Source organism: Panicum virgatum, chromosome 5N (assembly GCF_016808335.1).
Source record: "Panicum virgatum strain AP13 chromosome 5N, P.virgatum_v5, whole genome shotgun sequence".
Classification (NCBI taxonomy): Eukaryota; Viridiplantae; Streptophyta; class Magnoliopsida; order Poales; family Poaceae; genus Panicum; species Panicum virgatum.
The window spans coordinates 46,542,518-46,611,998 of NC_053149.1; the positions used below are offsets into that span (position 1 = coordinate 46,542,518).

General features: G+C 45.4%; 6 protein-coding genes, 1 long non-coding RNA gene and 1 pseudogene across 8 annotated transcripts; 3 read left to right on the top strand and 5 right to left on the bottom strand.

The window, feature by feature from the left end:
• Nucleotides 1-21,201: 21,201 nt before the first annotated feature.
• LOC120676398 (ERI1 exoribonuclease 2-like) lies at nucleotides 21,202-23,984 on the top strand (the record flags this gene model as incomplete). The annotated part of the gene is made up of 2 exons (XM_039957663.1): nucleotides 21,202-22,177; nucleotides 23,419-23,984. A coding segment is annotated over one exon (936 nt), but the record flags the coding sequence as incomplete, so codon positions are not given.
• Nucleotides 23,985-24,433: 449 nt separating this feature from the next.
• Nucleotides 24,434-27,080, top strand: LOC120674380 (cyclin-B1-2-like). The gene is made up of 4 exons (XM_039955560.1): nucleotides 24,434-24,644; nucleotides 24,744-24,844; nucleotides 25,979-26,076; nucleotides 26,738-27,080. The coding sequence occupies exons 1-4, from the start codon at nucleotides 24,522-24,524 to the stop codon at nucleotides 26,836-26,838; spliced, it is 423 nt and encodes a 140-aa protein (XP_039811494.1). The 5' UTR covers nucleotides 24,434-24,521; the 3' UTR covers nucleotides 26,839-27,080.
• Nucleotides 25,372-25,941, bottom strand: LOC120674381. Its single transcript, XR_005675095.1, has 2 exons — nucleotides 25,815-25,941; nucleotides 25,372-25,623 (listed from the first exon to the last, which is right to left on the bottom strand). It is a non-coding gene; the product is annotated as an uncharacterized LOC120674381 (long non-coding RNA).
• Nucleotides 27,081-33,972: 6,892 nt separating the features above from the next.
• On the top strand, nucleotides 33,973-38,028 carry LOC120674143 (chitinase domain-containing protein 1-like). Its single transcript, XM_039955272.1, has 8 exons — nucleotides 33,973-34,309; nucleotides 34,451-34,524; nucleotides 34,886-34,966; nucleotides 35,047-35,128; nucleotides 35,480-35,577; nucleotides 35,662-35,749; nucleotides 36,486-36,840; nucleotides 37,625-38,028. The coding sequence occupies exons 1-8, from the start codon at nucleotides 34,046-34,048 to the stop codon at nucleotides 37,873-37,875; spliced, it is 1,293 nt and encodes a 430-aa protein (XP_039811206.1). The 5' UTR covers nucleotides 33,973-34,045; the 3' UTR covers nucleotides 37,876-38,028.
• Nucleotides 38,029-38,153: 125 nt separating this feature from the next.
• On the bottom strand, nucleotides 38,154-39,369 carry LOC120674144 (MYB-like transcription factor ETC3). Its single transcript, XM_039955273.1, has 3 exons — nucleotides 39,106-39,369; nucleotides 38,562-38,649; nucleotides 38,154-38,470 (listed from the first exon to the last, which is right to left on the bottom strand). Exons 1-3 carry the CDS (start codon nucleotides 39,167-39,169, stop codon nucleotides 38,386-38,388), a joined length of 237 nt encoding a protein of 78 aa, XP_039811207.1. The 5' UTR covers nucleotides 39,170-39,369; the 3' UTR covers nucleotides 38,154-38,385.
• Nucleotides 39,370-41,688: 2,319 nt separating this feature from the next.
• LOC120673597 (protein SEH1-like) lies at nucleotides 41,689-47,521 on the bottom strand. 2 transcript variants are annotated; one of them, XM_039954518.1, is made up of 8 exons: nucleotides 47,300-47,521; nucleotides 46,617-46,728; nucleotides 45,455-45,555; nucleotides 44,818-44,895; nucleotides 44,571-44,660; nucleotides 43,895-44,007; nucleotides 42,627-42,753; nucleotides 41,689-42,358 (listed from the first exon to the last, which is right to left on the bottom strand). In XM_039954518.1, exons 1-8 carry the CDS (start codon nucleotides 47,441-47,443, stop codon nucleotides 42,218-42,220), a joined length of 906 nt encoding a protein of 301 aa, XP_039810452.1. In that variant the 5' UTR covers nucleotides 47,444-47,521; the 3' UTR covers nucleotides 41,689-42,217. The 2 variants fall into 2 exon arrangements, with proteins under 2 accessions (XP_039810452.1, XP_039810451.1); XM_039954517.1 differs by having other exon boundaries at nucleotides 41,691-42,358; nucleotides 44,505-44,660; nucleotides 47,300-47,518.
• Nucleotides 47,522-48,774: 1,253 nt separating this feature from the next.
• On the bottom strand, nucleotides 48,775-50,615 carry LOC120673596 (annotated as a pseudogene).
• Nucleotides 50,616-52,414: 1,799 nt separating this feature from the next.
• LOC120675859 (probable GABA transporter 2) lies at nucleotides 52,415-57,190 on the bottom strand. The gene is made up of 7 exons (XM_039957074.1): nucleotides 56,958-57,190; nucleotides 56,754-56,922; nucleotides 56,395-56,625; nucleotides 55,973-56,070; nucleotides 54,595-54,781; nucleotides 53,634-53,764; nucleotides 52,415-53,336 (listed from the first exon to the last, which is right to left on the bottom strand). The coding sequence occupies exons 2-7, from the start codon at nucleotides 56,881-56,883 to the stop codon at nucleotides 52,710-52,712; spliced, it is 1,404 nt and encodes a 467-aa protein (XP_039813008.1). The 5' UTR covers nucleotides 56,884-56,922; nucleotides 56,958-57,190; the 3' UTR covers nucleotides 52,415-52,709.
• Between the last annotated feature and the right edge of the window lie 12,291 nt (nucleotides 57,191-69,481).

Genomic DNA, 69,481 nt, shown 5'->3' on the forward strand with positions numbered 1-69,481 from the left:
TATGGTGATTTACTCATGTGACACTAGTATTTCTATAAAAATTTCGTGGTCAGTTCTCATGTGTAGCTATTTATTTGATTTAATCCTTGTTTAGTAGACTTTAATTATGATAAATAGTTTGTGTTGATGTTAAATCATGAAAATATTTCTGAGTGATATTTTTGAATAGTTTAGCTTGTACATGAAGTTTGAGCCCCAGTTAATGACTATAACAGGAGCTAAAAATGAATCTTGTTAATCTGATGTCTGTTTTGTTTATTTTCTCAGAATTGATTTTGGGTAGATAAAATCATGAAAAATCCACAGTAGCTAACTTATCCATGTGTAGGCCTACTGTTAAATTTTGAGCTTCTGTTTTGCTATGGTTTAGCCTATGTAATTCAATCTTGTTCTAGGTGTTATCTGAATGATTGAATTGTTATGAATAAATGGCTACATATTTTGGCATGATTTTTACAGGGTAGCCTACTATGTTCATATTCTGTTTAGGATAAGTTTTGCTAAATTTATTACTGTTTGTGCTCTGAGTTGTTTATTTATTAAACCAAACATGATTTAATTGCCATAGGAAACAACCACCACTCACTTTATGAAGTTAGTATAGCTTTCTTGTGCTGTTGATCATGATGCCTTGTGTAGTTAAATTTGTTGAGTTACTACTCTATAAACGATTGCCCATGTGTGTATTAATTTTGTTTGCTTAGCTTCACTACATCATAAGTGTGTTTATAATACTATTCTTGCATTACATATAGATACGACTGCTTTGTCGGACGGGACGTACGAGCTGATCCCGGATTTCGAAGGAGGTGATCTCGAAGCTCAAGCGAACACTACTATACTAACTAAAGCCCCGGACCAAAGTTCAGAAGAGCCTAGGGCTGAAATAGTTAGTGACTACCGAGAAGGCAAGCCCCGGACATAACCTATATTTCAAATTATTATCATTTACTGTTATTACTTGCTTCTGCATTTACAGTTCTTAGGTTTTGAATTGAAACCCTAGATGCATGATCCTAGGAACCTATGTACTGAACACTAGACTTGAGTTCGACTACTTGCTAAGCTTATAGGACCGGTAAAAGTCGAGTGATTGCCTGTCACTCGCGAGCTCTATAGGAATTGCTTGTTTACCTTTCTGTTATCAATATAAGGACGACGGACGGGGTTGTGTTCGATATCATGATCTTATGTGAGACCCTGTCTGTGTTGATGAACTTGCTAAGGTCGCGGTGTGTGGTAGCGGTGGTTAAGTTTTTGAAATTACTAGCCACATGCGGTAAATATGGTACGCGGCAAGCCTAGTAGCCGATCGGACCGGGGAGTGGATATACCTTTCACTCTCTCTTAGAGATAGGTTTTATTTATGTTTATGTTGCGCAACACCGCAGCTGCAGGGAGGAAGTTGGTGCCCTGTAGTCGGGGAGAGTGACCCTATCCACAAGCCGAAAAAAAGGTAAACGGTTGTTTGGGAACGACCCGATGGTGTTCCAGACGTGTGTGTTAGGTCTGCCTGGCCAGGTTAAGAAATTCGATTCGAATCATCTGCTTCTCACAGTTTGGGACTGCTTGATCCCTTTGCCACACAGAGTAATAAGAGCAACAATACTATGATCAATCTTGATGTTTGCCTAGAGTTCTACCATGATTGGATAGTAGTTGCTTACATAGAATGGTTAATCTACTAGAATCTTGAAAGCTAAAACTTGAAAGTAAGGATCTACTCTTTATTGCTTTTCAGCAAAAAGGAAAACCAGAGCCTCACAGAACCTTGCATAGTCTAGCTAAAGTGGGCTACGTATACCCGTTGACGGTTAAGTCTTGCTGAGTATTAGAATACTCAGCCTTGCTGTTGAAACCCTTTTTCAGGTATGAGTTTCGAGGACCAACTCACTAGTTTGTCTTGGCCCTGCTCTTTGCCTCCTGGCTGGTCCGTAGAGTGGGATACGTCTTCGGCCGGCAATGACCCTGACCAGTGATACCAGGCTTGGGCTAGCCTGGTATACTTTTACGACGTGTTGTAGCCGTCGTGTTTTATCTTCTGCTGTCTAAACTCTGAACTTATAGTTATGGCTTGTATAACTGTTTTACTAAAGTTGGTTTTGTAATAATGGTTTGAACTAGTTTCTAATCTTTACTTTGCCTGTGTTGTAAAATTGTGGTTGTAATATCTCTGGACTCGCCTTCGTGCGGGGTATGCTTGTTCGATCCAAGAACCAGTGGTTGTATCGGGACGTTACCCAACAGACCAAGAATTGTTCCGTTTGAAGTGCGTTTGAGCCGGTGTTGCCTTTATGGTGATGGCCTGCGCACTTGAGCCGGGATAATTCAGGTGGTTCTGCCATAGGTGGTATCCGAGCTACAAGCGTACACCAGAGGTGTTGGAACCTTAAAAATCAATTTCCGTATAAAATTGAAACAACAAAGAATTTCGGAAAACTACGTTGGATTCGTTAAGGGTTGTGCATAGAACGTAAAGTCCTAGGGAATTTATGGGAATTACTAGGTGGTTATTTATGTATGGTTTATGTTATCTGACTTCTAGCACTTTACATTTTGTCAAACCATACTCACAAGCAACTCTTAATTTCTGTAACGACGCACCTACGTTAAGGTAAGAAGGTAAGGATCCTCAGTCAGCTGAGGGAGACTGACCTTCCCGTCGGTGATGCGAGCCGAACGTTGCCCTCAAGCAGTGGCTTACTTGAGGTGCTCCCAATATACCAACTATTAGTTGACTATATTGGAAGTAAAGTGTACTCAGTCAGCTGAGGGAGTCTGACCTTCCCGTCGGCGATGCGAACCGAACGCTGCGCTCAAGCAGTGACCTACTTGAGCTGCTGCCAATATACCGACCTCGGTCGACTATATTGGGATTAAAGGAACTTGTGAATACGCCACTGAGTAGCGTATGTTAACGTTGGCCATACGACGGAAATTGTATGGCTGCCACTTCTATAGTAAGCGGTACTGTATGGGAACGCTTTCATGAGTGCTGGCATGAAAGGTTCAATATATATATATATATATATATATATATATATATATATATATATATATATATATATATATATATATATATGTTCTGTCAATTTTCTACAGGTACACTAACTGCGATTCGATAAGATAAGAACGGTTAGACTTTATCGGTTAGCTATATAGAGAGAGCCGTATTTATGTATGCCACCGTGCTAACCACGTAAGCCCAACGATAGTTGGCAATTGTTTATCTTGTGAGGACGGTTAGGACGTGCATGCATATTTGGTTGATGTTTGAATTGCTTCCTAGCATTTGAAATTAGTACATGAGCTTTTTAAGGAATTTCTAGTATGAATCCTCATAGATAAGTGTTAGTATGCTTAAACCATAAGTGAGTTAAATTTTGATTTTAGGAGCATGCTTGTTAAAATGCTTAGACTTTCTTGGATGAAAAAGATGGTTTTGAGTTGTGCCTTCATCCTAAGCCCCATCTTGTTGTTATAAGGATATTTTCATTCCTTAGAGTCTCAAATGATGAACCAGTACCACTTGGGGGTTTGTTACTTTCTGAAATTGGTGAAACCATGTAATTCTTTGAATCAGAATCATATTTTTTCCACATTCTTCTTAAAAAGCTTTATTTAAAAAGGTCTTTTGTAAGCTAGTAGCTTTGGATCTTATATGAACCTTACCATTGATCTTAGCTTGTTAATCAATCCAACCCTTGATCAATGCCTTGAATCTATTCCTATCAAAACTATTCCTTCATGGCTCCCTGGTTAAGCCATGATGTTTGTTAACAAAAAACCCCATCAATAGTCATTCTATTCCTCTTGGTGTTATGCCGGATCTTGCTGGCTATTTTGATATCTAAATCCTATATTTTCATTCTTGCTCAGTTAATTTTGGATAAATTAAAAAGTTTCTTGATAATACAATGCATAGTGTTGACTTTTGAATCTGTAGTAAACTTTTGAAATACAGTCCTTGATGCAATAATCATGCATCACATCATTTCATGTCATTCGTCAATGCATAGTGTTGCATCATGATTGGGAATCTGTAGACTGACTAAGGGGTATGCGTTTGAGTACCACTTCGTGGGTTGTCTTCGGTTCCTATCTTATCGTTGCTGGCGCTATTGGGTTGCCACTCTTGTTTTCTCTTGTGGTGGAGTTTAGTCATATAATCTTGATGCCGCGACGGAACCTAGACTCTCGTGTGCGCTGCAGCCACATGATTGAGTTACTAGGAGCGCGCTGGTGACTAGGTATGTGTGACGTAACTCACTGCAATCCCCTTCTATGCAACCTTATTAGTGTCCTAACTTCTGATCCTTACTCAAGGGTACAAGGCTAACGAGTTTTAGTCGCGGGAAAAATGGGTATGGTATGCACATTGCACTGTGTGCATCATCAACTCACCCTTGTGGGCATGATGCTTATGCATTTCATACATGCATCCATCAAGAGCATCATCATCGTTGCATCAGAGTGTATGCAAAATTGGGTCAGCATAGTGGCAATTACATTGTGTCATAAGCACCATTTCAATTGTGTATAAAATATTTCGTTATTGCATTGCACCATCATTGCAATCATACATCTCGAGGATGCATCATTCTCATGGTCATCGAGCATATGCATCTCGCATCATACTATTTAATTTAATCAACAGTTTGAGCAAGAATGTCCTTGAGAAAAAAAAACTCGCATTGATATCTTTTCTATCTAGATTCACCACCAGGTTGAGACCTTGATTCTTCCAGAACTTAGGTCCTCTCTTCTTTACAAAAATCTTACTATATGTTAGTACTATAATAGTCCACCGGTCCTTTCCAGCCGACTTGGATGGTGATTGTGATCTCCTGTTTTATCCACAGACTCTTGCTGCAAAGAATGAAGTCATGGAGCCTTTAGTGTGGAAAAACAATTAATTAGTTCACACAATGGCACAGTAATTCCTCTCGCTCATAATATCATACCTTGTTTCTTAAACTTTCCATAAATTCTCAATCCTTATTTACAAAGGATCATATCATCAACATCAATATTCTCTAGTGTGACTTTGTCCTGCTGGCTTGATGTGACATCCTAGATTTTAAAATACTAAGCAAGAAATATTAAACACATAATCATGCTTAATAAGCAAGAGCAATTCAAGTTAAACTTTTCTTTTGGGAAATAATATAAGTGTGTTTTTATGTATATGAAATTTTGCACATAAAATGACAGGTCAAATGAACTATAGTATTCGAGGTTTTAAACAATCTGTCGAATTTTAAACAAATATGCTTTGAAAATAATTTCTAAAATATAGCTCAAATGAACTTTTGCCCAAAACCAAAGTTATAGGTTTTCAAAAGACGAACAACTTTTGTGTTCAAAGTTTTTCGAGTTGCTACACAAAACTGGGACAAAAAGTTGATTTCCGAAGCGTATACGATAATTTCAAATGCATTCAAGTTTCAATTTTTATCTTTCAAACCAGTGTTCAAATGAAAAAGTCCCTAAAACAAAAGTTGTAGATCTCGAAATTTTAAACAACTTTGGTATTCAAGAGTTTTTCATTTGAGGCCATGTAGAAGGAGAAAAATTGAGTTTACAAACTGGAGTTTTGAACTTTGCTTTAATTACGAAATTGCCCCACCACCATCTCCTTTCTCTGTTTCACGTTCACGGCGTTGCCGTCTCGCCGCCGGCACGGCCATGCGCCGCGCCCTCGCCGCTTCCCCGTCCCTGGCTTCTCCCGAAGCGTCTCGGTCTCTCCACGCGGCGCCATCTCCCTGCACGCACGCCAAGGATGGACGCTCGACGCGCCACGGTGACGACGCGCCGAATCGTGCCATGCGCCAATTCTCCGCTCGCTTGCGCCCTCTACTGGCTCTCCTCCCTTCCATGTGCTTCGCAACCGAGTCTCCTTCCTCCCCCTCTACTCCCCTCCCTACTCCAAGCGCCAAGCCAAGCTCCCCCGGCGTCCAGAGCCGCCCGCCGCCGCCATTAGCGCCGCCCCTCTCTAGGCCGCCGCGGAGCTCACCCCTCCGGCCTCCTTTCGCCCAAACTGAGCCCGGGAATCGCTCCACGGCCTCCCCCTGAAGCTCACCGACCCGACCTCCACCGCCCTACGCCGCCGGAATGCCGCAGCCGCGGTACAGGACCGCCGCCGGCCGCCGGCGCCCGCGGACAGCCTGCCACAGGCCACCCCAGCCCCCACCGAGACCATCTACAGGTGCGGCTCGAACTCCTCTCCATTTTCCCTAACCTAGCCCCCACCTCCGGGGCCTCTCCTCACCGGAAAACGGCCGCCCGACCCTCTCCTGTTCTGTCCAGTTCCGCCAAGGACCTCCCGTGAGAAGAAACAGAAATCCAGGGGCCTAGATGCAAAAGTTCGTTTCCTTTTTCTTTTGTTTTCAAAAACAGCAAACTTGTAAATTCCATATAAAATCGTAGAAAATCAGAAAAATGCAAACTAAAATGTTTTGTAATCCTTATATCAAAACCTACAACTTTTGTTACAGTCACATGTTCATATTATGCTTCTATTTTAATCTAGGATAAAGATTAGATTAAATAGCACACAAATGTATCTCCTGTTGTAGTCATGAACTAAGGCTAGTTTTTGGACAGAGTGCTACACCCTAGATGAATAGCTTACTGTAAAAATTTGAGGAGATTTTGACAAATCTAGCTATAGGTTTCATTAGATCTTGATTTATGCCTAGGTTAAATAGAATTAAATCCACAGGGTTCTATACTAGTTCTCCTGAGCTGAAATTTTTACAACAGCCTTACCTTTGTTTCTAGATGCTATAATTTTTTTTTGGAATTTTTAGTAATGTATAACTATTCCTTTCGATTTAATCATGAATAAATTTTGTAAATAAAAAACCCTAGTTTCCTTCATTAGAAAAATCTCATAGTTTTACTAGAGCTTGAGTTTGAGTAGATGAACCTGCATGCCAAGTTTGAGAATCAATAACTTCCTACTTTGTCCTGTAAAAATAGATCTTTATCTCAGCAAAAGTTGTTTAACTTATTATTCATGTTTAATCTGCTTCATAAAAATAGCTAAAAATTTTATTGTAAGTTGGTACTTCAGTTTTGCTCCTTGCATCAAAATTTCAACCCCATGAGCTATGGGTAATTATAGTTTTGGACAAAGCATGTTATCTTTAGTTTTGTTAGAAGAAATAACTTTTGTATGTTTTGGTATATAATGAAAACCCCACTTTGATTTTATGAACTAAATTGTGTTAAATAACTACTCTATAAATGACTGCCCAAGAAATGTTAATTAAGAAGTTTCACATCCAAACTCACCTCATGTTGGACTACAACTTTATCGTGAAGGGAAAATAATAAAACCTAAATTGCGAAACAACTCGGAAATTTGCATTCATACATATGCATTGTTGCATTTCATTTAGGTACGATAGATGAATCACGTGAAGGATGTGACGTTGAAGCCGAGCCAGAAGACGGTGAATGGTGGACACATCTAGAAGATGGATGGATGGATCCCGATGTGCATGACCGAAGGAAGATGCTCGCCGAGCAGTTGTTCTCTAACTAACACTGGCCTAGTGTTAATCCCAGGCAAGCCCCGAAGCATGTCCTATCTATTTTTAAATTTATGCAACTTATTACTGTTTCTATCTACTTGCGCATTTAAGTTTACAGGAGTTGCTTGGAACCGTAGCTGCATGATCCTAGGTACCTGCTTGAACACTAGTATGTGTAGTTCGCTAGTTGGCTAGGCTAATGGTTCGGTAGAAGTCGAGTGATTTCCTGTCACTCGCGAGAACTATAGGAGTTGAATGTCTACTACATACTGCAACTATAAGGCTCACGGGCGGGGTTGTGGTACTTGTGATGCCCCGTCTGATTAGTGAAAATGGTTAAGGCCGCAGTGTGTGGTAGTGGGGGTTAAGCGTTTGAACGTACTAACCACATGCCGAGAAATATGGTAATCGGTAAGCTTAAGTACCTGATTGGCCTGGCAAGTGGACTTTACTCTCACCTTCTTTGAACGTCGTTTCTCATGCGCGCACATGCGGGTGCAAAGTCGTCGTACTCTGTAGTCGAGGACGGTGACCCTGATCCACAACCCGGAAAGAAAGGGGAAAAGTCGTGTGGGTGACTTAGTTCCCATACGTGTGTGTTAGGTCTGCCTGGCCAGGTTAACAAATTCGATTCGAATCGTCCGCTTCTCACTGTTTGGGACTGCTTAACCCTTTTGCCACATAGAGTAATAAGTGAAAGATGATGATGATGATGAATATGATTGGTTGGATGATGAAAGATAATTGTTTCCCACCATGTATGCTATTGGATAGATGCTCACATAGAATGGTTAATTTGACTAGAATTTGGAAGCTAAAACCTGAAATTAAGGATCTACTCTTTACTGCTTTTCGGCAAAACAAACCCCTCAAGCCAAAAGCCTTGCATGTCTAGATAAAGGGCTTAGTATACCCTTAGTCGGGTAAGCCTTGCTGAGTATTAGTATACTCAGCCTTGCTTGTGGCTTTGTTTTTCAGGTGGTACATTTGAGGATGTGGCTGACATCATGTACGGGCTTCATCATGACGTCTTGTTTCGTCGCTAGACTATCGTTCGTTTTCCGTCAAACTTAAACTCTGTTGTACTTTTATAAATTCAAACTTGGTTTATAATAATAATTTTGTTTCATACTCTGTATTGTAAAATTTGCGGAATGTTGTATTCTCTGGACTGCTTTGTCGATCCTGTTCAAGTGGTTTAATCGGGATTTTACCCGACAGCACTGCCGGATTACACCGTTTTAAGTGCGTGTTAACCCTGATTGTTGTTTTGATGATGGTTAGCGCGCTTAAGCCGGATTAATTTAGGCGGGGCTGCCACACTTGATGATTGGTCTGCTCCTTTTCCCTCGACAGTCTAACTTTCAGAATCTCGGGACGAGATTCCTTTTTAGGGGGGAAGGCTGTGACACCCTAGGTGTCTGCACAGTAGTTGTGTATCTATTTTATGCATCATGTGCTTGATTGCTTGAAAAAGGATCTTTTTGTAAATATAAAGGTTATATGAGTAATTATGATTTTATGCAAGGTCCTTTTTATAGTTATATTTAAATAGGATGTGAAATTATAGCTTTTGTGGAGGGTGTTTTCTGCAAAATGTAGTGTAATCATTTCATGGCAGGAAAATTTTAAATTCAACCTAAGTTTAAAGTGAAATTACCTTGAAAAAGACAAATTCCTTTGAATTCAAAATCCCTTCTATGTTTTTTTAAAATTAGCTCTTTATCCTTTGATCAAATCAATTTTTTTACAACATCAAAGTTGTAGATATTGAAAAGTTGAACAACTTTCATGTTGGGCACTTTTTCATTTGAGTTTTAATTTAAAAGTTATTGCTGTTTTACATTTGGGTCCCTGGAATTATTTGAAATTGCAAATCAGTCTAGTTTCTCCTTCATCCTGCCTGCCTCTCTGCTCTCTCTCACCGCCGGCAAAGCGGCGCTGCGCCCGCCGCTCTGGGCCACCCCCGAGCCACCTCTTGCTCGCGCTGGCTTCCACGCGTCGCACAGAAGCTCCCCACCGCCCTCTACCCCTCGCGCTATGCCCTCCCCGCCTCGCCACGCCGCCCAGAACCGCCCGCGGCCGCCACCTCGACGCCGCCGTGGAGGGCTCGGGATAGAGCTCACCGCTCTTCCCTCTCGCGCACAGAAGCACTACATATACCCCCGCAAGCTAATCCTTTCATCCTTTTTTGCTTTTCCCCCACCCCGCTCGCCCAGAACACCACCGCCGCCCGCCATTGCCACCAGAGCTTTGAGCTCGCCGTGGACCCATTGCTTCAGTACCACTCCGCCCCTCCCAACCTCCCAGTTAGCTTTGCCTTGCTCTCACGAAGCTCACAAGCCCTTTCTCCCCGCCAATCCCTCGCCGCCCCAGACATCCTCCGACCCTTTTTACCCCCTAGATAGCTTCACCGGGACGCCGTGAAGCTTTTCCCCCACTTGTCGTCGTCGGTCCCCCACCGGAGCACTGCCGTCGATGAGCCACCCCTCCGCCGTGCCTTGTTCCTCACCGGTGAACCCCTGCCGGTCCTCAATCCATCCCTTCAAGCCCACCAGCAGGTAGCTCCTGAGCCGCTCTACCTTCCTAGCCCCTCTGGCTCGCCGCCGGCGACTCACGTCGCCGGGAATCGGCTGGCCTTCCTCTCCCCTATTCTTCTTTCCCTTGACCCAGGGACCTCGGGTGAAAAGAAACAAAAACCCAGGGGTTATTTGAATAGTCATAGACTCAAGTGAATAGTGTCTTTAGGGACTCCATTGTAATTTTTGCTCTAAACTTTGAAATTCTATAGAAATTCATAGGAAATTCAGAAAAAGGCAAATCTTGATGTTTTGGAATCCTTGAGAGTAGCTCTATTCAGTAGAGTCATAATATGTTATGCATTAGTTGAAACTTTATGCTGTAAAAGTAGATTTAAGTTACTAGGTGCATAAAGGCTAGTTGTTTTAGCTTTTTCTTAACTGATGATTGAGACCATGTCTTGCAGTGAAATTTTTATTGTGATTTACTCATTTTACACTAGTATTTAAATAAAAATTTCGTGGTCATTTCTCATGTGTAGCTATTTATTTGATTTAATCCTTGTTTAGTAGACTTTAATTATGATAAATAGTTTGTGTTGATGTTAAATAATGAAAATATTTTTGAGTAATATTTTTGAATAGTTTAGCTTGTACATGAAGTTTGAGCCCCAGTTAATGACTATAATAGGAGCTAAAAATGAATCTTATTAATCTGATGTATGTTTTGTTTATTTTCTCAGAATTGATTCTGGGTAGATAAAATCATGAAAAATCTACAGTAGCTAATTTATCCATGTGTAGGCCTACTTTTAAATTTTGAGCTTCTGTTTTGCTATGGTTTATCCTATGTAATTCAATCTTGTTATAGGTGTTATCTGAATGATTGAATTGTTATGAATAAATGGCTACATATTTTGGCATGATTTTTACAGGGTAGCCTACTGTGTTCATATTCTATTTAGCATAAGTTTTGCTAAATTTATTACTGTTTGTGCTCTGAGTTTTTATTTATTAAACCAAACATGATTTAATTGCCATAGGAAACAACCACCACTCACTTTATGAAGTTAGTATAGCTTTCTTGTGCTGTTGATCATGATGCCTTGTTTAGTTAAATTTGTTGAGTTACTACTCTATAAGCGATTGCCCATGTGTGTATTAATTTTGTTTGCTTAGCTTCACTACATCGTAAGTGTGTTTATAATACTGTTCTTGCATTACATATAGATACGACTGCTTTGTCGAACGGGACGTACGAGCTGATCCCGGATTTCGAAGGAGGTGATCTCGAAGCTCAAGCGAACACTACTATACTAACTGAAGCCCAAGACCAAAGTTCGGAAGAGCCTAGGGCTGAAATAGTTAGTGACTACTGAGAAGGCAAGCCCCGGACATAACCTATATTTCAAATTATTATCATTTACTGTTATTACTTGCTTCTGCATTTACAGTTCTTAGGTTTTGAATTGAAACCCTAGATGCATGATCCTAGGAACCTATGTACTGAACACTAGACTTGAGTTCAACTACTTGCTAAGCTTATAGGACCGGTAAAAGTCGAGTGATTGCCTGTCACTCGCGAGCTCTATAGGAATTGCTTGTTTACCTTTCTGTTATCAATATAAGGACGACGGACGGGGTTGTGTTCGATATCATGACCTTATGTGAAACCCTGTCTGTGTTGATGAACTTGCTAAGGTCGCGGTGTGTGGTAGCGGTGGTTAAGTTTTTGAAATTACTAGCCACGTGCCGTAAATATGGTACGCGGCAAGCCTAGTAGCCGATCGGACCGGGGAGTGGATATACCTTTCACTCTCTCTTAGAGATAGGTTTTATTTATGTTTATGTTGCACAACACCGCGGCTGCAGGGAGGAAGTTGGTGCCCTGTAGTCGGGGAGAGTGACCCTATCCACAAGCCGAAAAAAGGTAAACGGTTGTTTGGGAACGACCCGATGGTGTTCCAGACGTGTGTGTTAGGTCTGCCTGGCCAGGTTAAGAAATTCGATTCGAATCATCTGCTTCTCACAGTTTGGGACTGCTTGATCCCTTTGCCACACAGAGTAATAAGAGCAACAATACTATGATCAATCTTGATGTTTGCCTAGAGTTCTGCCATGATTGGATAGTAGTTGCTTACATAGAATGGTTAATCTACTAGAATCTTGAAAGCTAAAACTTGAAAGTAAGGATCTACTCTTTATTGCTTTTTAGCAAAAAGGAAAACCAGAGCCTCACAGAACCTTGCATAGTCTCGCTAAAGTGGGCTACGTATACCCGTTGACGGTTAAGTCTTGCTGAGTATTAGAATACTCAGCCTTGCTGTTGAAACCCTTTTTCAGGTATGAGTTTCGAGGACCAACTCGCTAGTTTGTCTTGGCCCTGCTCTTTGCCTCCTGGCTGGTCCATAGAGTGGGATACGTCTTCGGCCGGCAATGACCCTGACGAGTGATACCAGGCTTGGGCTAGCCTGGTATACTTTTACAACGTGTTGTAGCCGTCGTGTTTTATCTTCTGCTGTCTAAACTCTGAACTTATAGTTATGGCTTGTATAACTATTTTACTAAAGTTGGTTTTGTAATAATGGTTTGAACTAGTTTCTAATCTTTACTTTGCCTGTGTTGTAAAATTGTGGTTGTAATATCTCTGGACTCGCCTTCGTGCGGGGTATGCTTGTTCGATCCAAGAACCGGTGGTTGTATCGGGACGTTACCCGACAGACCAAGAATTGTTCCGTTTGAAGTGCGTTTGAGCCGATGTTGCCTTTATGGTGATGGCCTGCGCACTTGAGCCGGGATAATTCAGGTGGTTCTGCCACAGAAGGGCGGCGCCCTAGTGTGCCTCTGGGCCGGCGGCGCCCTGCTATTCAGTCGACCGAGTGGTAGGGCAATGGATTGAGACATACAGGTGATGATCAAGCGCAACGATGGGGGGAAGGGTAATGCATGCCATACGGAAAAGTAAAAGGAATACGTACCCTGCTGGTAGGCCCAAGGTGTTCAAAGACATATGAGAGTAGCATATCTCCAATATTAGAAGTTGTAATTGCGTTTCTCATACTCTTAAGAGTTGCAATGGTATGGTTCCAATTAACCTTTTTTTTTGCAAAACTGGCCTCAGCCGCCGGCCCATCCGGCGGAAAATACATATCGCTGAATGAACCGGTGGTAAGTCGGCTGGGCTGGGCTGGGCTAGGTGACAGCCCATACGTCATTCGGGGGTAAGATGCTTCCACCGGATGAACCGGTGGTACGCCTTATCGCTATGCTACAGCCGCTATAGTCGTGTTGTAGCACCGCTACATGATGATACAATCAACTACAGCAGTATATCACCGTTTCAACCGGCGATAGGCATATTTGGTTGTGCTGAAAATAGACAGCGGACAGTCCTCTACACAAGTTGACGGACGGTCCTCTACACAAGTTGACGGACGGTCCATCGGTTTGGATGTCTGAACATCATTACAGATTTACAGGTGGTTCGGACGTCCGAAAATATTAGAAAATATTAAGAGATGGTTTGGATGTCCGAATGTCATATTGTAACGAACGATTAGCGAAATAATGAAACTGTGTGCCGACTGTACTCCATGCCTAGGAAGCCAGCGCTGGTCTATCAGCATCGTCAACATGGGCACACGTCCCCGAAACGTCCCTAGGTTGATCCCACTGATGGCAGACATGTAGGAACAGTGCCGATTGTCGACAAGAGCGTCCAACAACGCCGGTGTGGCGTTTCCCTCACGCGCCATACCTTTCAAATTCGAATTATTCAAAAATAATGCATAACAGAATTAAGTAATAAATGAAACATAACTAATTAAACAAAATAAATACAGAATATAACTTAATAAAGTAGTAGATAAACCATAACTGATTAAACAAATAAATGAATCAGAATAAAATAAATAATACATAGCAGAATTAACAAAAAAATGAAACAAAATAGAATAAAACAAATACACGATATAACTTAATAAAGCAATAAATAAACCATAACTCATTAAACAAGTAATTGAATCCCAACGTAATTAAATAATGCATAACAGAATTAAGTAATAAATGAAACATACCAGAATAAAATTAAAAAACAAGCATAACTTAATAGTTGGGTATTTAATAGTTGTTAAAATTATGTAATTTTGAATATAAGATTCAGTCACTCATTACAAAACATGTTCATATGAGAACACGATATTAGCCGCTCACTTAATAGTTCTTAACATTACATAATTTAATTACACATAGTTCGGTATTGAATGACACACACGAGAATGGTCATCCATCACACAAGGCCATCATTGTTAACATGTTGGCCACGATGACCTGTAGGCTGCGTCGGAGGATTTGGAGCACCACGGGCTCACCTCATTTGTGTGTTGACGACCAAATTAGCACCAAGACAGATTAGGTTGAACAAGCTGATCCGATCGGTATTCCCAGGCGATCTGACCGGTCTAGGAGCGGACCGTCCGGTATCCACAGGCGGACCGTCCGCGCGTAAGGATGTTTGGATCTCCGAATGTTCTGGCCTAGTCCCAGCGAAGGCGCGGACTGTCCGGTGTCCTAGGGCGGACCGTCCGTGCGTCAAGATCTTCGGACCCCTGAACGTTCTGGCTTAGTCCCAGCGAAGGCCCGGACAGTCTGGTGTCTGAGGGCGGACCATCCACTCATCAGGATGTAAGGGTCTCCGAACATTCTGGCCTAGTCCTAGTAAAGGCGCGGATTGTCCGGTGTCCGAGGGTGCACAATCCGCAAGTCAGGATGTTCGGGCCTCCGAAACATTTTGGCCTAGTCCCAACGAAGGCGCGGACTGTCCGGTATCCGAGGGTGTACCATCCACAAGTCAGGATGTTCGGGCCTCCAAACATTCTGTCCTAGTCCCAGCAACCAAAGGCATGGACTATCCGGTGTCTGTGAGTGGACTGTCCGCTAGTCAGGATGTTTAGACCTCCAAACGTTCTGGCCTATTTCAGAAATCCAAAGCCGTGGACCATGCGGTGTCTACAAGCGTGCCGTCCGAAAGTCATGATGTTCGGACCTCCGAACGTTCTTGCCCATTCCCAAAGTGACCGTCTGGTGCCCACAAGCGGACCGTCCGCTTACAACCGGTAGGCTCGACCGATCAGACCAATCCATTCAAGACTCCGAATACAATTAAAGATTTTTTTTGTAAATTTAGATCTGTAAAAGTATTTCTTTTCTTGGAGGGCAAGACCTTCCCACCTTATAAATGCAAAGGGCCACGACCAATTGAAAGGATCCAATCGATTAAACTCAAATCAATACACTTTATTTATTGTTTTTATCTTTTCTTCCAAACCCTAGCTCTTCCAACCCCATATTTGTTATTCTTCCTTCATCTCGACGACGTCTAAAGGTGTTCTAGGTGGCCTGCTGACCATAAAACAACCCTCCCGGGCGAGTGTTCGTCGGACTTTGCTGGTCTACCCGGACAACCGATCTGACTGCCACTACTACAATTTTGGATTTTGCGAGGCACTTAAAATGGCCTCTGAGGTGTTCATATTGGCCGAACGCCTCTGTTAATATCCATCATTAACAGAGGCGGTCACTTCCTATTGACTGAGGCGGTTACTAAATCCGCCTCAGAAAATCGATTAACAGAGGCGTTCAACTTTAACGTGACCACCTCTGTTAATACCCCCATTAACAGAGGCGGTTATTTGTAAAATGTCCACCTCAGTTAAACAACCCAGCCCGCTCAGGACCAACTCGGCCCGATAGAGGGCTCCATATATATATATATATATATATATATATATATATATATATATATATATATATATATATATATATATATATATATATATATATATATATATATATATATATATATATATATATATATATGCACACTTAGCAATTTAGGGTTTCATTTCTCTTCTCCCCTCCCAATCTCTCCTCACGCTCGGCGGCCGGCCAACCCTCCGTCTCCCATGCCGGTGCCCCTCCTCCTCTCGACCGGACGGTGCGGCCGGGCGGCGTAAGGGCTCCAGATCCGTCCTCCCGCCCCCTCCTCGACCGCGGCGGCGCGCCACCTGCTCGACCGGACGGCGCGGCCGGGCGGCGCTCCTCCTCCTCGACCGGACGGCGTGGCTGGGCGGCGCACGGGCTCCAGATCCGCCCCCCGGCCCCCTCCTTGACCGCGGCGGCGCGCCACTTCCTCGACCGGGAAGCGCGGCTGGGCGGCGCCCCTCCTCCTCGACCGGACGGCGCGGCCTGGCAGTGCTCGGGCTCCTGGGCGGCGCGGCGTCCAGGCCGAGTGGCGCGTCGGGATCCAGTGCTCCGGCGCGTGGGCCGGGGCGGCGGCCGCGCTCAGCAGGCGGCGGCGGCGGCGGTCCCGGCTGAGCAGCGTGTCGGGATCCGGTGCTCCGGCGCGCGGGCCGGGGATGGCGTCCGCGCGCGAGCGGCGGTGCTCAGATGGGCTCGGCGGGCCCAGATGGGCTCGGGGGCTCTATTGTTTTTTATTTTTTATTTGATTAACAGAAGTGTGCACAAATATTCCTCTGAAAATATTGTATTTACACTGACTATAGCTCTGAGGCTTTTCCAAAAAACACCTCTGAAAATAAAAAATGCACGCCTCTGAAAATAAAAAAATGTAGTAGTGTACCTTGTGTAGGAGGCGCTGCAGCAAGCTCCTCCTTGCACCGCACGTGCTAGTGCAATCATGTGAAGGCCCAGAAAAGGTGTAAACACAATTTTGATGACTCCGCTGGGAACCAAAGATCTTGGAGACCAATCTAGTCTACCCTAAAGAAGAGGAGCTCCACTACTGAGCTTGACAAGGACAACATCATCGAAGCGATGGTCGATTATCTTCCTGAAGACATTCGCCAGATGCTGGAGGAGCACAAGAAGAAGTGTGATGAAGAAGATTTGAAGGCAGAGCTTGCAAGCATCAAAGTCGATCGATGGGGCAAAGTCACCAAGATCAAGGAGATCGACTTTGCTTCTTCAGATGCATCTACCGAGGTAACATTCAATGTGAGTGACTCATCTTCTAGTGTTACTCTCGAAAAAGTTAAGACATTATTAGCTGAGCGGGATGTTCATTGGGTTAATTGGCTTAGCTCTGAACAAAGAGTAGCTGCTGGTAAAAAAAATAGAGGTAGCCAATGAATCCTCATCTGTTTCTACTATTGCTACTTCTGAAGTTCACGTTTCTCAACCACCGGCAGCATCACATGTGCGTCAACCACAGTATGAAATGCCAATGCATTATTTTAGTAGTCAAACAGTAACACCCACCAATGTAACAAGGGGCTCAACCTACATACACTTACCCTATTATGAGCATCCCTAGTTCGGCCAACCTTAGCCGAACGAATGAACTTGCTATACCTCCGCACACACACCTGTACCTCCAGGGAGTACTATAGAGCCTATCGGTCATATTTCAGATGAGATGTTTGATCGATATGTGCAACGATGGTAGAATCGGCAGAGACTGGTCGGCCCGACTCCTCAGTCCGGTTAGACCGGTTCAACCCAATCGGTCCGATCGGTTCCAGCAACAGGTCTGACCGGTCCTTACAGCCATGCTGCTCCAAACCAGCACGATGTATCGACATCCACACATTCAAATTCTTCAAGTAATTTTGATAAAATACTTGCTGAGTATAAGAATGATTTGGCAAATTTGCTTAGAGAAAATCATGGAGTGGATGTTAAAGGTAAAACTCGTGCATATCAAAAAACTGTATCCTACTTCTTTTGATTTGATTTCATATCCGGCTTGTTTTAGGTTGCCTGAGTTTGTTAAATTCAGTAGGGAAGATAATAAAAGTATTTTTGAGCATATTAGTTAATATCTTACCCAATTAGGAGAAGCTGGTTCTATAAGCGAATTGAAAGTGCGCTTATTTTCTTTATCTTAACTGGAGTCATTTTTTCATAGTTTTCATCATCGGCACCTAATTCCATTAGCTCATGGGAACAATTGGAGAAAAAAATTGTTCCAGGTTCCTGACAAATGGTGACTCTTCAGCTCTAGAAAGTTTGATTTTTTTTAATGCGATTCTAGAGGATAGGCACGTGCGACACGCACGTGATACAATGAAGAAAAAAATCGTAGACAATCCCACTTTCTAAATTAACCTGATATTAATAAATCAAGAACCGCCCCGGTCGCCCACTGGCTCCCCTTGGCCCGTCTCTCGTCCTAGCCTAGGGGCGAAGGCGAAGCTATGTGTAGTTCTCGGAGTCGGCCGACCCGACGACCTCACGATAATTTCCTGTATCATGTATTTTTTTACCAGTTACGACCCCGGTAAAATATTCACTTGACTCTGGCAGTCTAGCTTGTCCTTGTCGTCTTCTATCAGGCAGCAGTATGCAGGCTGCCAAAGCTCAGTAGACACTTCGTTTACGTGGAGGCTAGCACGCTAATAGGCAGGCTAGACGATCTCCAAGAGTTTGGCATATTGGATTTGCAGCCTTTAATTTTTGTATAAAAAAAAGATAAAAACACGTCTTCAATAATTTGACATCCTACCTACCATCTTTTGCCAAATTACTAAAAAATGTGCTCCACGCGCATATTTGAGCGCTGTGCTTCATCGCACATCCAGCGCGCATTCTCCCTCACCCGCGCGCTGTGGCCCCTGCGGCGAACCCGACGGCCGTGGATGCAGGGCCAGGTGCGAAGCGAGCGACGCGGTAGGGAGTGCCGGAGGCAGGGCGAGGTGGCACGCAGGGTGCCGGGAGGCCGAGAGGGCGAGAGGGGCGTCGATGCTCCTGGACCCGGTCAGTCAGCAGGGAAGGAACCGGTTTTTTTCCTCTTTCTTTTTCACAGGAAGCTGGGAGGGGCAAACGACAAAGCTGAATAGGCGAACAGTATAAGAGCATCTCCAACAGTTTATGTAAATTCCATCCTCTATAATCACATTTACATAACCATTTAGCCAAGATTCACCCTCCAAATTGAAGTCAATTCCAAGAGCTTATCCATCCCCCACTCCTCCATTCCATCCCCTCCTCCCGCTGACCCACTGACAAGTGGGCCCGCTCCGTCACCATCTCCATACCGGAGCCACGACCATGGAGGACGAAGCCCGCCGGCGCCGGCGCCGCCGCGTCCCCGCCGCCCTGCGCCCTGCCTCCCAGCCACCCAACGTCCTGCGCCTCCACGCAGCCCGCCGCCTCCCTTGCTTTGGTGCCGCACGGAGGGGGCGGCTGAGGGGTCCGAGCGGGAGCAGCGGGGAGCAGCTTCACGCACGGCCCGGCGGGGAGGTGCTTCGGCGGCGGCCTAGCAGGGAGGAGCTCGGCGGTGGGGAGGTGCTTCGGCGGCGGCCTGGCGGGGAGGAGCTCGGCGGCGGCCCGGCGGGGAGGAGCTCAGCGGTGGGGAGGAGCCTCGGCGGCAGCCCGGCGGGGAGGAGCCCGGCGGCGCGGTGGAGGAGGCCCGGAGTCGTGCGCGGGGGGAGAGGATTCGCGATTGTCGGGCATTTGCCGAACGGGAGCAGTCCTCCATCTTTGGAGGATGGCGACGCCCATATGCAAAACGAGATAGAGAAGGGGGGCGGATGGAGAAGCCGTTGGAAAGGAGTTTTTGTCCCATTTTCCATCTCCTTCTCTTTTTTTACAGATAGAAGATGGGATAAAGAGGCTGTTGGAGATGCTCTAACAGTAGCAGACCGCCATACCTCTACGGCTGAATATTTTTTTTAGATAGATAGCACATAAGATTCGCACGGGACCGACAAATCTTGTAAAAAATATAAGTAAAAAAATAAGACTTTCGGGTTCAACTGCTTATTTTGTCAAATCAATTATGCCAAACTATCGAAGAGATGTTTTTTTTTACTTAGCATAAAATTTAACAAATTGTTAGAGATGCTCTAAGAAGTTACCTTGCCCTTTGCAGTTTGCATAACAATAATCATACGTGTCGATTCCTGTGACTGGACGACTGGACTCTAGAGGTTGCTGTTGCAACGATTTGTGCCTGCCAACAAATCAGGGAAGTGTCGATGGGTAGAATATATACTGTGATGAGAAAAATAAATCATTTTAGGCATAAACATTTTCTAAATGCCAATTTTTATAGATCTGCACCCTTTTCACCTCCCTTGACTCTTACACATAGATCCTGCGCGAGGGGTACAGCAGACCCGATATGGGTGAGAAAAATTTTCAGTTGTTTTTTATATTTATAGTATAGAAAAACAGATGCGAACTTTCTTGGTTACCTAAAAATTAAAATGAATATCTCATAAAATTCCAAAACTTTTACAACAACTTACAAAAATACAACACCACTCCATAACAACAGAGAAGAATTCCAAGGTGCAAAATCGATGATAGTTTACTGTTACATTGAAAAGCTCACTGTGTCTTCGTCTTTACTTTTAGAAAAGCAAGACTTCTCCATTCTCCCCATAGCTTAATTAAAGATTTTGCCGGGTAGATATGACACCAACGATTAGAAATTGTTTAGCGAAGGTCGTATCTAACAGAAGCGGAAATCTTCCATAAGGAAGCCCAATTAGAAATTGACATTCCCTTATCATAACCACATAGACACAGTCCGAGACAACCAAAAGTAGTGAATTCTGCCCCCGTGATGTGTAAGCATAAATAGTTCTTATAGTTTACCTGGATAAGGCTAAGCAATTGCAGCAGTTAGGTTCTTTATTTCTTTGAGACAGCTGTCAAGAGCTTTACGTCGTCCTCAGTGTCTCAGAAATCTGCTGCCTACAAAGTGAGGAAAAGTTTCCTTCAAATTATCAAATAAGTGTATCCCTCCGTCCTAAATACAAATTATTCTACAAATTTAAGGATAAATTAAGAAGAAGATAAAATAACCATATTTGCATCTATTTATACCCATATTTGATGGTAATAAATTTTTTATATATATGTGATTTTTAAATAGAGAAAAATAATTTATTTTTAAATAAATTTTGAATTCTAGAATGATTTGTGGAGGATGTAGTTAAATTAACGCATTTTTTTAAATCCGCACGTGCGTGGATGCCACCCGCCGCTCGCAATCGAAGACTGTTGGCGTCATCCGTACGCCACCGCCGTTCCTCCTCCACCGCCATGCCGCCGCCATTATTATACATCTTAAATACTGTTCCTCGGGCCCTAATTCTCAAATCTCACGCTAAACAAATCCTCCTTCAATTGCGCTCAGGCTCTCACGCAATCTCGACGCAACAAGCGATGCTCTGCCTCTCCCCCGCCGCACCGCTCCAACCTGCAGATCCGGCGTCGCAGCAGCTGAGCTCCCGCACCACTTTGTCGTGATCGACTTCGAGGCGACCTGCGAAAAGAATTGCAAGATCTACCCGCAGGAAATCATCGAATTTCCTGCGGTCCTCGTCGACGCCGCCACCGGCGGCCTCGTCGCCTCCTTCCGGACCTACGTGAAGCCGCGCCACCACCCGCGCCAGACCGCGTTCTGCTCTGAGCTGACGGGAATCCAGCAGGAGCAGGTCGACGGCGGCGTAGATCTCGCGACGGCGCTGGCCATGCACGACGCGTGGCTGGCGGCGGCGGGCGCAGCCAAGAACCGCCTCGCCGTCGTTACCTGGGGCGATTGGGATTGCCATACAATGCTAGAGTCAGAATGCCGCTTCAAGGGACTCGCAAAGCCTGCTTATTTCGACAGATGGATCAACCTTCGCATCCCCTTCGAGGCCGCGTTCGGCGCTGGGCGGCGCAACCTTCAGGAGGCGGTCAGGGAGGCGGGTCTGAAGTGGAGCGGCCGCCTCCACTGCGGGCTCGACGATGCGCGGAATACAGCGTTCCTCCTCGCCGAGCTGATGCGGCGGGGTGTCCCCATCTCCATTACCGGCTCTCTGGTGCCGCCACCGCCACCGGAGCCTGAGCTACAACTTCAGCAGCAACTCTCGCCAGCGAATCACAATTTCCGCTGGTGCGTCGGTGGCGCTGCTGCTACTGACTGCTGCTGCTATTGCGGCGTGGCCGTCAGAGGCGACGTGGTGACGACGCCGGGCCCAATGCAAGGGCGCTACTTCTTCAGCTGCGGGAACTGGACACCGCTGGGGCCAATGTGCCCATTCTTTCTCTGGGCGGCTTGATTGCCAGCCGTCCAGACTCCACGGGAGCGTCGTCAATAAGGTCAGTTAGCTAATCACTTCTACTGAATTCGTAGAGTCCATGTTTACTATGCTTACTTAGTGTTCAGGTAGGAGTTCTCTTTTCTCTGAACTCTGTGAATCTGTTAGAATTCTAGACTTTCCGTAGTAGGGTCTCTGGGGTCTTGGGGAACGGATGTTGTTGAGGAGGTGCCTTGAAAGCTTGGTGTTAAACGTTTGATTGATGAACTTTTTGGCTGCGTGTGATTTGATGTTTTGTCATCCAATTCTGATGTGGTAGATTTGATCTGATTTGGGCCAGAATGACTGGATTTGCTCGATAAATTTGGTGATTGGAGTGTTAGCCCTCTTGTTCGATCGGTGAAAGTTTTGGCTTTCCATCCTATGGTGACCCTCTGTTATGCACTGAGATTTTTTTTTTTGCGGATGAGTTTGTTTACCTCACACAGTTCCCAAAGAGCATTATTAGATTGACATTGTTCTTTGTTCGTCGCGGGTACATGATTGGGTGCCACTGTATATTGTTTTGGCTATAGGTTATACCCAAACCCAACCGATTTCTGTTGATTTGACACTCAGGGAATGGTTGATTTCATAAGTCTTTAGGGATAATTGGATTATGTGAATCGTACAATATGTTGTTTGAATGTTGGAACTTGTCTATCTCATCCAGTTGCTCACAGGGTCTGTAGTTCCAACTTTTAGGCTCCCACTGTGAAGCACTATCCAGTGCCTCTATTTAGTTTTTCTCTCTCAATTGCTGCCTTAGTGGGTTGGTTATAATAAGTTAGCTACTTTTATTACCGTGAAATTTAACATATGCTAATAAAGTAGCTACTTATATTACCGTGAAATTTAACATATGCTTCTTCACAGGCTATGCCTAATGCATTTGCTGTATCATGAGATTTTTTATACTGGTTCACTAAAATTCATTGCCTGCAAGTATCTGTATTCATCTTCTTCTACACTGTGACCACTATTCAGCCCAGCTTGCCTGATAGTGATAGAAAATACACCTATTAGCTGTGTTCTGTACTTAACCAAATAGAAAAAAAATTGAAAAGGTAAAAAAAACTTTTGGCCATGTTACATCTCTAAAATGCATGGCTTCCGGTGTTAGTTTCATGGCTTTTACAGTGCCAGTTCTTGTGTATATTGCACTCATATTTTGTGACCGAATTAATCTTTTTATTGTTATCCTTGTAGCATCTTTATTCCACACAATGCACGTACTAATGTTCAACCTTTTGTTTTCCTCAGGAAATGTTGCCGCCGCAGGCTGATGTCATAATCTTTTTCCTACAGATAAGTTTCTTTCCTGTTTTTTTATCTGCACTCATGTAGAATATATTTTTTATTTTACTGAGTTTTCTGGTCTAAGAGTCATCTCTTCTGCAGCGGACTTGATGGTGCTCGCACAGACTTAGGCAGCAGAAATGGAGATCTGTACATCATCACTTCGGCATCAGACATGATGGCCAATTTTCATACCACCAAAAGACTTCGGCAGCAGAAAAGGAGACTTGATCAAGCTCTGGTGTCCAGATAGAATTTGCTTTGTGGTTTGCTAGAGGGGGTCAGACAGCTAGAGTTGGCTTGTTAGGAGTTTTATTTACTCAATGTTAGTTGGGAGTTGTAGCTTGTCTTATAAATATGAAATCCGTGTAATTGGAAGATCAAGTAATGAAATCAATCTAGTTTCCCCTATCCCTTCTCTTGTGTAGATGTGTATATGAGATGATTCTTTGTCAAAGCTACTTTTTCTATTTGGCTGCAAGTATATTATAGATGATACATGGTCTGCAAATGTTTCACTTGATAGCAAACATGTCGTTTTTTTACTTTTGCACAATTTCTTTTTTTTTTGACAACCTGTCTTCAGAATCAGATCCTTGTGCCGTGCAACCATCTGCCGCAGAAACTTTTAGCACCTTATTTCCAGCCTGAAAATCTCTCTTTCTTGTTTCATTTGAACGTTAGCTACCCGTTTGAACGTTAGCTGGTGGACTGTCTACCCTCACAGCCCAGACCGTCTGCCGATCAAGATGTCCCAACGGCGAACGGTAACTAGAGATGTTCAAATTTAAAGCATGTTTATATTTGTTCTGATTGGGAAAATAAATACTTCTACTACTTTGCCATAGCGATATAATTCTATGTCGAATTTGTATTCCGAGCTGGAATCTGATTACACCGACCGAGGAACAGATATAATAGTTGGGCCGGCCCAACAAGGTTAGAATAGTCAGAAGCGAAGAGCTGTATATCATCAAGCCCAGACTCAAGGGCGTAAGGCCTTTCTTCCCCGCAAAGAAAGAAACGAGCAGCAGCAGCGGAACGAGAGCGAAGCAGCAGCAGCGACGATGGCGAGCGGCGGCATGAAGAGGGAGATCAGCGAGACCCACGACGCCCTCCGCTTCGGCATCAACGCCGGCGTCAAGGCCGACCTCGCTCCGCCGCACCCGCTCCAGTCCACCATCCAGTCGGTACGAACCCACCTCTCTCCTCTGTTTTCCTTTACTTTTCCGTGCCGTCGAAACCCTAACGCTGAGTCTCGGTGTCTGGGGGCACGCGCTCCCTCACAGGAGGCCAAATTCTGGGCGGACAAGAAAAAGTTCGGGACGGAGGCCATCTACGGATCCGCCTTCAACATCCGCAAGGATCTCGATGCCCAAATCCTCTCCAGGTCCTTCAATGCCCCTTGCAGTTTCCCCCGAATATTTTTTGTTACCTCCATCAATTCTTTCGAGCTTCGAGTTTGTAGTAGGTGATGCGAGCATTAGAAAAGTGTATAGTGGTTTCGAGTCTGTCTGCTAGAATTAACCGTGCCAATGGAAGTTTGGGTGACTAAGTGCAGAGGTTCCTTGTTTATAAGTCAGGCTTGTCTACATGGTTTTGACATCTGACTAGAAGGCTGTTAACATTTTGCATATCTGTGATTCCATTGCCCTTGTTGGGTGCTGTATCCTTGATGCTAATGCAGGGTTGATTGTACCTAAAATTTGGTTGTTTGTGTATATATCAGTCAATAGTGGAATGATTTTAATTTTTTTATTGTGGCAGTGTGGATGCCCTGTTTGTCAATGTTGAAGCTCCATCCTGCTAACAGCTGATTAGCAATTTTCTTTTGTTTTTGCCTGCTTCACTGCTTGGCTGCTTGTATTGCTGAACTTGTTTTACTGCATGCTTGGGCATCGTCTAAAATTGTTTTTCCCCTATGCATCTAAAAGCCTTAGTGTATTAATGTAAGTAATGTTATTAAATTCTTATATCAATTTTGAGGCTTTCCGATAGACTTAGTTTGGTATGCACTGCTTTTTGACATATAAAATACGCACGATTCTGATATCACATTTGGTTTGCTATTTGTCTCTGAATGGATCATTGGAAATGCCTGGACCTGGACCTTTCTATACTTAATTGGGCAATCGTATCTGAACATTTTTCTCATCTGTCCCTTAACCCCTGTTTTAAAAAACGTTTTAAAACTACGTTTAATCTTGATTAAACTCTAAACTTTGGCCTAGCATTGCGTTTAATCACAGTGTCGTTTAATCACAAAAGACGTTTAATCTACGTTTAACCACAAAAATCTCTAAACCATAGGCTAGCGTTCACCTAGCGTCTAGCGTTTTTTAAAACCTTGCCCTTAACACCAATGATTCGTTGACAAAAAAGGAATGAAGCATGATATAGGAGGAAACCTTTTATTTTGTTTATGCAGGTGTCCTTCCAATGATATTATGCATATCTTTAGTTTTTTTTATCTTATATTTTTTTTTTATGATTGGCATGCGCTGATGGACATCTGTGATGACAGGTTCCAAAGGCCCCCTGGTGCTTTGCCATCATCTATGCTTGGATATGAGGCACTGACAGGTTCCCTGGATGATTTTGGATTTGAAGATTATCTTAACAGTAAGAAATTCTATCCTTTGTTTTCAATCAGCCAACTTCCTGTTGTTTTGCATGTTCATCCAAGCATTTTGCAATAGCCTACGACTACCTTGTTAATATTCTTAGTCAGACTTGGGGAACACTGGTATATTTTATTTTACTTTTTAATCTTGATAGTAGGCTAGTAGCAGTAGTTTCTTTGTTCTTAGTAAAACTCACTCAGACAATGCTAATTGATGTGATTTGGATGGAAGTTAGGAGTTATTGGAAAATCAAGAGTTACCAAAATGTTTATAGCTTAATAAAATTTCATGGTTCCATCTACTTTAAGTTGTTGGATATCTTGTAGAGGTCATCAGTTTAATAGGATTGCATTTATATGATGTGTAATTATATACCTGGGTTGTTTTTGTTATTTAATTTACTAGAAAAGTGTTGCGTACTTGTGACAGTCAATGGTCTGAGCTCATGTCTTTTTAGTTCGAATTGCTCTGCTATCTCTGAGTAGTTATAATATGTGCAGCCATGCATTTTATTTGTGCTTAGCACTTTCATCAATCCATGTATTGGTTTCAGCTTCAAATTCTTAAAGTTCTGCACTGAAACTTTTCCTGCTGGGCTTTCTTTGTACCACCAGATATGTTTTGTCAAGTTGTGCTAATTTTCTTCTCTTGGCTTGCAGTGCCTCAAGATTCTGACAGTTTCCGTCAACCTGACTTGCACCATGGAATGGAGGTTCGCCTTGGCTTGTCCAAGGGACCTATCTGCCCTTGCTTCAATTGATCCATCCATGTAGTTCTGCAGTACGTTGTGCACCTCAGTCCAGTGCGTCGGTCAATAGACCATATTATCATAGTGAAAAGTGAAAACCGACGAGGCTAGCACCTGTTCAATGTTCAGTGTCATGTTTCAGTCAACACAGAATTTAGTTCTTACCCCTATTTGAGCACACATTTGATGGTTGGTCTGCCTCTCTGAATCTACGTGTTCCAGCTTGCTGACAAAATTTCGCAGCTTTTACTCCACTTATTTGATCTGTGTTCATGTTGGCTCCACCCAAATTTGACCCAAAAAAAATAAAAGTCCACTAGTTTGGCGATCCAAGGCATGCACTTGCCAAAACTTGGCTATTGTCCAGTCAAGGGACAGAGTTCTACATAAATTTTAGATACGTTAGTTTGGGCTGAAACCGAACGCTTTGTGCCCATGACGTCTTTGAAATGTCAATACCAGGCTTATCAGGCCCAGGATTGTTATCACTGTGCCTAGTGGGCTAAGCTCATGAATGGGTTACGCTACGGTAGGGATGGCAATGGGTACCCGAAATCCGATGAGTTTTTATTCCATTAGGGCACAGGTCTGGATCAATTTCTCGACCCGTGGGTCTGCTAATGGACAAAAAGTTAGACCCGTCGGGTTTGCGGGCATGAGTTTGGGAACATAAAACTCGAACCCATAAACCCATGAATATTTTTTACCCGGGCCAATAGTCAAATTAGCTTATCTTCCAGCCCAAAATAGTCCAAATAGCCCAGCCCAATATAGATAGTATATAAGCCACCTCCACTCCAAACCCTAAACCTAATCCTTTCATCCCACCCCAGCTAGCAGCTAGCAGCCGCACGCGACACGCCCCAGCCTCCAGGCAGCCAGGCGCCTAGGCCCCTTGCGGTAGCCGGCGGTGGTGCGGTGGCCTGCCTCGCTCGCATGCTGCACGCAGGAGGCAATCATGCAGCTCACGCAGCCCAACTCGTCCTCTTGCAGTACCGCGCGCACGACCCGAGGACGCGCAACCGCCTGCCGGCCGCGGCCTCTACTGCAAGTGCCCAGCGGCCGCGCGCTCTCTTCGCCGACCGGCCGCGCATGCTCGTCCTTGCTCGCTCGCCAGGCCGCACGTGCTCGCTGCCGTGCCGTCCTCACCGCTTGTACGCAAGCCCGGTCTTCATGCCTGGCGGCTCCTCGGCTCGGCCTCCGCCCCATTGGTGCTGTCGGGCACGGGCGACTCGCGGGTCGCCCGAAACCCCAAGCGGGCACGGGTTTGGGTACAAAATTGTGCCCGTGACAGATCACGGATTTCTTAATGGGTTTAGTTTTTGTTCACGGGTTCGGGTTTGAGATGAGTAAACCCAACGAGTTTGTACCCATTGCCATCCCTACGCTACGGCTCTGTCTTGGTTTCTTGTATCAGGGCTTGGGTCTACTCCATGTATTGCCCAAACAATATACTAGTTTTTCCTAAGCGTGTTTATTAGTTGAACAAATAAACAACAAAACTAAAATTTATCGGAATCTGAAAGTCTGATAAGGTGATGTTGCCGTTTTGGATTTGTAACACTCTAGTGTTAAACTTGGAATTAACTAGATACTTAGCAAGTAATTCGTTTCGTCGCAAATCGAATCAAAACTCAAATTTATTTTCTGGAGTCGGGTGGACCCGGATACTCCGGATTTTATTCCGGATAGTCCGGACCTGAAACTCCATATCACGTGTTTTTAGCCTTCTGATTGTTCCCATATGTTAAAACACCGTTCACTTCAGCCCTCTCTCTCTCCCTCACGAGCCCTCCTTCAGCCCCCTCTCTCCCTCACGAGCCCTCCTTCCTCCCTAAGCCCTAGACCCCAAGATCTTCCAGTTCAAGTTGATTCCAAGGCTAAGGGAACTTCTATCGGCGTGGAAATCATCCTTTCCATTCATTCCTCCTTGGGGTGGCTTCATTTTCAACTTGTGCAAGGTACTCAAGCTAGGGCTAACATTATCGATCGTTCTGAAGTGTTTTAAGTGATTTTCTTTGGGTCAATCATCTCTATATGAGTCGCTCTACCAGGATCTGAAAGGGTTTCAAATTTTGTGGGTTGGTTTTGCCAAAATCAAGATTTTAGTTTTTGGGGCGAAAATGGTGTGAAGCCCTGAGACCCCGGGTATAAGCCCGGATACTCCGAATTTGGAACACTCCGGGGGAAACTCCGGGTATAAGCCCGGATACTCCGGACTTGGAACACTCCGGGGAAAACTACGGGTATAGGCCCGGAAACTCCGGACTTGGGAGTCCGGATACTCCGGATTTTTGGGGAATATTTTGGGCCAGGGAGTGCAAGTTTTGTGTAAATTACTAGTAGTTGCATCTAGTCATTGGCTATTTTAAGGTTGCAACCCATTTATGCATTTCTCATGGCAATTGCATACGTGTAGAAACCGCAGCCGAGGAGGTCGTGTACGAGGTGGTTGCGGAGCCACCGGAGCTGCTGGAGCAGGCCCAGCAGGAGGAGAGGCGTGAGAACCCGGCCCAAGGCCCAGTTCACCCCAGTACCCAGCAGCAACCCAAAGGCAAGCCCCGGTGCATGGCCTATTATTTCAAATTTATGACACATATATATATTTCTATTACTTGTGCATTAGGTTTAGAAATTGTTTGGAACTCTAGTTGCATGATCCCTAGGTTCCCTGGAGTTATACTAGTATGTATAGGACGATAGAAATGATATGCTTAATAAGATCTCGGTAGAAGTCGAGTGATTTCTGGTCACTCGCGAGATATAGGATATCTCGTTATTTTGAGTATATGGAATATTGAAATAGGTTGGAGAAGGAAAAGAAATTGGAGACCGGGCGGGGAAAGGCTAGCCCCGTCTATGTCGGTTAAGGACCGTTTGTTGTCTGGCCCTGTGATCGAATTTGAATTGTACTAGCCGCATGCCGGGAGTAGGAGGTAGTCAAAATCGGTAAGCCGAGTACTGCCTTGCTTCGAAAGTACAGAACTTCTACCCACCCCTTAGGGCGAGTCGAGTGGTCGCGGAGAATTGGGATGCATATGTTTACTTTTGGTGGTCTCTCGTAGGGCTCGGCTGACTATATGCAGGTGGGGCGGTTCTGTAGTTCGAGACAGGGAGGAGAAAGGTTGGTGCGTGGGGTCCGACGGGGCTTTTGCGTGCCGTGTTGGTTAGGTCCACCTTGCAAGGTAAAAGCGGATCGATTCGCCGTCAGATATGAGCACCTTGATCGCAGCACCGCATCGTAGTAATGCTATATAGAATTTAAGTGATGATTGAAAATGATTATCATGAATTATTACTCTATGTTTGTTACGATTGCTTAGCACGTGCAAATACTAGTTGATGATTTTAGCATATAGAATTTGGAGCTAAAAATGGAAAAAAAATAAGGACTCATTTTAGAAGCTTTTTCTGCAAAATTAACCACCAGCCAGAAAGCATTGCATGTCTAGATATGTGGGCTAAGTTATACCCACTGGTCGGGTAAGTCTTGCTGAGTATTAGTTGCTCAGGGTTTGTTGCCACCACATTTTTTTATTTCAGGGCATTCGGACGTTGATTTCTGCCCCTGCTGTGTTAAGTTTATCCGCAGAGATGCAGAGGGGTGGGAAGTGGTGGATCGCGACCCCTAGGCTAGGAGTTAGCCGGGTTGCACACTCGTGGGCTAAGTGTGTAATTCATTCCCGATCTTATATATTGTAGTGGGTAGATTCCATGTTTATCATATTTTGTATAAATGGCAGACACACTTGTATATTATTATGTATTTCAAACTCGGTTTGTAATTTAAATGTTTCATAGCATATGGTGTTTGTATTTTTAAGTATTATGTGGTGCTCGTACCATCTGCGCTCACCTTCGTGTGAGACTACCGGTGTTGTTTCAATCGGACTGTGGGTTGAGAAAGGATCGACAAATTAAGCCGTTAAGCTAATGCGCCCGATGTGTTCAAATGACGGCCATTACGCTTAATTGGAGTTTAATTTGACGGTTCCGTCACAGCTGGTATCAGAGCCGAAACACACTGGGGGTGATACGAGCATGACTAATTTTGAGGTTTTTATGACTTAAAAACGAATTTCAACTTAAGATAAAAGGTTAATTAGTAGTGTGGGCGGGATTATTTGTAATTGCCTTATATATGGTTAATGTTAGGGTTGTGGCTAGATTGTTGGTTTTGGAGATGAGAGAATTATCGTAGGACGATCATGCATTGTGCATCATGCCATTCATTGATTTAAAAAGATTCTTGCATTTTGAGGGCGGTGTGAAACATCACGAGTGTAACCGGATACTCCGGACATAGGTCCGGATAGTTCGGGTGGGGTGTCCGGATATTCCGGATGAGAATCCGGACAGTCCGGATTTGGATACAAAAATTTCCGGCTTTTTTATTTAATTTATGCTTCCTGCATTCTTCATGGTTGATTGTTTTGTAATCAGAATCATGGGACTAATCTAATCATGGTTGAATACAGAATGGCTGGACCACCGAACCCTCCTAATTTGGTCCAGGCCATTGCGGACATGCTCACCGGACGCGATAAGCAGACGGCACTCCTCCGGGAGATTGTGGAGCAGGGCAGGGCACAGCGGCACGAACATCACCACCAGCCCCCTGCTCCTGGATATCCGGAGTTTCTGGCTACTCAGCCACCGCTCTTCCATAAGGCGGATGAACCATTGGATGCGGACAACTGGCTTCGGACTATTGAGTCCAAGTTTACCCTGCACCCATACAACGATGGGGATAAAGCAGGATTGGCAGCCCAGCAGTTGAGGGGCCCCGCGCGCACATGGTGGGAGAATCACGTGGCCATGTTCCCGGCGGACACTCGGTTCACCTGGGCCCGATTTAAAGAAGCATTTAGGGCACATCACATGCCAGCAGGGGTGATAAGAAGAAAACTCACGGAGTTCTTGGCCCTGAAGCAGGACAATAACAGTGTACTACAGTACTCCCAGGTCTTCAACACTTTATCACAGTATGCGAGGTACCATGTAGACACTGATGAGAAGAAGCAGGCGTGTTTTCGACAGGGGCTTAGCAGCAAGCTCCAGGATCGCCTGGCCATGATCAAATTTGACACATTCAGTGAGCTAGTCAATGGACGTTAAGCTAATGCATCCGATGTGTTCAAATGACGGTCATTACGCTTAATTAGAGTTTTAATTTGGCGGTTCCGTCACAGGATTCTCGCTAGAAGCAAACATAAACCATGGCATTACATTCCTACCAAGTCACAACTCACAACCAACATTTCCACACAAACAAGATTTTGTTGCCTGCCTGATTATAATCTTTCAAGTGAAAAACTGACCCTAGATGAGACTGACCTGGCAAAACACATTAAACATCACTGTCACTTGGAAAGAAAGCATCAAAGCATCTTCCCTCTTATCCCATTTCCACAGCCAAACAGAGCAGCAGTGCTCTGATAGTGCTGTATAATGTTGGTGCCTTTTCAGGGCCAACACATGAATCGCTCACTGGAGGGTCTACCACGCAGGTGGTCAGACCGGTAATCATGACCAGTCAGATCGGTTTGCCGAGTAGACCAACGAATGCTCGCTCGGGATATCTTTAGTTTTTTTATCCTAAATTTGTTTTCTATTGATTAGTATGCACTGATGGACATATGTGACGACAATAGTGGAAAAGTTTAGAAGCCTGGGCCATTTAGTAGAATAAGCTATAATTTATACCTAATCTTTATAATATATAACCAGCTATTTATATGAGTCTAATGGAAACAAAGTAGAGCCAGGTTGTGGCCCAGGGTCGCCAGGCCTTGGGCCCGCTGTTGGATGACAGGTTCCAAAGGTCCGCTCGTGCTTTGCCATCATTTATGCTTGGATATGAGGCACTGACAGGTTCCGTGGATGATTTTGGATTTGAGGATTATCTTAACAGTAAGGAATTTTATCCTTTGTTATCAATCAGCCAACTTCGTGTTGTTTTGCATGTTCATCCAAGCATTTTGCTATAGCCTACGACCACCTTGTTAATATTCTTAGTCAGACTTGGGGAACACGGGTATATCCGAACTGTCTGCGGTTCAACTTTCGACGCGATGTATCAGGCAAAGTTAGTTGAAGTGCGCACGGTTCGGTATGTAGGAGCGGACAGTCGACTAGCTAACATTCAAACATGGCGTTCTTTTCGGACGTCCGAGCTTACATGCTGATGATTCGGATGTCCGAACATTTTGTACTGCAGGCATTTGCCAAGAGGGTGTGGGCAGTCCGCCACCTACCCAAAATCAATCAGTTTCGGATGTCCGAACATTTTGTATTGCGGACGTCCGTCTGGGGGTGCTGACAGTCCGCCACCTAACCAAAACCGATTAGTTTTAGATGTCCAAACATTTTGTACTGCGGGCGGACCGCTAAGGGTGTGCAGAGAGTTCGCCACCTAACCAAAACGGAAAAAGATAAATGGAAACGGAACAAGGAGAATCGAGTGCTCCCTGGGCTTCGAACCTTGGCTGGGGTGTGCGGCCGTGCTGGGGGCGGGGGGGGGGCTGGGTAAGGTTTCGAGCGGAAGTTGCGCAGGAGGACCGGCCGAATATGAGCGGAAGTTTCGAGTGCTCTTTTTTTTCATAGGATGGAGCGACCTCAAGATGGATGGAGCGAACGACGTATGAGCAACATTGATATTTTTATTGGAAGGATTAAGCCCTTGTTTAGTTGCGCGTGTAAAATTTTTGAAATAGAATTTTTTCACATTTAAAATATTAAATATAGACTAATCACAAAAGTAATTACAGAACTCATCTGTAAAATACGAGACGAATCTAATGAGGCTAATTAATCTATCATTAGCGTATGGTTATTGTACCAATTACTGTAGCAATTTAGTGTCTAATTATGACCTAATTAGGCTTATTAGATTCGTCTCGTAATTTACAAACAAACTATACATTTTGTTTTTTATTTCGTTTAAATTTAATACTCCATGTATATAAGATTTTTTTTTGATGTGATAGTTTTGGAATTTTGAATTTTGCAACTAAACAAGAGATTTGTTATGTGTCATATATCGTTATCTTCTAACAGAATATAGATGGAAGGACATACAGTAAATAAAAGTTCGGACAAGGTACACAGGTGCGATCCATGGAGGTAAACGGGAACTTATGTATACAGTGCAGGTAAAACACTCTACGGTAAGCTGCTTACCCCACCGCGTCGCCCCACGGGGCCCACCGCCGGAGAAATGCCGCCGCGTAGGCGAGATCGCCGGAGACCCCGCGACCCGTCGCCGCCGCCCTCCGATGCAAGGGCACCACCCTCCGCCTCAGGCATCCGTCTCACCCGCCTCGCCCCTGCCGTCGTTCTGGTCCTCGTGCTCGCCGCCCTTGGCTTCTCCGGCCGCCTCTCCCGGTCCCCTCCCCACCCCCAGACGCTGCAAACCACCGCCCGCTCCGTCTACGAGCGCGGCCTCGTCAAGCGCGACATCTCCTCATGGGAGATCCTCACTGTAAGCAGTTCCTTGTATTGCTCGATGCCTCGATCCGGCCTTTTTAGTCTTCCTTACTAGAGTGCTAGTCGTCACTCACGCGGTGGTGGTACTCTTTTCTTTTCTATCCTGGATCGCGTGGTGCTGGTCTGCTGTATGCAGGAGCACACAAGGGTTTCCGAGAAGCGGTCGCAGCACCAGTTCCCGAACCCTGTCCTCGCCTACGTGACCCCCTGGTGCGCCATTTCTGCAATTCTGTGCATGCTTGTTGTATTTGCTTTCATTAATGGATAGGATACATGTACTGTTGCACTATCCAAATATGTCACTGCGTTCCTAAATCAGCTTACCTCAAAATGGTTTAGTGGTAGATTGGATTTCATTGGCTATTAACAAATGTAGTTTGCACAATGGATACCCTTGGATGGATAATTGGCTTTCAGACGTGTTCCTTTTTGTTGTCACAAATACCAATTTGCCTGAGAAATATATACTAGGATTACCTAAATTTGATTTTTCGTCAACATTGATCTTGCATTTATATATTTTCCATTAGCTGCCATGCCTGTTCCATTAATGTGGGAGCTTGTGGTGCAGGAACTCCAAAGGTTATGACATGGCAAAATTGTTCAGTGCAAAGCTTACTCACATATCACCAGTGTGGTATGATTTGAAGAGGTCCGCGGAGTCCATCCAAAAATGCAGTTTCCATGTATCCTGTTTCATCAAGCTGTTTGCCTAATGCATACTTTCTTCAGTGATAGGAACATGTTAGTTCTAGAAGGAGAGCATAATTTTGATGCCACGTGGGTCTCTGAACTTCAAGGCAATGGATCTCTGGTAAAACATCTACTTGACTTCCTCCTCAGTTCCTTTATATAGGCTTTAGTATGTTATTATGTCCTGTGTTGGACTGTTGGTCAAGTTTGCATTGTCTATTATGCGATTTGATTTCTAATTTATTCTCCAGGCTGTCTCAAGAAAATCCCAGAAAAATTAGGAACTGTTGCTGATAGCATGAAAAATATAAATGAAACAAAAAAGTTCTACTCGAGCCAGATTAGCTCAGCCGAGGGTGAAAATGATAGGCTAGTGACGTTTTTGCTATACTGACTGCATATACATACACTAGGGGAAATGATTGCTTTTTTCTGTACTGTAAGAGTTTTGGTATCCATCCTTGTTTTCCAGGTAGTACCAAGAGTTGTCTTAGAAGCATTTCCTGCTGTTATACTATTGGAAAAGATGCAAAAAGCAAAAGCTATTGATCTAATAGTGAATGAATGCAGGTAAACTCATTTGCCATTTATTTCTCAGATCAGATATAGTTGTGCTTATGCTAGCCAGTTTGACATCTGGCTGTCAGTTAATAGGGATAAGGGCTATGACGGTATTGTGCTAGAATCCTGGTCAAGGTGGGCTGTTTACGGTGTGCTGGATGATCCAGAGCTACGTTACATGGTACTTCACTTATCTTTATGATCAGCAAACATTATTCTAACAAATGATTTTGTGCAATCATGTCTAGGCTACCAGATATGACTTCGCCGTGAACTTATGGAGTCTAATCATAACTCATATGTATTATTTTATTATTTTCATCATTGTATTACCGTTTTGAATTAGCAGTCTATTTGCGCCAATAGCCTCTATCACAAAGGGCAACACTTGACAGGCGGGTTTTAGATTCTTGGATCCATGCCCAACAACCTTTTAGCTCGAAACTAATACAGGAAAATTGAAATATATCAACTTTGTTTAGTTGTCCTTGACAGATCTGAACAGACATCATACTTTAAAGTTTTTATTAGTAGAAGGCTGTGTTTGACATGTTGAAAAGCAATGTTAGAATGACTAAAACATAACCTTGTCTGCAGCACTTTTAGCAAGCAAGCTAGTTTTTGCTAACCACACAAGTGATAATGGTTTTTATTGCATTTTATTGTTATGATCATTGCGAGTTTGATAGAACAGTACATTGACAGCTGAGTATCACAAATTGATGGTGACCAATAATAGGCAAAGGTTATTGAGAGGCTCAGAGCATTGAAACATTACCAGTTTTTTTTAGCACTATTGTCAGCTTAATTAAGAACAGCTAGGAGTTACATATGCCGCCTCATATGAGGTTTATACAACTAGCCTTTTCAGGTAGTTACATGGTTATACATTGTGATCACAATGTGCTATTCCACAGGCACTTCAATTTGTTAAGCAGCTGGGGGAGGCTTTGCATTCAATCAGCTCTAAATCAAGCAACCGCCATTTGGAATTAATTTATGTTATCCCAGCTCCAAGAATGCAAGAGCTCAGTAATCAGGACTTCGGACCAGAAGATCTCCTGCAATTGGCTGACTCATTAGATGGTTTTTCTCTTATGACATACGACTTCTCAGGGCCTCAAAATCCTGGTCCCAGTGCACCTCTGAAGTGGGTACAGCATTCTTTAACAACACTCCTTTCAGCCAAGGGTTCTTCGCCTTCTCGTAACCATTCTCGGATGATATTCCTTGGCATCAATTTTTACGGGAATGATTTTCTACTGTCTAGAGGTACATATAACTCATCTTTCTCCTCTTTGCTGTTGACATGATAAATAGAAAACTTTTGTCCAATCATGGGCAACAAAAGTCCACCTGTGTTTCTTCTGTATGCTTGTCGAATTTTCACTAAACTTAACACATGATATTGTACATGGTAAAGTTCAATAAAATCATGGTGATGTACCATTGGTAGCATGTGGCAAATGGCATCATGCTTGCTTGAAGTATCTTCGACCTTCATTTGAGAAGATCTGTTTCTTACTGACAATGATTCTATGATATCTCAGAAAAGACATTTTTTTTCATTTGTCCTGTAGCCACTGTTCATCTACACAGCCGTTTAGCCTATTTACATGCCGTGTAAACTCTACACAGTGGCTAGCTGTGTCCATTTAATCAGCCGTTGAATCTGTTTAAATGGCCGTTTAGTCTGAATAAATAGCTAAACGATAGGTGACCGACTGTTTGGCATAGTGCCCACACATCCTCTATCTGTTCTGTAGTTTGTGTATTTTCATCGAAAAAATTTCAAAAGCCATGCCACAAGTCAGAGGTTTGGCAAAAAAACATCCCACACCCCAAATTAATCAATAACCTGTAATCCCTAACCTAATTTAGCCCTTGTTCCGCTAACTTGTGCAAACTGGCATCCAGCATTCTGCTATAGTTGGGTACTTTTGTGGATGGTTAAGTGGTCTACTTTATTTTTTGAGCTCACCTTTTTTTATTTATATTTTAGTTTCCACGAGGGGACTGAAGAACCTCCAAATGTCTTATTTATGTTTGTGTGCAGGCAGCGGTGGTGGTGCTATCACTGGGAGAGATTTTGTTCATTTGCTCGAGAAGTACAAGCCATCTTTGAAGTGGGATGAGAAAAGTTTAGAGCATTTTTTCATCTATTCGCATGAAGGTGTGAGGCATGCTGTATTTTTCCCAACACTGATGTCTCTTTCTGTACGTTTGGATGAAGCACGGAATTGGGGAACAGGTCTTTCGATTTGGGAGATCGGACAAGGTTTGGACTTCTTTTTTGATGTTCTATAGGAATGCCTCAACATGCCTTTGTTATTTTTGGAGGTGTGTCAGTTAAACTACTGCATTTGGGTGTATGGCCTTTTGGTATTAAATGCACTTTGGGCGTTGTTCTTTCAGCATTGATATTATCATCTGATAATAGTTCACATCCTCCACGACAAATTGCTGTGCTGAAGTATTCTCCTTGAGTAAACACAAATGAAGTTAAGAGCCAACTGTACTCATCTTTTTATCTGTAGCATATTATACTGCCATGAATCTTCTACAACATAATGCACATTTCCTGGTGTTTTTAAATACAAAATAACTGCTAATGTTATAACATGATGCAATTACGAAATGAACAGAGTTAACTCTGCTAACTTAACTTGAAGTGCCAATCCACATCGCTCCTTGAGTAAGCTCATAATACTATATGGCTTTCTTCAACTTTGCATGTTTAACATTATTTATCAGCACATATTTTCATGTGATATTAATACATAGCTTATAGATCAATATAAAGTAATGGCCTCGTTTTCATTTTTCCTGGTGTTTTTTGGACCAAAACATCTCTACTTCTTCTGCTGTCCTTCCTGGAATTCTTCCTGCTATAAGCTCCCACCTACATAATTCCATGGTATGAGCAACACTACTATGGGGAATGAGGGACACTATATTTGATTTTCCCTTGAAACACACATTTATATACGGACCTGTTCCCCACAAGCCTGTGCATTCTGGAAACAAGATCTTCCTCTGCTTCTGTGAAGTCAACAAAATTCTGTGCAGTGCTATTAGCTTCTGCAATGATTATGCAAGGATATAATTGAGCATGAAAGTAAACAAAAGAATGTAGTATCAAACAATGTAGAAATATATTACTGCCACCAATCCTATTGTCGCCAATGGAATGTGGAGCAATTTTTCATGTGCTGGAAAGGGCTAAAACTGAGCTGTGCATCTTCACTAGGTTGGTCTGATAGTAAATTAGCCTATTCTACTGTTCGTCATCTCAGATTTTTGCAGTTACAGTGGTTACTGGGCACCTTCTTATTTCTTTTTTTTTTCTTTTACGTGGAAATAAAGCATGAAGCTTTAGGATATCTTGGTGAAAGATCTCCTAAAATAGCTAAATCATTTAAGCCATTTTGTTAAACATAATGATGGCAACGAAAATGCAATTCAGACTTCAGAAGAGGCAGAGAGCAAAGGTAAAGCAAAACCAGGTAAGGGAAGCAACAATGGTGAACCGTGAACCTTTTGCTTCATGACGATCGTTATCTTTGGACTTCTTGTCCCGGCTGCTTCCTCTGCTATCCATTAGAAGGGCCAGTTGTTACCTGGAACGGTGAGGCTATTTTGAGCTGGCTTCAACCCCTATAATGGCCTCTGTATCCGTGAGTCCTTGGCAAGGATAAACATAAAGCTCTTTGAGAAAAGCTCAGTCTTTTAAAGAGATGGAGTTGGTAGTTGCATGTCTGATCCGGCTGTGCTGATTACGACTGATAGCATATCGCATAGGATGTTGATTTTTCCTCTTTGACAGAACCAATAAGCAGAGAAGTTATTAATGTCTTTTTTCTTCAGAGTTGGTGTACATTGTCATGTCTTGATGTGTACAGTGAAAAAAATGGTTCGAAGAAGGGAAAAAGTCGAAATGACAACTAACCGACCTGAGTTCCTTTGAGCCTCTGAAGTTACATGGAGCCTCTACTGTTATTACGTTAGACAGAAAGGAACCTGTTCTGCTCTTCACAATGTTCAAGAAGGCGGAATTAGGCGGCCGCCTAGGCGCGCTTAAGCTCTAGGCGAGGGAGTCCCGCCTCGCCTATGGGGGTAGGCGGTCCCCTAGGCGGCGTCAGCTCGTCGGCGGTGAAAGGATGGCCGGAATTCCATCCCTGGTGGCCGCCGTGCAGATCCGCCAGGTGGGGACGCCATGCGCCGGCGAGGGAGGAAGGGACATCAAGCGGAAGCAGCGGTGGAGGAGGTGGGAGCCTGAGGGGCGGCGGCAGCGGGCGGCGTGCACTGGACGGTGGCGGAGGAGGCTGAGGCCAAGCAGGTGGCGGAGGAGGAGGAGGCATAGGAGGCAGGCGGGCGACGTCGTCCTGGGCAACGGAGGAAGCAGGGGCGGGAGGGTGGCGGCGGCCTGGGCAGCTGAGACGGGTGGAGGAGGAGGGTGGGTGGGGAGGATAAGGTTGAGACTTGGGTTGGGCTGCTTGATGGGCTTTCTATCTAACTTTAGGCCCATTATTCTCAAGTTTTCTTTTTTTAGAGATAGTTGATGTGTATGGCAAGAAATATCTACATATATAGCACCGCCTAGTAAATTGCCTTGAAACGCCTAGGCTCGCCTAAGCTCGCTTAGGCTCTAGGCGGTGGGTCACCGCCTAGCGCCTTTTTGAACATTGGCTCTTCATAGTCTTGCAATCCTCAACCAACGCCCCCCCCCCCCCAACACCCCCCACACCCCCAACAAAAACCCTTGTATTTCTGTGTAGTCCCTCCATTCCAAATGTAGATCTTTTAGTTTTTCTAGATTCATAGTGTTTGCTATGTATTTTTTTTTCTTTTTGCTATGTATCTATTAGATATAGTGTATGTTTAGGTGCATAGCAAAATATACGAACCGAGTCCTAGACAGTTAAAATGACCTATTTATTTTGGAAAGGAGGGAGTAGTTTTTTCACCTCATATTTGCAGCACTGTGCAGAACCAAAGTTGTTAGCTCTTGCTCTCAGTTTCCTTTTCTTCCCTTAACACTATCTATTACAAATATTAATGGAATTTGTTAAAATGACTGGAATTCCCGGACAGGTCTTACATATTGACCACACTGTGTACTTAGAACGCTCGGTAACTTATTTGATATTTCCATGAACATGTTGGATTTGATATTTCCATGAATATAAGTGAACATGCGAAGCTTTTGCTCCCTCAGTTAGCCTGAATATCTATACGACATATTTCTAAAACAAGTAAGGTTTGAATGTAAGCTTTTGGTTTGATCCACCTTATGTTATTGACAAATGGATTTTAGTCCATCTTGTGTCGGATTAGCCCACCATCCACGATTTGATCAATAGATCCCTACAAACTAACGCATGGGCAGTCTACAAATTAACGTATGTGTAACTATATATATCCAATACTTATACTAGCTTTATCTGTAGTACCGCACATGCACAATTACCTAATATGATCTGGGCGCTTTATCCGTAGTACCAAGTATTTTATCTGTAACAATAATAACAATAGATCCAATTCACGCATGATCTGGGCTCTGTTCAGTTCGTGTCAAAACTTTTTCGCACCTTAGCTAGTCTTTCTATTGGAAAATACTCGAAAACGATGTACAATTAAAATGATTTGATCCACTTTCAATCTAGAATGTCTTACATTTGAGTACAAAATTTAAACTCTAGAATGCCCCTAGAAGCTTCTTAGCTATCGCGCTTCGCCACAATTCCCATTTCCGAAACTTCACCAAAAGCTCTAAATCTTACACTACATGCATTCTAAAACTTGACCTGCAGAGGTAAGACCGCCCCCACGGCATTGTTTGAGAGGTAGAATGACCTTCTCACAGCAAGCCAAGAAAACCCCCGAACCCCTGCCCCACCCGTACACGGGGGCCCGTCCCTTGTGAGTTAGGCCGGGCTCCACAGTGCTTTGGACATGAGGCAGACGAGGGGGTTTTTTTAACCGGAGGCGAAAATTCGCCCCTTCCGGAGATCGAACCCACGACCTCCAGAGTGCCGCCAAACTGCCAGAACCAATTGGCCCGACATCCTTTGGCACACTACATGCATTCTGAAATAACTTGACTCTGGCTATCTGACGTGTGGGGGACCGACGATCGTACTCTTCCCCAGAAGTTTGTACATCGAAAAGTCATAGCGCCGCACATAGCTAGCAGCAGGGTTGTCTGCTCTTAATGACACAAGTACATCAGTGTTATATTTTGAAAGGACACGCCAAAGATTTCAAACCAGTAGCTACATGATGCATATCCAGCAGAAGCGTGAACAAGTGGATGGCCTCGGCCCAGCGAAAGCTTCAGGTGAACGTTGTGCGACTTCCAATACAAACCTGCGTGCCTTCCTTTTCTGGACCTCTCAATGGCGATCCCCGGAGCACTGAAGAGTTGCAATCGTTCTTCGGGTACACCATAAAAACTGTTTACATCGCGCACGTGATGTGTCGCGATATGTCATTAGAGCAGTACAAGCGCCGTCCTTGAGGGACCGGATTTCGATAGTGCCAAACTAACCACTATAATAGCACGCAGGAGATAAGAAAGAAACACCGAAGAATTCTGCAGCAAGAGCAGCAACACCTAGTGATGATTGCACAAGGGTAAAGAAATACCCTAGACACGTGGTCCACTACAGTCAAGAACAGCCTGCTCATGCCAAACTCCAAACAAGTTGACCTGCCATAGCTTAACCATGCCGTCGCCTCCAGTGGATGCGAGTGTCATACCTCCCATGTCCCATTCCAGCTGCCACACCTAGTAAGGTTCAGTGCAATATGCAAGTGTGAACAGTCACAAAAAATGCAGCTTAGCATGCGAAGAAACAGACTCTGAGATATAAATCGCACTGGAAGTACTAGAGCTTATTTATAACTTGATGAAGCATGCTATTTTCCTTATTACTAAATATTTCAATTCTTGAACTTGTGGGGTCTGGAACTACCAGTACCAAGTTCTCCAGAAAGCCCATAATGTTACATAAAATAACTTATGTCTAAATAAAGGGCAGGTTTCAGTCTTATACCTCGCCATCGTGACCAGAAAGTAAAGCAACATTCTCTGTCGAAGGTCTGCCATCAGAGTCTGTGTTCAAACCTATATGCCAGATTGCAATTCCTTTGCTGGTTGCAACTGCAATAATCTCATATGGTCTGAAGAGAGTACACCAAAGGAATTAGCAGCATATCAGTACTATAAAAAAAGGGTAACTGTTATACTGAAACAGATATTTAAGAAACAGTCTCAAATCCAGATTTAGTTGTCAGTACAAACAGCCCCGATTGTCAAACCTTCTAAATCCCATAAAACCATCAAGCAGCCTGATCTGAGTTATGCGTAAGAATTCATTCAGTCTAGCACTCCCTAATCCATTATACGTTTTTCCTGCTGTCCTCTACAGGCTGAACAGTATGAGGCACCGAAAAGATGTCCTTTAACTAGTCTCCCTGATTGCCTGCATGCCAGGTAATATCAGGGAGCAGAGGATGATGTTCTGCAGAACTGACCGAATGGACAAAACAAAAGGCACAAACTTAACATCCAAGTGTGCAAAACAGGGTCTGGAAAAGAAATGGTTGACCACGAGAACATGTATCGCGTGTTTGGCAAACAATGGAAGGGGCATAGGAATGGGAGGTGGGAGTTAGTGGGGGAATAAAGTATAGAGCTTAGTTTTTTAGTCAAGTTTCTTTGCTTGGCATATGGTGGGAATTAAGATAGGGTTTTCAAAGAGAGTCCTTTTCCGCTGATTGGTTGGTAGGTAGGTTTGGGTGCGAAATTGTAACTGAAGTCATGATGAACAGTGGCAATGCCTCCATCTTCCACTTAAAGAACAATTCTTATCTATTCCTCTCCGGGGTTTTAGAACGGTGGGAGTTGAGCTCTCAAATTCCATTCCCCATTCCAGTTATTCCCACATTTCCACTAACCAACCAAGAGAATTCCCCAACTCTAGAATCCCATTCCTTTTAAAGAGTTTCCTATTATCAAATGTACCTGTAAGGTACCAATCTTATATTTACTTAGTCAAGTAGTGTAGATGTATCAGTCAGATTTCATTTGTCTATTCATGCCCACAATTTGTTACAAAGCAATCTTGCCCTAGAAAACAATGAAATTCATGGGTGTTTCCACATAAAACAATCACCCCACTAAAATATTCTACTAGGAAATGACTTATTGAGGATAGCAGGCTAGCAACCAAATGATGCTAATAACAGAAACGACTAATGAAAAAACATTCAGAATGCAATATGAGCATAAAGGCATGTAATGCTTGTTTGCAGGGATAACCTGCCAATGTTAGGAGCCCATGCTACAGCACACACTCTATCTCCCTTATCCTCAGGTAAACCAAGCTCAACAAGTGGAAGCCAGCGCTGATGAACTTCTTCAAACTCCCAAATCTGCTCATGCTTCAGTATATTAGAATCTAGCTGGAGACACCAAACAGTTCATTGACTAATGAAAGAAATAGATATAATGTGACAGCACATTAACGATAAGGCCAGAGCCACATCATGCAAGGTACCAGAGCAGGACTTCTAGGAGTATATCCAAATTCCAAAGTAATCTCCCCATTTACAGTTCTTTCTTAGTTGCCTCCAAGTGTAGAAACAATATAAGGCGCTGAGATTAGATTGTTAATTCTTGTATATAATTACAAAAGGTGATTTTGGGCATATAAATGAAGCTTTAATAAAATAATGAGCTGCAGTCTAGAGAGTAACTATTTTCTGTTTAAAATATTCTATACAAGCAGATTTTCATTTAAGACTCTCATCACAGAGAACAACTGTGATAGGAACTTAAGATGTTGTGCAGTTAGGGTATTGACTATTGAAGGAGCTTCTACAGGGTAAATAAAAAGGAAAAAAACAAAGGTTAATCAAATTCCACAAACCTTACAAGAGTTGAAATGAGGCGAATCTGAATTGAAGCCAATTGCAAAACTAGCTTGTTGGCTTACACTTCTTCTTGGATTCCATGCTATTGATGCAGAAGTGCATGCAGGTTTTCCAAATCTAGAGACTGGATCCATCACATTTTGGAACTCTGCCTACAGGAATGCGAGCAATCAAATTATTAGTTTATTTTGCTAACCAAGATATGCTAACTATAGCAGATCGAATCATAAAGAACTTTGGTTTGTAAATCAAGAATAAAAAACAAATTAATTTAGAACTTAGAAAAGGGTGAATAATAGCTAGATAAACCTGAAGCTGCCACTTGTCCAATTCCAAGGAATCCAAGAGCTCAAAGATCTTGATTTGGCCATCTGAGTATGTAGTAACCTATACAGACAAATAAAGATTACTAACAGCAATATGAGGGCACAGGCAACATATTATGAGTCATCAAATTAATGTAAAAGATTGATAGAATGCATTAGATCTGAGTGTTTGTATATATGCTTGTGCCTTGTTCTAGTCTGGGAAGTGGGGAGTGTTAGCAAGGCTATTAATGGGCTGGCCCCTTGGGCCTTGGCACCCAGCCTAGCGGCTATGGTTGCCTCTTGGGTTTTATGGTAATTGATTTGGATTAGGCAAGTGGGTGTATTCTATAAACCCTAGACAATCCTTGCCTATATAATATACCTCTATGTACCTTTGTCAATCAATCTACTAATTTTCAGAGCCATATTCGCTTTCAGGCAGATAGTGCTCTCTACAAAGTACAACCATCCACTCAATGGGTGTTCCAGCTGTGCTAATGTGCCATGGAAATCAAGTATATGCAAAATTCTTCTAAATAATAAATAAAGCAACATAAAAGGATGATAGGCATTACATAGCAAGAAATTATGAATGTGGGTACCAATGTAACATAACTACATCAGATGTTAGAACTCACCATTTTCAGACTTCCCAAATGTAATCCAAAATGTACATTTAGTATGCGACAATTGCCACCCTCAAAGACTTTACGCTTTCTCCAGGTTGGAAGTTGATCATCTGTAGGTAGAAACTTTTACAAGTAAGGGCTTTGCCTATTCTATTCCAATGATAAATTGATGGTGCATTAATGCAATGCAAGATAGCAAGGAATATTAATAAAAATGATTTTAATTCAAGTCAAGGTTGAGTGAATAATTCAAACAGTTACGTAACACAACACTTTTGAGACTGAGTACACACTTCTGCAAGCAGAGATCTGTAAAACCCATACTTTTGAGCTTTAGAAAACTTGGAAAGTAATATAGCGATTAAGAGACAAGGAATAAAGCATATTTTTAGTGGTTTGTTGAATTATGGAGCTAAATTAAAAAAACCCAGGTTGCAAACAGGCCTTGAAGTAATATGAGGATCGGTTTTGGCATTCCATCCACCCTATCCTAGTAAAGTAATACTGTTGTGACTCTACAAATAATGCTGTTAATTAGTCTATATATCCAAATATTTCATGATAATAAATGCTTTTATGGTCAAACTGAGTCATGAGCTAACTGTGTATTGTAGAAAGGTACTCCCTCCTTTCTCTTTTGATAGTCCTATTTCATCTTGGTACAATGACCAAGAAGGACTTTGCTTATCATCTCATTAATTACGACTCCTCGATTTTGATGTTATCTATACATGCACCAATGTCCTTTTCTAGAAAAACTACTGTAAAACAGGAATCAAACAGCCGTCTCTACTATTCCCAAGATATCAACTCAAATAGAACTATCAAAAGAGAATAATTCAATTTTGGAAATAGGACTATCAAAAGAGAATGGAGGGAGTATGTTATAAAAATTAATTGATTTATTTCATAAAATTTAAAAATTAAGCGATTGCCAAGTAAATCCCATACCAGTCTGGACCAACGCACACAAGGTACTGCCTAATATTTTAATACAAATACCAAAAATAATTAAATTGCAAATCCCTCTGTCATGAACATTGGGTACTGTTTAATATTCCAATAATAAAAACTAATAACAACACAAATATATGTGACATGAAAGTACGAGATAATTGCAGATAGAGAACATCATACATAAAACCTGAAAAAAGGATAAAAAGTAAATGACCTTCAGCAACCTCCTCCCACAAAGACAGCGTCCCATCAGCACAAACACAAGCTACAGCATCCCCATACTCCGGAGGAAGCCAGACAACATTCACAATGGCCTGCCCATGGGCCTGAACAAACACCAACCAGGTCACACACCAGAACGCACGAACTGGTTAGAACCAAAAGAACAACAGAGTTTAACAAAATAAACATGGAAGGGGCAAATCATGGATAAATCAGTTATTGCCTAGTCAATGTGTTATCCAGACGCCTACAGTGCTGCGTATCCACCATAATTTACATGACAAAACCCAGGTAAATGACTAAATGTTAGAGATTCAAACTCTTGACTCACAAATAAATAAATAAATAAATAAGTGAATAAATAAGGCGCTTTGCTGGTCGCAAACTAATAGCAAAACCTAGAGAAGGGGCTTGGTAATTTAACCAAACAATGCACCCTACCTATCATACTATGCAAGAAGAACGTAATGCTAAGCAGCAAAAAAACACTGAGCACGGACTAGGAAGCAAAAAAGCTCAGAGCACGCACTAGGTAGCAAACCTCTGAGCAGCTCGTAACCTGTTACCAAACCAGCGCCGAGCGGAAGCTACCGACCTACCGTCCGAGAAGGGGCAGTCGCCTTCATGTGGGGTTTAGGGTTTTGGGGGGAGGAAGAGGAGCGACGCGGGACTGACCTGCCACTTCGAGGAGGGGGACGGGTGGGAGTCGTAGACAGAGACGGAGCCGTCGACGGCGCCGGAGGCGAGGCGGCGGCCACAGTGGTTCCAGCCGCAGCATGCCGCGCCGGGACCCAGCTCCGCGACCCGCCGCTCCGCCATTCCCCGCTTGATGCCCTCTGGTGATGTCGCGGCGGCGGCGGCGGCGAATGTCTTGCTTGGAGTTGGGTTGCGCCGGGCCCGGATTGGCGCTCGGGCGATAATGTGAGATAGCCCAGAAGGGATGTCGTTGTTTCTGGGCTTATTGGGCTAGTAGAGTCTGTATTTGTGGGCTGGGAAATGTCAGAAGGCCTGAAACGAAGGCCCAATATGAATAAATCCTAAACGCTGCGCCCGTAATAGCTAATAGAGAAGTTTATTTGTGATGGTTCGCGCCAACGCAGCATTGCGCGACCGCACGGCGGTCCAGCGACGGTCTGCTATACAGGCGTCGTATGTCTTCATATTTTCCTCCTCTTTGCATGTCTTTCTTTTTTAATCAAATTTACCTATAAAAATATTTTATCTTATTTGTACGAGTTCCATTTTGAATACCAATTGCACCGTTGTGTTATACATGACGAGATGAATAAAACTATAACACTTACATATATTTTGGAAATGCTTTACATGTGTGGCAACTTATGAATAAATTTGAGCTTCGATATTATTGAAAAAATTGCTACGATATACATCTATTAGCCGCTACACATATAATAGACTATATTTATATGGTACTTTTTTTTACATGTGATGCACATAAGTTAATACTTGCGTACTCACACTTATATGTGTATATTGTAGCAATTACTCCTATATCCCAAGATATAAGCATTTCTAGATTTGGTTAAAGTTAAATTTGTTCAACTTTGACTATCAATATTCTTATGAATGAATTATTTTGAATATAAATATGATAATTTCTTTCATAACAAATCTAGTAATACTTTTTTCTATTTATAGATTTTATAAACTATGAGTAAATTTATATTTATAGATAGAAATATATTTTCATGGCACTGGTGGGTAGTTTATAAACATAAATATGAATATTTTAGGCTAATTTTTTTGTAATGGCAATGGTGGGGTAATTTTAGTTTTTCTTTTTTGTTCGATTAATGTGGAAGCTTCGTTTGTTGGCTAAATAATCAGATGATAGATTTGTTATATAGATCTGTGGGACTCGCCCTTTTATATTCCAACAAAAGATAGATGCACCTATGGGACCGACATGTCCAGCCATAGGCCCTTAATTTCACGGAACACACGACACGCACATACTTCCACTGTTTTTATTTACATATCAATTATATTTATTCTAAGTTAAATTTGATCAACTTTAACTAAATTTATAGAAAAAATAATTATTATAATAGCATACTTGTTTCATTAAATTCTATGAAATATATGTTGATAGTGCATATGTTGGGTAGTATAATTGTTATTATAATAGATTTATCAAAATTAGCTAAGTTTGATTTAGAATAAATTTAATATACAAAGGTCGTCATGCAAATATAATAGAGACGCGGCAGCGGAGAGTAAAGGCACACACCGATCCACGTGTCGCAATAGCAACCGCAACCAAGCATACACATCAGTACATCACGCCCAGAATCTGCAAGTGCAAGTAACAGGCGCGCAAGCCTAGGCTACCAAGGTATCGCGCCGTGCCTGAGCTCGCGCGGACGCAGCCTTCTTCCACTTGCCGGCGACGGCCTCGAACGCCTTGCGCGACGGTCCGTCCGGCGCCCAGGCCTCCGCCGCGGCGGCCCGGAGGCCTTCTCCCCCACCATCAGCTCCGTCACCGCCGCCGCCACCTCCTCCCGCGGCACCAGTACCCCATCCTTCCCCTTACCGTTGAGCCGCAGCGCGAGCCCCACCTGCTCGGACAGCATCACCGCGTTCATCCTCTGCTCGGCGTGGAGGGGCCACGCCAGCGTCGGCACGCCCGCGGCCACGGTCTCCGGCGTCGAGTTCCACCCGCAGTGCGACAGGAACCCGCCGACGGCCCGGTGGTTGAGGACCTCCACCTGCGGGGTCCACTCCGTCACGGCGAGCCCGGTGGCTCTGGTTCTCTCGACGAACCCTTCCGGCAGGTAGCTGAGCGGGCTGTCGCCGTGGCCTTGGCTGCCACCTAAGTAGCTCGCGCCGCGGTCGTCCTTGTCGCTGGGGAACCGCACCATCCACAGGAACCTCTGCCCGCTCGCCTCTAGCCCCGCGGCGAGCTCGGCCATCTGCTCGGAGGACAGCGTGCCGCCGCTGCCGAAGCACGCGTACAGGACCGACCCGTCCGGCTGCTCGTCCAGCCACCGCAGGCAGCTGCGCTCCGCTGCCTCGCTGCCGGAGCACGTACGGACGAAGGGGCCGACGGCGTAGGCCGGAGGGTACACGCCGTTGTGGGATAGCGTGGTGAACGCCGCTATGGCATCGCGTGCTCCATGGCGTCGAAGGTGTTGACGACGAAGCCGTCGGCGAGGAGGTACTTCCTCCCCAGATCGACCACGAGGGGGTACACGGGGTTGGTGCGGTCCTGGACAGGTTCGACGAGGTCGGCGCCGCGCAGCGGCACGCAGCCCGGGAGCCGGACGGGCTCCGGCAGGTCCCGGAACTCGCAGGCGGTGGCCTCGTCGAGCCGGGGCATGTAGAGCAGGGAGTGCAGCTGCAGCGCCGTGAGGTTCGACGGGCAGAAGACGTAGCCCGGGACGCCGAGCTCGGTGGAGACCTCGAGCGCCCACGCGCCCAGGATGTCCGCGACGAAAGCCGCGACACCGGCGGGGGACGAGGCGAGCAGGGAGCTGAGGAGGTCGCGTAGGTGCGGGAGCGCGCGCTGGACCACGGCGAAGATGCGGGTCTCGACGCGGGCGTCGGCAGGGAGGTCGCCGAGCGGCACCTCGGGGAGCACGGTGGTGGAGACGGACGGCGGGAGCGAGGCGAGCGTGGAGTAGTGGTGGCCTGCCGAGGAGAAGTTGGTGTAGGTGACGAGCGTGGCCGTGAACTCGGCACCATCGACGACGCGCCGCGCGAGCTCGGCCATGGGCAGGACGTGGCCTGCACCGGGGCTCGCGAGCAGCACGACGTGCGCGGCCGGCTCCATCGTCTTGTGAGTTAGGCTAGACACAGCAGTGCTTTAGATATGAGGACAGACGAGGATATTTTTTTGCGAGAACGGGGAGTCGAACTCCCGACGGCAAGGTATGGCAGCCGCTGTCCTTACCGCTGCGCTATGCGCACGTTCTCAGCACAGTATCGAACAAGGCTCACTAGCTAGTCACTAGATGCGTATGCATGTGTGCTACCGTGTGGTTGGTTGGTTTGGCCGTCTTCCTCATTGGCTCATTATGGGCCTTTTTGGGAGGGCTCCCTCCTGCTCCGGCTCCGTCAGTGTTCATCATTGTTCACACGGTAGCGCGGAGCGGGAGGAAGCAGTGAAATCTGGCTTCAACAGCTCCACCGGTTTCTCAGTTTGACTGTAACAAGGAGTCGGTGCGTTTTATCTTTTAATTACCGTCGTTAGATTCTTCGCGAAAAATTACATCTATCCCTGAAAAAATTTTGCAAATAGACTTCATTTGGTCTTTCATGCGGAGACTAGAAGAGATGCGATAGGAGTAGTACTAAGGGCATGTACAAAAGTTAGACAGCAGCCGGCTATATAAATCCACGTAAGCAAAATGAGCTGATGTGACTATCATTAAATGAGAAAAGTGTGTGTTGCTATCAACTGTCTCGTCTACTGCTCTGGCTCGTGCTCCCATGCAAAACAATATCAATAGAGTACGCTGTATTAAATGTCAGAAAGAGTATATTTTTCAACCTTGAACTATCACGATCGTCCGATTTTGACCCTTGAACTACAAAACTGGATATCCTACACCTTCATCAACTGCTGAAACTGTTCAAGAAACAACCTTGGACTCAGCCTAAGGTGGTTTGCTACAGTATAATTTCTCAATCTCTTGAATTTTACACCTCTCTCAATTAATAATTGAGAAAGTATTGTTTATATTATCTAAAACATCGTGATATTTTGCTGGGAGGTACCAAAAGAGGTAAAGAATCTATTTTGGCCAGATGTGTGACATTAGATGTAAAGAAATTTGAATTATGAAAATTTAAAAATATATAGAATTCAAAATTCCTTGAATTTTTTGGCTAGTTAAACCTTTGCTAAAAATGCATGAAAATAAGATAATTCAAACTTTTTTATTTATTTTAATAAAGTATTTTTTATTTGCCCAAGTTCTATAGAAAATTATCAAAATAGAATTTTAAATAATCAAATTTGATTCAAATTTGAGCATTGTAAATAAATTCAAATAATTTCACAAAAATTGGATCAATAAAAATATGTTATTAAACTAAATAAAAATATGAATTATCATGTTATTAATACATTTTTAGCAAAGATTTGGCTATTCAAGGAATTTTGAATTTTACCAATATTTAAAATTTTATAATTCAAATTCCTTTATGTCTAAAGTTGCACATCTAACTGAAATTGATTCTATGTCTCTTGTGCTACATCCCAACAAAATATCATGATTTTTAGACAATATTAACTATGCTTTCTCCATTATTTAATCGAGAGAGGTGTAAAATTCTAGAAATTAGGAAATTATATTGTAGCAGCCACCTTAGTTCGAGGTCGGGGTTGTTTTCCGAACAGTTTCGGCAATTGGAGGTTTAGGATGTCCAGTTTTGTAGTTCAGGATCAAAATCAGACGATCGTGATAGTTCAGGGTTGAAAATGGACTTTTTCCTTTAATATCACATAGACAGCTAAACAAACAACACCTGTCTAAACTGTTGTAGAGCATCTCCAAGAGTCTTTCTAAATTTCACTCTCTAAATCATCATTTGAAGAGTCATGTACATAAAAATCGCTCTCTATACATCTTTACTCTTCAACTGCTTTTCTATATCTTGTTTACACTCTAGAGAGCTATTTTCACTATCTATCTTTGGCTAGCGAGAAATCCAGAATAGATGATGGTTATATTTGGATAACCACTTAGAGAAGCTTTTGGAGGCTATTTTTTATTAAAATCTCTATTTTTAACAATTAGGATGAATATAGAGAGTCTCTTGAAGTTGCTCTAAAACTGTCTATTTAGTTGTTTATGTATATCAAATAGACAGAAGTTGTCTACATACCATGATAATGCCACCCAATGGAGCGGCAGCGATATTAATTGATCGCTGAAATGGCCGTCGGCGCCTTAAATTTCATGTGTGACGACTTGCCTAGTGCTCCTACGTAATGCCACGCCCAAACTAGTCACGTACGGATAGATCGACACATCTCGACGCGACAACTATGCACTTGCTATAACGACATCTTCCATTCGAGACAGTGCACGTTACGTTCAAATTAAAGTACTGTTCATCAGTCGACAACGTTGTTGCTGAAGAGCTTGAACTTGCCGGCGTCCAGCGCGAGCTTGCGGATGGAGGCGAAGGCGCCGATGGCTCCGACGCCGGCGAACAGGACCATGACGGCCGTGTTGGCGAGGAAGACCGGGGACCGCCTCGGCGGCGCGAGCGCCATGTTGTACATGAGCACGGGGAGCACGAAGTCGAGCGGGACGAACCCGACCGCGCCGACCACGCCCACGATGTCGCCGAAGAAGGGCAGCATGGCGGCCACGAACGCGCACACGGCCAGGTACAGCGTCCGGAGCAGCAGCCGCGGGACGAGGTTCCGGCGGGAGAAGCGGCCCCGGGATGCGTCGGCGGAGCCCTTCTCCATGATCTCGTACGCCACCTGGGAGTAGACGAGGCCGATGGCGAGGAGCTGGAGGAGGACGAAGAGCACCGCCACGCCCAGCAGCCACGTCGGGGCCAGGGCCGGGCCCGAGTCCGGCATCAGGCTCTTGAGCACGTTGGACTGGACGCGGCTGCCGAAGGCCCAGTACCCCGTGATCGACGACAGGAAGAAGGTGAAGACGACGACGGAGTAGCACAGCACCAGCGCCTTCATCATCTTCCCCGCAGCCGGTGGCGCCAGCGTCGCCTGCGGAAACGAGCTCAAACTCAAACTTGTTGGGCCGGCCGGTAAGGAAGATTTTCTAACTGGGCTTAATCTGTTTATAGGCCTATTTCTAATGGAAGCTCGATGCACGCGCACAAGGAGGAGCCAGCCCGTCATGTCAGTTTTATTACAGCCCAATATCATTCTGTTTGGGACTAAAAAAATGTAGTATTTGGCAAGAAAGCAGTGAAATTACGGATAGATCTTGACTTAATTTTCTTTAACAAGGAAGAATCAAACTCACGTAATATCTAGCTCAGAATATACAATTTTAAGTACCTGGATTTCAGGCAGTATGCCATTGCCGAAGACGGAGGCGAGGATGGAAACGGATAGAAAAGCATCGAAGGTCTTCTCGGACTTGGAGGAGCTTAGCGAGTAGTCCTTCGTAGGAGCGTTTTTGGACAAGCCTGTCGATTATGTGGACATAGTTAAACACTAAACAGACTCCAGGATGGAAATTAAAGTTAAAGATTACCATGGCATGGAGTACACTTTACTTAGAAAACAAAAGCTAAAAGATAAATAATTTGAAATACATTGGCTAAAAGAACTTCTAACTGGTGGCTGACGCCCAGAGCTGAAACTCCCAAAGAGACCCAACTAGAGGTACCTCTGGCAGAAGTTCAAAAATGTGAAGTGCAGCTAAAAAAGGCTAAATTCTTACAGCTTTTTTTTTTCTTTCAGAGAGCTACATTCTCAGACATGAGCCTCCTTAATTATGTTCCCCGAAAACATCCCTAATTCTCAATTCAAATCACGCTAAAAAGCATTCCCGTGTAGGACTTCCGATTTTGTACTTAGACATTCCCGTCGATCGATGACCAGTGTAAATAGCTAGTACATCTGCCAGGAGACCGATCGAGAGCTTTTAAGCATCATCGTTGTGTTCTGTTGAAGCATGACAGACTAACGATTCCACGGTGCTATGGTGTCGGCACACAATTGCAGGTGGGTTATGCAGACGAAGCATCGAAGCATAATGGAAAAGCTGCGGCTGTAATTAGCATCTTCTCTTTAGTTTGGTTCCTTTTATCATACGCAAATGAACACCTAAACCACAACAAGAAGTACTACCGGTAGATTTAAGGCATCTGATTCGTCAATTATGTCAGTCTAAGTTTGTTATTTTAGCCTTTGAGGAATCTAATTCCTCCATCAGGGTCATATATGGTTCTCTAGAAGATACGGGATTTGATTGTAGATTCTGTAACGAAACAAGGAGAGTTCAGGGCATTACCTGCACGAATGCAAGCAGCAGCCACAAGGATGGTGTAGCCCAAGCTCAGGAGCAGCGAGACGAAGTTGATGTGGCGCAGCGAGTGGAACGACGGAAGCTGGGAGAGGAAGGCCAGCACCACAGCCACGATGATGATGAAGTGGTACAGTTTTAGGGGGCCGTGGGGAGCAAGGCTCGTGTACATAATCTGCTTGGGCACCATGAAACGTTAGAAAGTGCAGATAAAGAAAAGCAGGTTTTTGCTTGATTTTCTTGGCACAAGTTAATGAATATTTATGAAATTATTTTACTGGTTACGTTCTCACGCAAAAGAAAAATACTGAAAAAAAGCATGACACCTAGTGTGATGAATCAACTAGTGAATTACTTTCTGACGGAAAAAAATCAACTGTATCTGTACTGCCGTGGCCGATTTCAGTTCTGCGGTTCTGCCCGTGTTGCTTTCTCGTTTCAGCTTACTTACTTGTTACACCTTCAGGTTAAGTAACCTCGAAGGTTTAGAGGAATGAAATATCTCCTTACTAGGTAAAATCCGAAACTCGGAAAACAGAGGGAGTGAATCTTGACAGCGAAGTGTACACAGTGTGAAATTCAGGGTAGCAACCTAGCTTACATCTAGTACATGCTCAAATCTCCAAACGTTGGAACGGTAAGCACTAGAAAATAACACACCAGCGCTCAGCAGAACTACATTGCCAGTTGGATATTTATATCGAATCAAATGAACTGACGACCACACAATAGTATATACGGTATAAAGTTAGTTAAGATTCAGAGTTTCTTAATTGCGACCACACCGTACCCTTGGGTATGCTACAAAGTGCAAAACCCACAAGCAACGCCAATCAGGGCATTATTTGCAGTGTTTCGAATTATCCTCGCCAGATCGTTGGCACGTCACTCTTGCGTCCAGGAACAGCCTCCTTCCCGAGTTTTCTACTAGTGTGAACTTTCTGAAGATTTTTCCGGTGTGAACTGACTTTCCCCTATCAAGTTTGTGCGTGCGGATTATGTCCTGCAGCAGTGGGGATACAGAGAGCTGATCCTCTCTGGAGCAACGGATGTCGACGACTCAACAGAGCCAGCCATTTGAGGCGGACTAAGCTTGGGGAACCAAACGCGTGATACCTATCGCAGATCCTGCACATTCACACGGATGAAGACGACCATTTCTACATTTGGGACGGCAACCGGATATTTCTAGTTTAAAGAGAATGAGGACTACTCTAACTGACTGTACTATATATATGTCCAAGATGGATGGAGACGACGTGCAAAAGGACAAGTAGTAGAGCGGTAAACTAATCCGAACATTGCAAGATAGCACAAGTAGACAGATTTGCGAACATGAGATTTCTTGGTTGCAACGGCGGCGCACCTCGAGGCAGTCGGCGGCGAGCAGGATGGCACCGATGCTGACGCCGGTGTTGATGGCGGTCTGCACGGTGACAACGAAGTAGAACATCCACCCGGACCCTGCGCACGTCCACCAAACGCAAATCGCAATCCAATCAGTGGCCACCAGCGCACCGACTACTGATTAATCGGTAGAGGAAGCTGGACACCAGCGCGGCAAAGCTGTAGCTGCTGGTACAGTGGGATCGGAGGAAAGTGGGGGGCGCGGGAGCGGGCGCACGTCATTGATGCCGCTGTCGCGCGCCCACTTCGTGGTCGTGGGGCGATGCGCCGGACACGTGGGGTGGGGGGGAGCGGCCGAGCGGGACGTGTGGTGGATGGGCGGCGGTTGATTCGGTCGGGTTGCCGAGATGGATGGAGGGGCGGTGAGGGTAGGGTGCGTACCGAGGACGTCGGCGGCGAGCTCGCGGAAGCGGATGTGGCGGCGGCCGCGCGCCTCGCAGTGGTCGAGGACGCGGGACATGAGGGAGTACTCGTAGAAGGTGACGGCGGCCATGACGGAGAGCAGGGTGAGGCCGAGGCCCCACCCCATCCCGCGCAGCGCGTACGGGAGCGTCAGCACCGTCGGCCCCACGATCGCCGTCGTCAGGTGGAACCCCGCGTGCCACCACGTCCCTGCAGGCAGAGGCGGCCACCGGCGACAGATTCACGAGCCCGATCGCAATTAGCCGGCCCCGGCCATCCGATCCTCAATATAAGCTGGTGGAACTGGCGAGGAAGAGACGAGAGCAGGGTTTGCGTACCCTTGGACTCGAGCACGAAGGCGGCGCCGGCGTCGGCCCCGGACCCGGCCGCGGGCGCCGGCTTGGTGCCGTAGCTGGCGCCGTGGCCGTTGGTGGCTCCGACCTCGGCGTCGAACGCGGCGGGCGCCATGGCCTAGCCCGCCTCGCTCGATGCGCGTGGGCGCGCGCGGCGCTGTACTATGCGCGGGCGGGCGGGCGCGCGCGCACCACACCAGACAGACAGTCGGTTGCGCGGCGAGGCGAGGATCTGATTCGAATCTAAATCCGACTGGGTGATTGCCTGATTGGTTACCGGCTAATCCTCTCTCGTCGCGCGGTGCACACGCCCGTGATGGCTGAGGCCTGAGGCTGATGGGTGAGTTAGCAAGGCCAGGAGATGGAGATCAGTGTGCGTGGCGTGGGGGTCTCCGTTGCCGGATAGGCGGGTTTGTTTGGAGTCTTGTGGGGGCGGGGCTGGCCCCGTATTTAAGCTGCTCGCGGGCTGCCGCGGCGGCCTGCGGTTTACGGCCTGGGGCACGCCGCGCTGTCGCGATCGGCCTCGGCGGCTCGGGGAAAACCTTGGCGAACTGCCGGTAGTGCGGTCGTTGAATTGGTGCGCTGGTTTGCCCCCTTTGCGAATGTACTGTTACCTCGGTACTAACTTTTTTTTAGCAAGTCATCTTATTTGATGATCTTGGCTCCTGTGATAAGTCTGTCAACGGTCCAATTATCTCGAAAACCATTTTTTCTGTTGAAGGAGACAGATGCACACGATTAGGGTGTCTCAACATTAACCTCAGTCGGTCTATATTTGTACGGTGAACGAAGAAGCACGAACCGACCTAGTGGTACATTATGCATTGTGTTGTCAATAAGTCTCATGGAGTCGTGGTCCCAGTTAGCCAGTTAGGTGTCCGCCTGCCGGTAGCTCTACTATATAATAGTCTTTTATATATGCAACTGAGTTGAGTTGTTGCTCGTGACGGAGCCATCCTCAGCACTTAGGGGGCATCTTCTTCTTCCTCCTTCTTCTTCCTCATTTTCCTCCTCACCTCCTCCTCCTTCCTCTTTACTTCCAATGGAGTTCTTGGGGTAGGGGGCTTGAGCCCCCCTTCACCCACGCTGGCTCCGCCCCTGCATGCACCATCTCAGAGAAGCGGGGGTCAATGCATCTCTGAACCCGTTGAGTAACACGGTAGTATTCAAGAGGCCAAGAGATGAGGCGTTCGTGCACAAGTCGCAGCTTGCTTGCGAGGGAAATAAATACCGCCTATCAACCCCAAATGAGGAAACAATTCTGGCTAGAGATTCTGCCTATGTCTCCCATGGAATAGCATTTATAGTGACACACCACTCGACACCAGCGCACACACGCGCACACACCACTCGGCACAGCGCGCGCACACGCACGCGCACAGATGGTAGGAAGTGCGGTGATGAGCCTGCTGACTTGGTAGCTGTAATCTTCCTTGGCGCTGTTGTGCTCGCTAGCCTGGTGCTGCTGGAGATTCGCCGGAGGACCAAGCGCCGGGCATCGATAGACGACGGCAGGCGGAGGGCCCTCCTGCTGGCCTGGAACGCGGTGCTGCTGTCGCACCTCCTGGGGTGCAGCTCCACACTGGGCTGCACCTCCTGGGGATCGCCTTCTCACAGCCATCCTAGCAGCTTACGGTGGGGCGATTTTCTTCCCGACGGCCCTGGGAGTGGCCCTCCACTACTGTGTAGGTATTTTAGCTTAGGTCTCGGGTGGTGCCTCAGAGGGCGTGGTGCGGCACCGCCGCAGAGAATTTTTCTCCCTCCCATGGAGTAGTATTGTTATCGCCATAAATTAACAGGCTTAATTTATGGGTCGAAAGCAAGATGGACTTAAAGCAGAAGATTAAGAAGGCTTGTAAATCGGCTCATGCGTGAGCATTTGGGCCACATGGGCCATGTATCTTTAGATTTAGTTCAAGATTAGAGATAGAGTTCGATCGGGACAAGATAGAATTAGATTGTTTCCCAAGTCTCCGGACTATAAATATGTACCCTATGTTATTCATGAAAAGAAGAACGTCATCACGTCTCGCAAACAACAACTCTCGGCGCATCGCCACCCCTAATTCTAGGGTTTCATCCAAGTAAGCGTCATGCTGCCCTGATCGCTTCTTACGATCAGGGCAGTGTTGTTCTTGCTTTTACCTTGGTATTACTCGTACTGAAGCATTTTTGATGGCGAGTAATGCTAGTTATCCAGATGTTCGTGGCATGACTTTTAGTAGATCTATTGTGCTTTTGTTGCTAATTGTCTACGAATATCATGTTGTCTTTACGCGATCATGTTATCATCTTATACTAGCTCTTGTTGCATAGAGTTAGCTGCGTAAAGGCAACACCCTGCTTCTTTTCCATCTAATAGATCTGTTCTGTTATGGTTTGCTCTTCTCTTAAGAGTTGGCGTAATATCTGCTAGGTTAGGCCTTGCAAACGGATTGGAAGATCCGGTGACGTGTTAGATGCTTTGCTTTAGTCTTAACAGAGATTTGATCCGGGAATCGGCTCTTGCTAGTTCTTAGGCCTCTGTTTTTTGTTACGGGTTAGTTATTTATTATGTTCACTAGGCCCAATCACGTGTAGAATGTTCCGATCTAGCAGTGAAGCTTCTACCATCGTGGATTAGATTAGTTAGGTTCAATTGAAGCAGTTTCCATAACTATATGCTTCATCCACTGATATCAGATACATAGATCTGATCTGACACCGGGACTCGATCGGCTCTTTAAAGCCGATGCAAGAGTCATCCCGGGGAGCCGACCCCATGGCTCGGACTTACGTTTACATGTGTCTTTGTACGCAGTAAACTGTTTGGAGCACGTTCGCACCCTCCTGATCGGGTATAGGTCAGGTGGCACGCCCGACTTTCTTCGGAAACTCCGGGCGCGTGACGGAATTGCGGGCCATCGACGAGGGAGCAGTGCCTGCCAGCGCTCCGGTGACCTCCCGGCTCTTCGTGTTGCCTGTCGCTGCTCGCCAGTGGGTTTCGACCGACAACACATTCTGGCACGCCCGGTGGGACCTTCTTCAACAACAACGCCCGCCGCAGAGATGACAGGAGCTCAGGACCAAGCATCTGTTCTGCCGGTCACCAAACCTGTCACGTATGAAGAGCTGACTCTGGAACATAAGCAAAAATACGATGAGGTCAATGCTCAGTTCGAAGCCGATCTCATCGGCTCTTTTGAGAGGACCCGCAACCATGGCATCAGGTGGAAGGGGTTCTCACCAGAGGGTGCTCTCGACAACGTTGATCTGTCTGTGCCGTCAGAGGAGCGCACCAGGGCCCTACGCCAGGAGATGAACTACATGGTGGCTCACACGCTCCATCGGCACTCAAAAAGCCTGGTCAACGAGCTCGAGCGTGTGGCACATCGCGTTGTCCAGGAGGTGATCAAGAACCAGTTCTCCCCGTCAGGACCAATCCTGGGGAGTCACAGGGGGGAAGCTGCACTGCAATCTAGGCCGCCAGTGTCCTACTCGCTCGCGGCAGCAGGACAGCAGAGTTCGCTGATCTATGTCGTCCACAAGATCGGCGGTGATCTTGGAGAAGGCCAATTCCTCACCGAGCCACCCAAGGAGATCCCGCACGGCTACACGTGCGCATACATTTCTGACAGCGTCAGTCCAACACGCTCGGTGTTGTTGGTAAACCCAGGAGCTTCTGGACCAGACGCGGAGAAACAAGCGTGGCTGGCAAAGTACGCTACCGGGCCGAGTGCTGAGCCATCGGCCCCAGGAGTTCTTAGTGTGGAGCAGGTCAGTGCAATACTGAGAGACCAGTTTGACATCCTGCCCAAGAGAAAAGCGATCGGCTATTCCAAGCCGTATCCAAGTGACTACGACTTGATCCCATTGCCACCCAAGTATCGGCTCCCTGAGTTCACCATGTTCAACGGGTCAAAAGGAGCCAGCTCCATTGAGCATGTGAGCCGATACTTAACGCAGCTTGGGATGATCTCAGTATCGGATCCGCTGAGGGTCTGGGTCTTCGGCCAATCTCTTACAGGCCCAGCTTTTGGATGGTACGCGTCATTGGCTCCAGATTCTATTCGAACTTGGAGGTAGCTGGAGGATCAGTTCCATACTCAGTATCACTCAGAGGCTGCTGAAGCTGGGATTGACGACCTCGCCCAAGTCAGGCAGAAGCGAGGAGAGACTGTCTCAGATTACGTACAGTGCTTCAGAGAAGTCAAGAACCGATGCTACTCATCACGCATCACAGAGAAGGAGGCAGTCGATCTGGCAGTTCTGGGACCCGCTAAGCCGATCAAGGATCTGGCTTTTCAGTTGGAATTCACCTCTCTGGCACACATGGTGCAGAAGCTTACGGCATATGAGCTTTACCATCCTGAGCTGTACCAGGACAAGTTCAAGCGCCATGTGAACATGGCCCAGGCGGATGAATCTAATGACTCTGGCGAGGAACAAGAAGTGGCCGTGGCAGAGTGGACTCGGGGGGGGCAAACCCCGCCCCGTGCAAATGGGTCAAACAGCAGGGCTTGTGAAGGGCTTCGACTTCGATGTGGCCAAAGCAGAGTAGATATTTGATCTGCTGCTCAAAGAAAAACAACTGAGGCTCCCAGAGAATCACAAGCTGCCAACCGCACAAGAGCTGCAGGGGAGGCTATACTGTAAATGGCATCACTCGTTCACTCATGCCACGGGTGAATGCAAGGAGCTGCGCCATCAGATTCAATCGGCTATCGAGCAAGGCCGATTAATCCTAGCCCAACACACGATGAAGGTTGACACGAAGCCCTTCCCGCAAGCCAACGTGGTAGAGTTGTCGGACTTCACTCCTACGGGCCAGAATTTTTCATTCCATATCAACATGGTGCGGCCTGTACACCGTCGTGACGAGCAAAGGAGAGAGGCCGTTTCTGGCAAACGGCCCCAGGATCAAAATGAGCTAGGGCGACAGCATATTACTGAAGAGCAAGTGCGTCACATCCGTAATCAGCTTCCAGCTTCTGATCGGCTTCTGGAAAAATATGAATATCAGCACAAGCTGTGTCGCCGATATCAGTCGGAAGAGGAGGAGTATGAGCACCGCACAGGGAGGACGCTGGGAAGGCGGCAGGCTATACGCGACCACTGGCATTGCCCGTTCTTCAGGTACTGCTGGAATTCCGGCATGAGCCGAATGCCCACTATAGATGATTGTCTGGAGTGCAGGCCTTGGACACGCCAGTCCGGCGAGACATCGGTGTTCCGGCGCTTGGGGCCCAAAGTGCGTCACGACGAACATATTGAGCGGCCGGCCAGGGGTGATTTCGAGCCAGAAGAAGAGGACAGGTACCATCGCCCACGGTGGTGTCCTGACGGGCTTAATCACTCGCAGAAGCGCAGAGTGCAGCGCTTGCGCAATCTAGAAGAGACAGAAGCAAAGTACCTTGACGTCCTGAGGAAGGCACGTCCGGATCTCGCGGAACAGGTCAGCTACCCGCGAAGGGTGGAAAGGCGCCCTCCAAGAAAAGAGTGGCGCCCCAAGCAGACAAAAGCCGATGACAAGCCATCGGCTGATGTGAACATGGTGTTCGTGCTACCACCAGAGTTCCGGGCACCCCAACCGGAGGATTTGCCTATTGCACAGTTGGATCTTGGCCCCTAGCCGATCATCTTCGAGAAGCCAAAGGAGAAAAGCTCAACCATAAACGGGGCTGTATCTCAAGGGGCTGTATCTCAAGGGCTTCATAAACGGTAAACCTGTTAACAAGATGTTGGTTGACACCGGTGCCGCAGTCAACCTGATGCCATATTCAGTGCTGCGCCGGTTGGGGCGTTCTTCTGCCGACCTAATCAAGACCAACGTGATGCTCAACGACTTCAACGGGCAACCATCAGAGGCAATGGGAGTTCTTAATGTGGAATTGACAGTGGGCCGCAAGACGATCCCGACTTCGTTCTTCATCGTCAACAGCAAGAGTACATACACGTTGTTGCTTGGGAGGGATTGGATTCACACCAACTGTTGTATCCCTTCCACAATGCATCAGTATGTGGTCCAATGGGATGGCGATGAAGTAGAAGTGGTCCTTGCAGACGATTACAGCGAGGTCTCGCTTGCAGATATGAACGCCTGGGACGCAGAAGGACAAGAGCCGATCTCAGGGGTTTCACTGGAAGACTGTGATCGTATCGAGGCGACAAAAAACGGACTGAGGCTGGTATTATCCACTGGCCTCACAGAGTAAACACGTCCTGGCATACTACGGGGGTGTAATAGAGCTAGAGAGGCCGGTCCCGGCGACCAGCCCCAAAAAATAGAAAAGTCATATTTGGGGTCGGAATTGTTACATCATGTACATACGATGGCCTGCTCTAGCAGTTGGCTACTCATTGACTATTTGGTTTCGAATGATAATGGAAGTATAAAAACGGCCAGCCCATGCGGTTGGCCAAATAATTTTTCTTATTATCTCCCTGTGTTTGCCGCTGATCTTGTGGATAACGAAGACTCGCCTGCGTTCGCAGCTGGTTTTTCAGACGACGGCAAGCTGGGATACGGGTTCACATCAGCTGATGATTTGGAAGAGGTTGACATCGGTCCTGGGGATAAGCCACGGCCGACATTTATCAGCAAAAAGTTGGATTCGGTCTTGCGTGAGGAGATGATTGCACTGCTGAAAGAGTACCGGGATTGTTTCGCATGGGACTACACTGAGATGCCCGGTCCAGACAGAAGCATCGTTGAGCATTGGCTCCCCCTCAAGAAAGGGTTTCGGCCGTTTCAGCAACGAGCACGTCAGATGAAGGCCGAAGTCCTAGAAGAAGTCAAGAAAGAGGTGGAGAAGATGTTGGATGCTGGGTTCATTAGGCCGTGCCGGTATGCAGAATGGATCTCTAGCGTGGTACCGGTACAAAAGAAGGATGGCCAATGGCGTGTCTGCGTCGATTTTATAGATCTCAACAGAGCGACGCCGAAGGACGAATACCCGATGCCTGTTGCAGAGACATTGATCAACGCAGCTGCCGGCCACAAAATGATGAGTTTTATGGACGGTAATGCCGGCTATAACCAGATCTTCATGGCCCCAGAAGACGTGAATAAGACCGCGTTCAGAGTACCAGGCAGCAGTCGGCTTGTTTGAATATTTGGTTATGACCTTTGGACTGAAAAATGCCGGTGCAACGTACCAGCGTGCCATGAATTACATATTTCATGATCTCATCGGCAAACTGGTAGAAATTTATATTGATGATGTCGTGGTCAAATCCAAATCAGCTGGGGGGCATCTAGAAGATCTGCGTGAAGTCTTGGAGCGGACTCGAAGGTTTGGGCTCAAAATGAACCCAAAGAAGTGCGCTTTTGGCGTATCGGCCGGTCAATTTCTGGGAATCTTGGTGCATGAACGGGGAATCGAGATCGGCCTGAAGAGTCAAGAAGCAGTGAAAACGATGAAGCCACCTACTACGAAGAAAGAATTGCAGAAGCTCATCGGTAAAATTAACTTTGTCAGACGATTTATTTCTAATTTGTCTAGGCGCATCGAACCATTCATGGGTTTAGTGAAGATCAAATCCGATGATGAGTTTCGCTGGGGGGGGCAGAACAGCAGCATGCTTTCGATGAAATCAAAGAATATTTGTCAAAGCCTCCGGTGTTGGTTCCTCCTCAGCAAGATAGGCCGTTCTACGTGTACCTATCCGTGGGTGACACTTCCATTGCTTCGGTGTTAGTCCAGAAGCACGACGGCCAGGAGAGGGTGGTTTTATACCTTAGCAGGCGCATGTTAGATGCCGAGACTAGGTATCCTGAGATCGAGAAGCTTTGACTTTGCTTATTCTTTACATGTACAATGCTTCATCATATTTTGCTCTCGGCGGAAATAATTGTCATATGCAAATCGGATGTCATAAAGCACATGTTGTCGGCTCCTGTTCTGAAAGGCCGGCTTGAAAAATGGATGTTTGCATTATCAGAGTTCGATATTCGGTATCAGCCTGCAAAAGCAGTCAAAGGATAGGCACTGGCGGATCTTGTTGCAGACGGGATCAGCACTGATATAGCTGCATTGTTTATTCGTGCTTGGGCTATGTTTTTTGACGGATCGGCTTGTGATGATGGATGTGGTGTGGGAATTCTGTTGGTCTCGCCTCGTGGGCCGACTTACTCCTTTTCCATCAGGATGACTGCCCCATGCACCAATAATTTGGTGGAATATGAAGTCGTTCGCAAAGGGATGGAACTGCTCCTCGAAGCTGGTGCAGAAGCGGTGGAAATATTTGGAGATTCGAAGCTGGTGATTTCTCAGCTCACGGAAGAATATAGATGTGAGAGCGAGGCTCTTTTTCCGATATGGATACAGTGCCGTGAGTTGATGTCACAATTCAGGTATATCAATTTCCACTGGATACGCAGGACTCTGAACAATGAAGCCAATGATTTGGCACAGATGGCTTCTGGGTACAAGGAAATAGCCGATGGAGTTGATGTAGAGGTTCAGTTTCTAGAACCCGGAGACTGGAGAGCCGATATCTTCAATTACTTGAAGGATTCGGCTCGGGGGGCACCCAGGAGGATAAGACTCAAGGCTATGAAGTATGTTCTGATAGGGGATGACATATTCTACAGGACCTTGGAAGGACTACTGCTTAAATGTCTGGGACCTTCAGAGTCAAATCGGCTCTTGCATGAGGTTCATGAAGGAGCCTGCGGTACTCATCAATCGGCTCATAAGATGAAGTGGCTGATTAGGCGATCGGGTTATTACTAGCTGTAAGGATCACCGGGGTGTCCGACCCTAGAGGGGGAGGGGGTGAATAGGGTCGCTAATCGCTTTTTAACCTAGGGCTCAAACTACTTGCATAAGATAAACCTAACACGTCCTATATATGCTAGTTATGACTATGGTTTATCTATGCTACTCTCTACTTACCCCTAAAGGACTTGCAACCTAGCCAATCCTAATCAAACTAACTAGGAAAGTAAAGGTACGCAAGATAGAGTAAATGCGGAAACATAAAGCGGTAAGTAAAGAGGTAAGTGCAAGAGGGATGCAAACTCCCGAGTAGACACGGTCATGTAACGTGGTTCGGCACAAACGCCTACGTCCACGGGACACCGAGGCTCTTCCGATCACCGTCTTGCACTACGCCGCCAAGGCGATGCCGGCAAGCAAAGGCAAGTGCCCCTAAGACACCAAGTCTCGCGCACCGCCACCGTCTCTCTCGGTCACCCGGCCGTAATCCACTACGGAGCTTCTCCACCAAGGAGGGGGCCTCCTCTTCCCCCGCACAAAGTGTCGTTGCCACTCCACACCAAGACGGAGGGTCACACGACGGATCACAAGTTGCTTGCCGCAGCAAGACTTCTCTCGAGGGAGCTCTCGCAAGAACTAATCCCTATTACAAGCACTAAGCACTCTCACAAGTGTGCTTAAGCCTATATGATGTACAATGAAGCTCTATGGTGGTTGGAGATGTTCTTGGGTGTGTATGGGATGTCCAGCAACTCCAGCAATCTTCAAATGGCCGGGGTGAGGCGTATATATAGGCCACCAAGTCTTGTAGCCGTTGCTCCAACGGTTAGCTGAAAATCTGCGTATCACCGGAAGAACCGATGCCTCTGGCAGGGGTATCGTCGGTTCTTCCGGTCACTCATAACCCGAAGTAGCCGTTGAAGTCTTGACAGCTGACGCAGTGACCACCGGTTGAACCGATGCTTTGCACCGATGCTTCACCGGTTCAACCGGTGCTGAAGGAATCTTCTCCTGGACGCTGACGTCATTACACCGGTGGTATGCACCGATGCACCGTCGGTTGAACCGGTGCTGAAGAAACTTCTTCTGGGCACTTGACATCGTCTCTGGTACAAAGGACTGCCAATGCACCGATGCCCTTTTCTTGGACCGTCGGTTCAACCGGTGCCTAAAGGCTGACTTGGCTTCGATTCCCTTCTGCACCAAAGTGTCATGGCGTCGGTTCTTCCGACTACCACCGGATGCTCCGATGCCCTGGCGTCGGTTCTTCCGGTGCTCCTGAACCGAACGTAGGGGCAGCCCTTCGGGCCTTGCTATGCCTATCTTCTCTTTCTCTTTGTCATCACTTGAACCTAAAAGCCTGAGAATGGTCATCTTAACAATCATATTAGTCCAAGTGTTGTGTTGTCATTTGATCACCAAAATCACTTGAAATGGCATAAATGGTGCCATGTTCCTTACACTAGCCCACTATGCTTGAAGATTGCTTCAAATATTACAAGGGATGTCAGGCATGTCAGAGGTTTGGCAAAATTCATATAGTGCCAGCATCAGTAATGAATCCTATCATCAAACCGTGGCCATTCAGAGGTTGGGCCATGGACATGATTGGTCAGATCAACCCGTCATCTAGCAAGGGTCACCAGTGGGTCTTAGCTGCTACAGATTATTTCACAAAGTGGGTGGAGGCAGTACCCATGAGGTCAGTAGCGTCAAAAGATGTGATCAGCTTTGTCAAAGAGCACATCATTCATAGATTTGGGATTCCTCAAACTATTACAACCGATGGAGGATCGGTCTTTATATCGGAAGAATTCAGGAAATTCGCCGATGACATGGGAATTAAGCTGATTAGATTATCTCCATATTATGCCCAAGCTAATGGACAGGCTGAAGCATCCAACCAGAGCCTCATCAAGCTCATAAAGAGAAAGATCGATGAATATCCTAGGCGCTGGCATGAGGTGTTGCCAGAAGCTTTGTGGGCGTATCGTATTTCATGTCACGGGTCCACCAAGACATCGCTGTACCATTTAGTCTACGGCCAAGACGCTGTGTTACCATGGGAGATCACGGCCGGATCAAGGCGTGTTGAGTTTCAGAATGATCTATCTGCTGAACAGTATGCAGCCTTGATGAATGACAATGTGGAGGACCTGACAGAGCTAAGACTTTGATCATTGGAGAAGATTAATGAAACCAAGGCTAAAGTTGCTTGTGCGTATAACAAGAAGGTCAGGCCAAAGAATTTCCAGGTTGGAGACTTGGTTTGGGAGGCAGTATTGCCAGTGGTAACTAAAGATAAAAAGTATGGCAAGTGGTCTCCAAATTGGCACGGGCCGTACAAGATTGATCAGGTTTTGCCTGGGAATGCATACATGCTCGAGGAATTGGACAGCGTCAAGTTTCCTGTTGCTGTCAATGGTCAACACCTCAAGAAGTACTTCCCGAGCATGTGGGAAAGCGAGTAACAAGAGCCGATGAGATCCATCTGGCTGTACTGAGAAAGGCCAACACGTTGGGTTGGCCAGTAAAAAAAATTCATGACAAGCCAACACGTTGAGTTGGCCGGTAAAAAAAAACAAGAGAGGCCAACAAGTTGAGTTGGCTAGTAAAAATACATATGAGAAGCAAGACAGCCGATGTGTGACCATCGACTTAAGGTGTTTTTAAATGAGTACAAGTTCCAGGTTTTAACAAGCAACATCAAGTGTTTTCTAAATAGTTCTACTAGTTCAGGAATCCTTCTATCGCATGGATGGCTTCTGCACGTACAACATCTGCTCGTGCTATGATTGCTTCGTCGTCCTTGTCATTGCCTGATATTATCTGCCAACTCAAGGTGCTTATCTCTGCAAACTCTGCCTGTATTTGTTCAGTCATTTCTTGGGCTTCCTGCTTGGAGTTTGCGATCGAAGCTTTCTCCTCTTGGATTAGTCTTTGGGTAGTGCGGACCTTTTCTTCAAGTTCCATCAGTTCCTTTTCCAAGAGGTTGAGTCGTCTTGTGTTCTCGGAGATATCAGCTTTAGCATCCATAGTTCCTTTCTTTTAGTTGAGGGCTTTGCACTTTTGAGCTATGTCAGTTTTCAGAGAGACTTGAGAACGACGTGCTTCTATTCTTTGTTGAGCTACCTTCACCTCTGCCCGGAAGAAAGGGAGATGGCCGGCTGGCCAAAGTTTGACTCGAAGTGATTCTGGAAGTTGGGATTCTATCTGCTGAAGAATTTCTTTTATCTTGCTGGAATCATCAACCAGAGTAATGATCGAAGCAGATAGTAGATCCTTGATGAGTTGAAGCTGATTTGCCAAGATAGCCGATTGCTGCAAGGATGGTGCTTTTGCTCCAGGGGCAGTCAGACCCATTGATGCCGGGTCAAAGAAAAGCAAACCTGAAATGTCAAAGCCCTATGGACATATCTAAAGTTAGAGCAAGGTGCGTTTATGAAGCTATCGGCTGATTCAGAATTGGTTTTTGTAATGTTACCTGTTCTGAAGAAGAAGCGTTGGGCGGTTCAAGAGCGATCATCCTGTTAGAGCTTGTGTCGACATCAAGAACATCGACTGTATCGGCTTGCTCCTCGTTTGCCTCCATCAGTACATTAGGAGTAGCAGTCATCTCATGTTGTACTGGACTTTCTGCATTTGGGATGTCTTCAGCTGCGTCCTGAAAATAAAATTACAGTCAACCAGAATACATGTGTATGCAATAAAGAAGAAGTATTAGAAAGATGAGTTACCTGATTGGTGTTGGACTCTGATGGACTCGGGGAAGCTGGTGCTGGTTTCTTGATGACTCGCCTCGTGATCATCTTCCTTTTCTTGGTCAAGACTCGGGGGGCAACAATTACAGAAGCTTGCCTTCGTTTAGAAGCCGACTGAAGTAAGTCTGGCTGAATAGTCATTATCACTTTCTTCATTGATGATGATCCCTTGCAGACGAGTACATCAGGGGCAGTTGGAAGAAAGTGGAATGGCTCCCCGTTGCTGGTCATGGGTTCTGGACCATCCTGT

Excerpts from the sequence above, each read along its gene's own strand:
- LOC120674144 (XM_039955273.1), bottom strand. The coding sequence starts at position 39,169 with ATGGATAGCAGAGGAAGCAGCCGGGACAAGAAGTCCAAAGATAACGAT. Across the intron at positions 38,650-39,105 it reads CGATCGTCATGAAGCAAAAG|AAGCTAATAGCACTGCACAG; the intron begins GTTCACGGTTCA and ends TAATCATTGCAG. Across the intron at positions 38,471-38,561 it reads CACAGGCTTGTGGGGAACAG|GTGGGAGCTTATAGCAGGAA; the intron begins GTCCGTATATAA and ends GGAATTATGTAG.
- LOC120673597 (XM_039954517.1), bottom strand. The coding sequence starts at position 47,443 with ATGGCGGAGCGGCGGGTCGCGGAGCTGGGTCCCGGCGCGGCATGCTGC. Across the intron at positions 45,556-46,616 it reads GTGGGAGGAGGTTGCTGAAG|ATGATCAACTTCCAACCTGG; the intron begins GTCATTTACTTT and ends TTCTACCTACAG. Across the intron at positions 42,359-42,626 it reads TTTCTGGTCACGATGGCGAG|GTGTGGCAGCTGGAATGGGA; the intron begins GTATAAGACTGA and ends GAACCTTACTAG.
- LOC120675859 (XM_039957074.1), bottom strand. The coding sequence starts at position 56,883 with ATGGCGCCCGCCGCGTTCGACGCCGAGGTCGGAGCCACCAACGGCCAC. Across the intron at positions 56,626-56,753 it reads CTTCGTGCTCGAGTCCAAGG|GGACGTGGTGGCACGCGGGG; the intron begins GTACGCAAACCC and ends CTCTGCCTGCAG. Across the intron at positions 54,782-55,972 it reads TCGCCGCCGACTGCCTCGAG|ATTATGTACACGAGCCTTGC; the intron begins GTGCGCCGCCGT and ends GTGCCCAAGCAG.
- LOC120674143 (XM_039955272.1), top strand. The coding sequence starts at position 34,046 with ATGCCGCCGCGTAGGCGAGATCGCCGGAGACCCCGCGACCCGTCGCCG. Across the intron at positions 35,578-35,661 it reads CTAATAGTGAATGAATGCAG|GGATAAGGGCTATGACGGTA; the intron begins GTAAACTCATTT and ends GTCAGTTAATAG. Across the intron at positions 35,750-36,485 it reads ATCCAGAGCTACGTTACATG|GCACTTCAATTTGTTAAGCA; the intron begins GTACTTCACTTA and ends GCTATTCCACAG.
- LOC120674380 (XM_039955560.1), top strand. The coding sequence starts at position 24,522 with ATGGCGAGCGGCGGCATGAAGAGGGAGATCAGCGAGACCCACGACGCC. Across the intron at positions 24,645-24,743 it reads TCCAGTCCACCATCCAGTCG|GAGGCCAAATTCTGGGCGGA; the intron begins GTACGAACCCAC and ends GCTCCCTCACAG. Across the intron at positions 26,077-26,737 it reads ATTTGAAGATTATCTTAACA|TGCCTCAAGATTCTGACAGT; the intron begins GTAAGAAATTCT and ends CTTGGCTTGCAG.